This window comes from Prionailurus viverrinus, chromosome E2, assembly GCF_022837055.1.
Source record: "Prionailurus viverrinus isolate Anna chromosome E2, UM_Priviv_1.0, whole genome shotgun sequence".
NCBI lineage: Eukaryota > Metazoa > Chordata > Mammalia > Carnivora > Felidae > Prionailurus > Prionailurus viverrinus.
The window spans coordinates 25753997-25826085 of NC_062575.1; the positions used below are offsets into that span (position 1 = coordinate 25753997).

The 72089-nt window shown below is 37.1% G+C and overlaps 1 long non-coding RNA gene and 1 pseudogene across 1 annotated transcript; both read right to left on the reverse strand.

The window, feature by feature from the left end:
- Positions 1 to 116: 116 nt before the first annotated feature.
- LOC125153327 (40S ribosomal protein S15-like) lies at positions 117 to 542 on the reverse strand (annotated as a pseudogene).
- A 16948-nt stretch (positions 543 to 17490) lies between these two features.
- Positions 17491 to 51750, reverse strand: LOC125153329 (uncharacterized). The gene is made up of 3 exons (XR_007147461.1): positions 51623 to 51750; positions 23974 to 24076; positions 17491 to 17600 (listed from the first exon to the last, which is right to left on the reverse strand). It is a non-coding gene; the product is annotated as an uncharacterized LOC125153329 (long non-coding RNA).
- Positions 51751 to 72089: the final 20339 nt, after the last annotated feature.

The window sequence follows — 72089 nt, forward strand, 5'->3', positions numbered from 1 at the left end:
TCCATCAACAAGATTATGACATGATGAAAGCCCAATGATGACTAGTACTTTTTAAATTATCAATGAAGGATTTCTCTTTTTTCCAGAGAAGTCTGTGCTTTTATTAGCCAAACAGGCTACTTCAGTAGGATGAAGCAGGACGAGTGGGTGGCCCCAACGCTAGGCTTGCCATGCTTCACAAGCTTAGAGGTGAGGGAGAACTCACCCAGGTAGTAGACAATCATCTCAGGCTTCATTTCCACCTGACTGAAGGTCTTGCCACTGTAAACACCTGCCATGTTGCCCCCCATCACAGGCAAAATGATCATGTCCTGAAGGCATGCCTTAACCACCTTGGGCTTCTCCATTAGGGAGGCCTCTTTATTGGCCTTGTGCAGGCGCTTCAGCAGTAAAGCTGCTTCCTCTGCAAACCCCAGTTCAGCCTCTGTTGCTGAAAGGCAGTGTGCAGCTGCATCAACTGTTCATAGGACCTGCCCAGCAGCTGGTCAAGGTCCAAGCTGCAGGAGGTGAACTTGCTTCTTCTTCTGCTCCACTTATGCCATCTTATCAACTCTTTGCAAAGGACTATTTTTTAAGCAAAGATATGTACATATTTTTCTAGATATAAAACTATTGCACACTTAACTTTATTGCACAGTATAGTGTAAACATAAATTTTATATGCACTGGGAAACCCCAAAATCCATTACTTGCCTTATCACCATACTTGCTTAACTGCAGTGGTCTGGAATCAAATCTATGTTATCTCTGAAGTATGCCTGTGTTACATTAGAGCATGGAACAAATGGATGTCCAATACTAGCAGAGAAGAATACCACAGAAGTTTGGAAGAAAGGGAAACCCTACAGAAAACAAGTCAGAGCAAAATGTTTTCTGCACTAGATCTCAAATCCAAAGATTTCAGCTCAATGGGTATCAAAAACATAAGACCCAAGACGTTGACCATATCACTGAAAGTGTAATACTCAAAATTGTTTTAAATGGCAGATACTCCAACCAAATGTCATTGAATTGCTGAGAAACTTATTTATTTTTTCCATTCTTTCTAGTTACATTAATAAAGAAGTTTGCATACCATGTTAACATGTCTTTAGCACTCTATTAACACTTGTTAATTTCTCCTGTGCAGTGATGCAAAGTTTCCTTTAAAGATACATTTATTTACACTAAAAGGGAGTCAGTTTAAAGGAAAATAAGTAAAGACTTTATGCGGATATGGTGAAAATCATGACAATGTAATATAATTACTCAACTTGAAAAACACTGCACATCTGGAGAAAAAGCAAGGTGAAATGCTAAAAAACCTGAGTCCTTTAGCAATATTTAGGGACAAGCCCATCTCTCGTCATCTCTGAGATTTGTGGGTTGAACTGATACTGGAGTCAGACACAAGGGCAAGTTGAGGCAAAATATAATGAGTTTGATTTTATACACTTCCTGGTCATCCACTCAATAGCAAGCCCTAGATACAAGGATAAGTGAGATTCAATTCCTGACCGGCCCTTCCCTCAGCATCACAGAAATTTTCTGTAGCAAGAGACTTTCTCAGATAGTTCTAACCACCAGAGACAAATTTTTTCCAACCACAGACTGCCCTTCTATGGCATGAAGCCACTCACAGGACTTCTAATCACTCATTCCATAGTTATGCCAGGCAGTCATTTCTCCTTGGAATATGTCTCCTCCATCTGAAATAGTCCCAGTTTCTTCCGTCATTCCCAATTTTACCTCTACCATCTTGACTCCTCATCACTGAAAACATTCTAATTTGTTTATATTTTTAAGCATTACAACCAGAACTGCATATACTATTTTAGGCCTAGCAATATTATTTTAAGGATCAGAAAACAGATACAATCAATTGAGCACTATTATAGGAAAATTTTCCTATGTTTGTTTCAACTCTGGATCATACCAGCTTTGTGTGTTCCATTGATGACTCTGAATTAACTTAATTTTTCTTAAAAGTATGGAGACTCAACATAGCTTAAGTAATCATTTCTTTTGAGTTCATGAGTTACATAATTAGAAAATAAATACAAAGACTATTCCTTTCCATAAGCACACATTCTTTACCACTGTTCTCTAAGTTCCTCAGGTAATATAAATAGGGATTCAAAGGAAAGGGGTCATATGGATAGTAGAATATTACATTCCAGTATTTGTTACATGGCTTCCTATTTTTCATGATTTTTTTTTAAAAAGGCCTCATATAGCTTAAGAGATTTTATAAGTTTCCAAATTATTTTTAAAAAAAAAGCTTCCTAAGTTTCTTTATACCAATTCTTTCCTTTCCAAACTCACCATAATCACTCATTTGGATGTCATTGTGTTACTAGTGGGGCAGAGAAATCACCTGTTGATGCACATTTACAACAGTCATGTTCTATCTCTCCAATACTACCAGGGGCAGAAGACTGCAGATTAGTTTAATTAGTTTAATTAGTTTAATTAGTTTAAGCTAAACCTCACAAAGTACAGAACTCTAATTTTCAATCAAACAGGAAGACAAGTCTCCATCTTTTCCAACTGTACCTTTATTTATAAAAGGCTGTAAGTGGGCACTTGTCCTGGAGAGCAAAATCTTTATCCTAGGGAGGATGCTCAAACAGTAGACTGAAAAAAACAGAAGTCTCTTATGTAGGTAAGGGGACATTCCAAGCCATTCTGCCTCATTGAACTCTGACTAAAATTAGGCCAGTCCTGTCCCAGCTTAATTTGCAGACACAACACCCAGGGGATCTTGTTAAAACACGGATGCTTATTCCCTGCCTCTGGGGTCAGGCCTGAGAGTCTGCATTTTTAACAAACTTTTCTTCAGAGAAGCCATACCACTGGTCCAGAGTGCACACTTAAGGGATTAACAGAAAATTGGCAGATTTGGGATTTCCTACATTTGATTCTAATTGTATTTGAAGAGTAGACTACCATAGATTTCATTTGCTCAATAAACATGTATGGAGCATTTGCAACGTTCCAGGCACTGCTTTAGGTGATGGGAATTCAGCAGTGATTTTCTTCCCCGAATGCCCTTTAGGCTTTGGTTCAAGTAAGTGGGTCTCTACTTAAAGATCCCACTGCAGTAGGGCAAGCATTTCTAGCACAGCTTTGATACTAACATTAAGAGCAAGGACCTTGGAGTTTTTTGCAAGATGGCGGCTTAGGAGGACCCTGGGCTCACCGCACGTCCTGCTGATCACTTAGATTCCATCTACACCTGCCTAAATAACCCAGAAAACCGCCAGAGGATTAGCAGAACGGAGTCGCCGGAGCCAAACGCAGACGAGAGGCCCACGGAAGAGGATAGGAAGGGCGGCGAGGCGGTGCGCGCTCCACGGACTGGCGGGAAGGAGCCGGGGTGGAGGGGCGGCTCGCCGGCCAAGCAGAGCCCCCGAGTCTGGCTTGCAAAAGCGGAGGGGCCTGACGGACTGTGTTCCCACAACAAGCGCGACTTAGCTTCTGGGAGGTCATAAGTTAACAGCTCTGCTCCGAAAGCGGGAAGGCTGGAGGACAAAGGGAGGGAGAGCTGCTGAGCCCCCTGACAAGAGAGCTCAGTTTGGTGGGGAACAAAGGCGCTCACCAGCGCCATCTCCCCCGCCCATCCCCCAGCCAAAATCCCAAAGAGAACCAGTTCCTGCCAGGGAACTTGCTCGCTCCGCCCAAACACCCAACTCTGCGCTTCTGCGGAGCTAAACCTCCGGCAGCGGATCTGACTCCCTCCCGCTGCCACAGGGCCCCTCCTGAAGTGGATCACCTAAGGAGAAGCGAGCTAAGCCTGCCCCTCCTGCCCCCGTGCACCTTGCCTACCACCCCAGCTAATACGCCAGATCCCCAGCATCACAAGCTTGGCAGGGTGCAAGTAGCCCAGACGAGCCACATCACCCAACAGTGAATCCCGCCCCTAGGAGAAGGGAAGAGAAGGTACACACCAGTCTGACTGTGGCCCCAGCAGTGGGCTGGGGGCAGACATCAGGTCTGACTGCGGCCCCGCCCACCAACTCCAGTTATACACCACAGCACAGGGGAAGTGCCCTGCAGGTCCTCACCACGCCAGGGACTATCCAAAATGACCAAGCGGAAGAATTCCCCTCAGAAGAATCTCCAGGAAATAACAACAGCTAATGAGCTGATCAAAAAGGATTTAAATAATATAACAGAAAGTGAATTTAGAATAATAGTCATAAAATTAATCGCTGGGCTTGAAAACAGTATACAGGACAGCAGAGAATCTCTTGCTACAGAGATCAAGGGACTAAGGAACAGTCACGAGGAGCTGAAAAACGCTTTAAACGAAATACATAACAAAATGGAAACCACCACAGCTCGGCTTGAAGAGGCAGAGGAGAGAATAGGTGAACTAGAAGATAAAGTTATGGAAAAAGAGGAAGCTGAGAAAAAGAGAGATAAAAAAATCCAGGAGTATGAGGGGAAAATTAGAGAACTAAGTGATACACTGAAAAGAAATAATATACGCATAATTGGTATCCCAGAGGAGGAAGAGAGAGGGAAAGGGGCTGAAGGGGTACTTGAAGAAGTAATAGCTGAGAACTTCCCTGAACTGGGGAAGGAAAAAGGCATTGAAATCCAAGAGGCACAGAGAACTCCCTTCAGACGTAACTTGAATCGATCTTCTGCACGACATATCATAGTGAAACTGGCAAAATACAAGGATAAAGAGAAAATTCTGAAAGCAGCAAGGGGTAAACGTGCCCTCACATATAAAGGGAGACCTATAAGACTCGTGACTAATCTCTCTTTTGAAACTTGGCAGGCCAGAAAGAATTGGCACGAGATTTTCAGGGTGCTAGACAGAAAAAATATGCAGCCAAGAATCCTTTATCCAGCAAGTCTGCATTTAGAATAGAAGGAGAGATTAAGGTCTTCCCAAACAAACAAAAACTGAAGGAATTTGTCACCACTAAACCAGCCCTACAAGAGATCCTAAGGGGGACCCTGTGAGACAAAGTCCCAGAGACATCACTACAAGCATAAAACATACAGACATCACAATGACTCTAAACCCGTATCTTTCTATAATAACACTGAATGTAAATGGATTAAATACGCCAACCAAAAGACATAGGGTATCAGAATGGATAAAAAAACAAGACCCATCTATTTGCTGTCTACAAAAGACTCATTTTAGACCTGAGGACACCTATAGATTGAGAGTGAGGGGATGGAGAACTATTTATCATGCGACTGGAAGCCAAAAGAAAGCTGGAGTAGCCATACTTATATCAGACAAACTAGACTTTAAATTAAAGGCTGTAACAAGAGATGAAGAAGGACATTATATAATAGTTACAGGGTCTATCCATCAGGAAGAGCTAACAATTATAAATGTCTATGCGCCGAATACCAGAGCACCCAAATATATAAAACAATTACTCATAAACATAAGCAACCTTATTGATAAGAATGTGGTAATTTCAGGGGACTTTAACACCCCACTTACAGAAATGGATAGATCATCTAGACACACGGTCAATAAAGAAACAAGGGCCCTGAATGAGACATTGGATCAGATGGACTTGACAGATATATTTAGAACTCTGCATCCCAAAGCAACAGAATATACTTTCTTCTCGAGTGCACATGGAACATTCTCCAAGATAGATCATATACTGGGTCACAAAACAGCCCTTCATAAGTTTACAAGAATTGAAATTATACCATGCTTACTTTCAGACCACAATGCTATGAAGCTTGAAATCAACCACAGAAAAAAGTCTGGAAAACCTCCAAAAGCATGGAGGTTAAAGAACACCCTACTAACGAATGAGTGGGTCAACCAGGCAATTAGAGAAGAAATTAAAAAATATATGGAAACAAACGAAAATGAAAATACAACAATCCAAACGCTTTGGGACGCAGCAAAGGCAGTCCTGAGAGGAAAATACATTGCAATCCAGGCCTATCTCAAGAAACAAGAAAAATCCCAAATACAAAATCTAACAGCACACCTAAAGGAACTAGAAGCAGAACAGCAAAGGCAGCCTAAACCCAGCAGAAGAAGAGAAATAATAAAGATCAGAGCAGAAATAAACAATATAGAATCTAAAAAAACTGTAGAGCAGATCAACGAAACCAAGAGTTGGTTTTTTGAAAAAATAAACAAAATTGACAAACCTCTAGCCAGGCTTCTCAAAAAGAAAAGGGAGATGACCCAAATAGAGAAAATCATGAATGAAAATGGAATTATTACAACCAATCCCTCAGAGATACAAACAATTATCAGGGAATACTATGAAAAATTATATGCCAACAAATTGGACAACCTGGAAGAAATGGACAAATTCCTGAACACCCACACTCTTCCAAAACTCAATCAGGAGGAAATAGAAAGCTTGAACAGACCCATAACCAGCGAAGAAATTGAATCGGTTATCAAAAATCTCCCAACAAATAAGAGTCCAGGACCAGATGGCTTCCCAGGGGAGTTCTACCAGACGTTTACAGCAGAGATAATACCTATCCTTCTCAAGCTATTCCAAGAAATAGAAAGGGAAGGAAAACTTCCAGACTCCTTCTATGAAGCCAGTATTACTTTGATTCCTAAACCAGACAGAGACCCAGTAAAAAAAGAGAACTACAGGCCAATATCCCTGATGAATATGGATGCAAAAATTCTCAATAAGGTACTAGCAAATCGAATTCAATGGCATATAAAAAGAATTATTCACCATGATCAAGTGGGATTCATTCCTGGGATGCAGGGCTGGTTCAACATTCGCAAATCAATCAACGTGATACATCACATTAACAAAAAAAAAGAGAAGAACCATATGATCCTGTCAATCGATGCAGAAAAGGCCTTCGACAAAATCCAGCACCCTTTCTTAATAAAAACCCTTGAGAAAGTCGGGATAGAAGGAACATACTTAAAGATCATAAAAGCCATTTATGAAAAGCCCACAGCTAACATCATCCTCAACGGGGAAAAACTGAGAGCTTTTTCCCTGAGATCAGGAACACGACAGGGATGCCCACTCTCACCGCTGCTGTTTAACATAGTGTTGGAAGTTCTAGCATCAGCAATCAGACAACAAAAGGAAATCAAAGGCATCAAAATTGGCAAAGATGAAGTCAAGCTTTCGCTTTTTGCAGATGACATGATATTATACATGGAAAATCCGATAGACTCCACCAAAAGTCTGCTAGAACTGATACAGGAATTCAGCAAAGTTGCAGGATACAAAATCAATGTACAGAAATCAGTTGCATTCTTATACACTAACAATGAAGCAACAGAAAGACAAATAAAGAAACTGATCCCATTCACAATTGCACCAAGAAGCATAAAATACCTAGGAATAAATCTAACCAAAGATATAAAGGATCTGTATGCTGAAAACTATAGAAAGGTTATGAAGGAAATTGAAGATTTAAAGAAATGGAAAGACATTCCCTGCTCAAGGATTGGAAAAATAAATATTGTCAAAATGTCAACACTACCCAAAGCTATCTACACATTCAATGCAATCCCAATCAAAATTGCACCAGCATTCTTCTCGAAACTAGAACAAGCAATCCTAAAATTCATATGGAACCACAAAAGGCCCCGAATAGCCAAAGGAATTTTGAAGAAGAAGACCAAAGCAGGAGGCATCACAATCCCAGACTTTAGCCTCTACTACAAAGCTGTCATCATCAAGACAGCATGGTATTGGCACAAAAACAGACACATAGACCAATGGAATAGAATAGAAACCCCAGAACTAGACCCACAAACGTATGGCCAACTCATCTTTGACAAAGCAGGAAAGAACATCCAATGGCAAAAAGACAGCCTCTTTAACAAATGGTGCTGGGAGAACTGGACAGCAACATGCAGAAGGTTGAAACTAGACCACTTTCTCACACCATTCACAAAAATAAACTCAAAATGGATAAAGGACCTAAATGTGAGACAGGAAACCATCAAAACCTTAGAGGAGAAAGCAGGAAAAGACCTCTCTGACCTCAGCCGTAGCAATTTCTTACTCGACACATCCCCAAAGGCAAGGGAATGAAAAGCAAAAGTGAATTACTGGGACCTTATGAAGATAAAAAGCTTCTGCACAGCAAAGGAAACAACCAACAAAACTAAAAGGCAACCAACGGAATGGGAAAAGATATTCGCAAATGACATATCAGACAAAGGGCTAGTATCCAAAATCTATTAAGAGCTCACCAAACTCCACACCCGAAAAACAAATAACCCAGTGAAGAAATGGGCAGAAAACATGAATAGACACTTCTCTAAAGAAGACATCCGGATGGCCAACAGGCACATGAAAAGATGTTCAGCGTCGCTCCTTATCAGGGAAATACAAATCAAAACCACACTCAGGTATCACCTCACGCCAGTCAGAGTGGCCAAAATGAACAAATCAGGAGACTATAGATGCTAGAGAGGATGTGGAGAAACGGGAACCCTCTTGCACTGTTGGTGGGAATGCAAATTGGTGCAGCCGCTCTGGAAAGCAGTGTGGAGGTTCCTCAGAAAATTAAAAATAGACCTACCCTATGACCCAGCAATAGCACTGCTAGGAATTTATCCAAGGGATACAGGAGTACTGATGCATAGGGCCACTTGTACCCCAATGTTCATAGCAGCACTCTCAACAATAGCCAAATTATGGAAAGAGCCTAAATGTCCATCAACTGACGAATGGATAAAGAAATTGTGGTTTATATACACAATGGAATATTACGTGGCAATGAGAAAAAATGAAATATGGCCTTTTGTAGCAACGTGGATGGAACTGAAGAGTGTGATGCTAAGTGAAATAAGCCATACAGAGCAAGACAGATACCATATGGTTTCACTCTTATGTGGATCCTGAGAAACTTAACAGGAACCCATGGGGGAGGGGAAGGAAAAAAAAAAAAAAGAGGTTAGAATGGGAGAGAGCCAAATCATAAGAGACTGTTAAAAACTGAGAACAGGGGCGCCTGGGTGGCGCAGTCGGTTAAGCGTCCGACTTCAGCTCAGGTCACGATCTTGTGGTCCGTGAGTTCGAGCCCCGCGTCAGGCTCTGGGCTGATGGCTCGGAGCCTGGAGCCTGCTTCCAATTCTGTGTCTCCTTCTCTCTCTGCCCCTCCCCCCTTCATGCTCTGTGTCTGTCTCAAAAATAAATAAACGTTAAAAAAAAAATTAAAAAAAAAACTGAGAACAAACTGAGGGTTGATGGGGGGTGGGAGGGAGGAGAGGGTGGGTGATGGGTATTGAGGAGGGCACCTTTTGGGATGAGCACTGGGTGTGGTATGGAAACCAATTTGTCAATAAATTTCATTAAAAAAATAAAATAAAATAAAATAAATAAAATAAATTAAAAAAAAGAGCAAGGACCTTGAAAATTAGAAAGATTTGGTTTTGAAAGCTCACTGTCACTTAATCACCTTGCCATCCGGAGTAAATTAACTAATCTCTGAGCTTCAATTTTCATATATATGATGAATAAAAAGGTATGATGTTTGTAAAGCATTGGTCCAGTGCCTGACATGAGTAGTATTCAAAAAAATGCCAATTATTATTACTCTTGTTCCAGTTCTGGCACTGAGCCACAGAGGAAAGCACAACCTGCAGATGCAGACATACTTAGTGGTAATCTATGCAGGGCTGGGCAGAGAGGGACCAACAAATAGCAGGTGGAGGATCCTGAGAACAGGTCCTGAGAGTTATGCACTTCCCTATTCCAGAAATGATCGTGTGCATCAAAATAGATTTTTCTGTAATGACAAACATGGCCATATCTGAACTGAAGCCACTTTTACAGAGTCTAAATGCTGTACACAGGGTGGAATGAGACGTATAGAAAGGGGTTAAGAAGGCTACCAAATCATCCAATGAGATTTCATAGATAATATATGGTTCCAGGGGTACAAGAGACTTCTTACACTATGGGGAAACTGCTATGGGGAGTGTAAACCTCAGAAGGGTAAGAAATGACCCTAACAGCAGAGGGTGATACCAGAAAGAGGAAGGGAGAGAAGTGGCAGGGATCCCATCCCTAGAATTGGAGGAGAAAGGGACTTGGATATCAGGTTGTAATAATCCAGTTGCTGATTTACCTACCAGCTGGAAGATCCTGAAAGTTGAACACAGGATCTACGGAATATGATCCAAAGGGAGGGACATGAGAGTCACGCAGGTGGGATGAGTGGTAAATGAAATGTAACCCAGACTGGAGTGCTCAACAGTTATGCAAACTGGCCATTTGAATATGGAAGCAACTTGTTCTGTGCTAATGCTGCATGCTTGCACGAGACACATTCATTTTAAGAGTTATTAGAGGGGCGCCTGGGTGGCTCAGTCGGTTAAGTGTCTGACTTCAGCTCAGGTCATGATCTCGCGGTCCATGGGTTCGAGCCCCGCATCGGGCTCTGTGCTGACAGCTCAGAGCCTGGAGCCTGTTTCAGATTCTGTGTCTCCCTCTTTCTCTGACCCTCCCCTGTTCATGCTCTCTCTCTGTCTCAAAAATAAATAAATGTTAAAAAAATTTAAAAAAAAGAGTTATTAGAATACCATAGTAGAAAAGAGAAATACGTGGACAGACCAAAGCACAGGAAAAAATATAAGAAATTGAGGCAAAAGAAATGTCCATCTGTTATTTCAGAGGTCAGTTAGAAATCACAGTCTGGGGATAAGAACTGTGATAATTTCATGTAATTCTGAAATATTAGTGACATTTTCACAAGGCACATGTGTATGTGTCTAGGTGACCACAGGAAGGAAGGGCTAATAGACAGTATACTCGTCTGGTGCTAGGCTTGGAGGGCAGGAAAAGATGATGAATGAGTGAATGATCAAAGGATAGATATACAAGCTTTAGGGGAAAAAAAATCAAGTTAAAAACTTGAGGACAGTAGGGAGAAACCCAGAAGCCATATTAAACCTGACAAGGAGGGCTAGCCATAGGGAGAGAGCCTCTGTGGTTTTGAAAACTTTCACAGAGCTGAAAACCTTCACTGGGGAACTTGACAGACTACAGATCAGTAAGAAGGCCAAGCGTTATTGGCAGAAGCAATTAAAGATCCAGAAACTAGACTGGAAAAAACTTGCATTCATAAGAAGAATGAACTTCTGCTCTTGTTCTCATTTGCCTTTCTGATCTTACAGTGGAGCACAGCGTTATGAAGGAATTTACGAGACCGTGGCCACATGGTAAAATGTCAGAGCACTTGGCAACTGTCACTACGTGAAGGGGATTTCTCCCCTCACCCCGGCTCATTAGTCTTACCACAACACTATCTTGTGTATGCTGGCATTTTGGAAACTTCGCCATTAGTCCTTTCTGATAATCACCCAAAGTGAATTACTGTTTCCTAGTGCGACTTTACCCTGACTTTTTCTTGTAACCAGCCATGAATATATCAACATTAAATGGGTGGAATATGGAAAAGGTGACTTCACAATTTTTTTTTGACTCTTCTGAAAATGTCATGTCCTCAGTTGGGAACATTTGAGAGGTCATTTTGCTTCCTGTCCCCATGCAGTAAACCACATCTATCTTTCTTTATATATGCCTTTTTCATAGTTTCACTTGGGCTTGGTCCAAACTAAAGTGGAGGTAGAGACATGACTTTCATAGTAAATTGTGGTCCAGGGAAGACACACGGATTCAATGAATGAGGTTGAGTAAAGACATGTAAAATTGATTAATATAATGTACTTGAGTTTACCATGTAACAATTGCCTCTTTTCTTTCTCAGTGTTTACAGCCTACATTTTTAAAGCAACACCAAAGAAAATGTCATCCTCATTATAAAAAAGAAACAAAATCTAGAGAAGATGTCTGAAACGCAGTTACATTAAGTACATAAACAAGTGTGTTTTCTTTCTTTTATTGTCTGCTCTTTAAAATTTTATTTCTGAACTCCAGGAAGATTCTTTCTTTGTGAGAAAAAAAACTACCTAGGGATAATTTACCTAAGGGTGCCTGGGTAGCTCAGTTGGTTGAGTATCTGACTTAAGCCCAGGTCATGATCTCGTGGTTCATGAGTTTGATCCGTGCATCGGGCTCTGTGCTGACAGCTCAGGACCTGGGAGCATGCTTTAGATTCTGTGTCTCCCTCTCTCTCTGCCCCTCCCCAGCTTGTCCTCTGTCTCTCTCTTTCTCTCTCTAAATTTTAAAAATCATTTAAAAAACTACAAAAAAAAATGACCCAGTGGCTAACCTAAGTTCTGTTGTCCCCAGCTATGGGAACAGAATGTCAAAATCAGAAACAACTTGTGCCATCAGGAATTTAGTTTTAATTGACTGGACAAACCCAAACCTCCTTTCTCCTCATCCTCCTCAAAGATGGACACAGGTTCAAGTCTTAATTTTTTAGACATCTTATGCTCATAAACTTGATATCCATAATTGCTATCAATTTAAAATATGGAAATAATTATGGTTTTAGTAGCACACATTTTGCATTATGCAAATTAGGACTGATGGATCCCTTTCACCTTTGTTTTTTGTTGTATCCTCTCACCAATAGAAATGAATGATGCAATCCCATTGTGCAGGTAAGAGGAATGGAGTTGCTTAAGGCCAAACAGCTACCGTGTAAACAATCTGAAGTTCAGGCAAATAACTTGCCCAATGAGCTGAAAGTTGTCTCATACAATAGTTTAATTCTTCTTCAAAAAAGGGTCATAAAAATATTCATTTACAGATGAGAGGCAAAAAATTCAACAATAAAGTCACTGGCTCATTCAACTAATAATATTTAAAGGAGATGTACATTAAACTTGCTTTCATTCCACACCTTAGGTTATTTTCTCTACATCATAGGGAGAGATGAGTACATTGCTTTTCAATGTACTGAGGAATGGGTGGGGGGGTGGGCCGGAGCGGGGGTAACATGAAGCAGTAGAATAGAGTGGCTAAGAGTGCCAATGCTGGAATCAGACTTCCTTAATGAAAATGTCAGTTTCATCAGCTTGTCCTTGGGGTAGTTTACTGAATTCGTCTATTTCAGCATTCTTGCCTATACAGTGGAACTCACTACAGATATCCTCACAGGGACATTATAAACAGCCAATGAACAACTACGCGTAAGCTCTCAATGCAGTGTCCACTACATTGTATAGAGTCAACAAACGTTTGCAGTGAGAAGCATGAAGACAGTTATCCTTTCTATTTTCCCTCTAGCATAATCCAGAATCTAGTACTATTTAGGTTTTAAGTCAGCACCTTTATTCAATAACTCTCCTTTGAAGGGCAACATGACAACCATATTGCACCTCTACTGTGTCCCTGAAAAAGTATTATCTCAGTGATTTGGAGAAAGGCCAGCATAACTAAATGACATTTGTTGAGAGATTTGTGTAGGAAGCAAAGATATATTTACCAAGCAGGGAGTGAAACATATTTCAGGGCTTCTCATCTACAGGTGCCCATTATCTATAGAGAGACCAACACTGGAGTCACATGGTCGTGTTTTTATAAAATTAGCAAAGACATTTTAACCTCAATTAGTCATGACCATTGTTTCTTTCCTTCTCCAATCACTCTTTGCCTTTCTTCTCCCATGGGTTAGGAGTGATGTACCCTGTGGACATTTTGGGGTCTAGCTGACTGGAGAGTCTGCTGGGACTTTGTGGATTTAGCATAATATATTTACATGGTTCAGTTGCTTTGTGTATCATAGTTATTGCTAGGTGTCGCAATGTAGGGACTTCCAAAGATTTACCTATCTCCCACTGACCACAGCACCACACTGATGAGTGTAGTATCATGTACAAATATGTGATTTGGCCCCCAGCACCAGAATTATCTGATAGAAGAAAGAAAAAAATATATTTAAAATTTAAAGCTTGTCAATAGAATTTTTTTCCAACCCACACACATGTAACTTAAAAAGAAAAAGATTTGGTTCTCATTGAAGCCTAATCAAATTACAATTTTTATTCCATCAAGAGTATATTTGGCAATTCAAGAACAATAAATTTTAAAAAAATCAAACTTCCTTTTAAAGAGCCTGAAGTTGGGGCACCTGGGTGGCTCAGTCAGTTAAGCGGCCGACTTCGGCTCAGGTCATGATCTCGCGGTCCGTGAGTTCGAGCCCCGAGTCGGGCTCTGTGCTGACAGCTCAGAACCTGGAGCCTGTTTCAGATTCTGTGTCTCCCTCTCTCTGACCCTCCCCCGTTCATGCTCTGTCTCTATTTGTCTCAAAAATAAATAAACGTTAAAAAAATAAATAAATAAAGAGACTGAAGTTAACTTTCTATTCACTCTACAAGAGAAAATAATCTAAAGCTATCACAAGATTATGCTGCCAAATAATTTAGGAAACAGAAAGTCTTAAGGTACTGTTTCAAGGAATTAATTTTAAAAATATGCTATTCTTTTGCATCATGTGACATTTGTAATTTTTTAAATTATATTCTGTTGTGATTTCTTTACTCATTCTAAATAAATATGGTATTTCATATAGATTTAAATTCATAATTTTGTATTTTTTATCTTAAAGAAGGCTCCATTCATATTGTAAAACTTCAACACCTACAAACATGAATATGTCTAATCTAGAATATCTTCCACGTATATAGAGATGTGGCTAAGTCTTTTCAAGTGTTTGAGAGTGAATTCTTGCTCAATCAACTTAGAGGCAACCAGAAATGCAGAAAAGGTAAACCCAAGGGGAAAGATGGCATCATGTTAGGTGTTCTGTTGGCTCTTTTTACTTTCCTTTTGGGCTCTTTGAACAATTTTACCTGAGGCTATATAGCAGAGCTCTGCAAGCTCAAAGAATGAATATCCTCCCTTGATTTGTCAGAGCTACCAGGGGCGCTCTTTGGGAGAAAGGAACAACATGAAGAAGAAACAAGTAAATACACGCACAAACTTGAATAGGCATCACAAGAATTCAAAAAGGGGTTGAAAGAGAAGCAGTAAAGAGAATCATTTGGGAATAAAGACACAGGAAATGTTTCTACTACTTAGAATAATGCTTCTATTAATCCCCCACCATCTTCATTTGCTGCAACCCCACCATCTTCATTTCCTGTACTTTTTTTTTAACATCTTCAATAAAAAATTCATGCAGTAAATGTGTGTTACATGGGAACTACGTGCCAGGATCTGAGCTATGTGTTGGGCTATCACATTAAGCAAAAATTAAGACCCTATATTCCAAAATTAATAAATTGAAATCCTCACCACCACTGTGATGGTATTAGGGGATGGGGCCCTTTGGAGGTGATCACATAATGAAGGTGGAGCACACATGAAGAGATTAGTGCCCTTATAAAAGAGACCTAAACAGCATAAAGGAAGCTGGTCCTCATCATATCCCAAATCTGCCTGCACTTTGGTCTTGGACTTCCCAGTCTCCACAGCTATGAGAAATAAATGATTATTGTATAAAAAAAAAAGTAGGCCCTATACACACAGAACATATAGCAAGAGTGAGAGATAATTAAAACTATGCAAAGATCACACAGACAGGAATTGCAAGACTGATATGTACTACAAGTGTGAGAGGGGTGCCTGGGTGGCTCAGTTGGTTAAGTGTCCAACTTTGGCTCAGGTCATGATGTTAAAATTCTTGAGTTTGAGTCCTGCAACAGGATCTCTGCTCTCAGCACAGAGCCCCCTTCAGATCCTCTGTCCCCCTCTCCCTCGGCCCCTCCTCCACTCACACATGTGTGCATGCTCTCTTTCTTTCAAAAATAAACATTTTTTAAAAAGGGTGAAAGAGTTAAAAGATAGACAGTTAGATATGACCTAGCCAGGTATGTCCAGACAGATCTCCCGGAGTGCATAATATTTAGCTAATTTTTAAAATATAAATTGAGGAAATAAAAGTTACGAATAAGCTACAGGATAAGAGGGAACGATGAATGATATTTCAGTCAGAAGAATATATGGGGCAAAGCCACAGAGCAAGAGAGAAAGAAATCACAAGTCATATCTTAAAAATGATTAATTTGTATATTAAGAAATGTAATTTTACAGAAAATATATTGTATCAGGTGGAGGAGTACCATCGTCATCATCACCACCATCGTTACCATTTTTATTACTATCATTGCTACGATGTCCACAACCACCAATTTGAGCCCTATGTACCAGACACTATGCTGGTTTTCTCATTTAATCCTTATACAAACCTGTGTTCATTCATTTCATCATTCATTCGTTCATCCATTCAATACCTATATTTATTAAATACCTAACCTATACCGGCCATTCTGACAGGAGTGAAATTAATATTTGGTATTTGACAAAACAGATGTAGACTCTACTTCAATGGAACCTTAATTTACAATTAATATTAGCTTGATACATGTTACCTGCTAATTATTTGTATCTCATTTGACTCCGTGTCCTGAAATTACTCAATTATTATCTCAAGGCTCATCTCTGGAGGGTGTCTCAAGCTCATCCGATGGGACAAATACATGTCAGCTTCAGGAAGGTTGGAAGGAGAAAGAGAGAATTGCTCAGGAATAGATCTGACTGAGAGAGTGCTCCTGGACACAAGGATCTTTGAGGGTGAGTACAGACTCTCAGAGGTGCTCATAGGCACTGCCACATGAAAAAAATCCTGCGGGTGCCTGGGTCTCCATCCACGAGCTCATGAACTGACATACTGTGCCCTGGCCAGGGGTGGGGTATTCAGGAGTAGGATCTGCTTTATCCCATTCCTGCAGGCTTGCCACTGCAGAGACCAACAATAGATGAGCATGTACTACAGATCTTTAAACCTCCCAGACAGGACATACATGGTAATTGGACTGGGGGTAGGCAAAAGACTTTTCCCTGACGAGACACAATCTCTGGTCAATCACCTGCCAGACAGGGCATTGTGCTGCCAGCCTAGAGTAAGGTATCATGTCCTACTCCAAGATGTCATAGGGCAGTGTGACAAACTCTGACATGCTGTGTCCATGCCCATGCACCTGACAGGGAAGAGAATGGAAGTAGTCATGGGCAGAAGAGAGAAGGAGGCTCAGTAGGCCTAGGGAACAGGGGGCAGGGAGGCAGGTGGTCAAGAAACCATCCCACAGCATTGCTGTGACATGATACTCTGTGCAAGCTAAAGTTCCAAGCTTGGGTATGTGCTCCATTGACCCATTGGATTTCACTTATAAAATACAAATTCAAAAGTAAAATTACTAGGAATTTCAAGTTGGCAAATGCAGAACACTAAATCCCAAGTACAGGATCCTTCTAAATGTGAGGCCTTGTACAACTGCATTGGTCACATGCCCATGAAGCCAGCCCTGACTGTGAGGCAGAGAGTAATTATGTACAGAGGTTAGGAAGTTTTTCCTGAGAAGGTGAGACCTGAGTGATGAGAAAGATCTAGACATGGAGTAGGAAGAGATAATTATTATTAAAACAGACTGAATGTTTGTGTCCCCCAGTCCTCCAAATACATATGTTGAAACCTAATTCCCAAAATGATGGTGTTTGGGGGTGGGGAGTCTTGTGAGTGATTAAGTCATGACGGCACTGGAGGAGTGCTCTTACAAGATACCTCAGAGAGCTCCCTTACCTCTTCCATCACGCAGAAAGAACACAGTGAAAAGATGGCCATCTATAAACCAGGAAGTAGGCTCTCACATACCGTATCTGCTGGCATCTTGATCTTGGACTCCCCAACCTCCAGAACTGTGAGAAAAAAAAATACTTGTTGTTTATAAGCCATTCACTGTATGGTAGATATTTTTAGCAGCTCAAATGGACTAAGATACCTCTTCCCCTTTTTTAAGATTGAGTAGGTGAATTAGCCTGTGTGTGACAAAAATCCCCATTAGCCAGATTCCAAACTCTTTGTTTTTAAACAGTGTTGTATTTCTGCTTTTACTTGGGAAGGCTGTGTTTTTCCTATAGAAAGAAACCAAGGATACTTTTTTATAAAACCAAGGGTAAGTTTGTCAAAAAGCTGCAGTTATACTTCATAGCTCAATGAAAATAAAAGAACAAAACAAAAACAAAAAATCTGAACACCAAAAAAACCGTATGACTTACATATAAATTATGAAAGGATCTCTGCAATCAACTTAATTAACATGCCCAAAGTTTTGTGCATGTGTTTGTGTACTGTGTATGGTGTGTGTGTGTGTGTGTGTGTGTGTGTGTGTTCACGCACGTGTGTGTGTGTGTGATGATATTTAACTTAAGATCTTTTTGGCAGATTTCAAGTACAAATCAAGTATAAAACACAGTATTCTTAACTATTGCTACTTCCTGTACATGTAGAATGTAATCTTGCTCAACTGAAATTTTGTACCCTTTGGCCAACGTCACCCCATTTCCCTCTCTCCCAGTCTCTAGGCACATCAATCTGTTTTCCCTTTCTATGAGATTGGTTTTTTAAAGATTCTACAGGGGCACTTGGGTGGCTCTGTCAGTTGTGTGTCCAACTCTTGATTTCAGCTCAGGTCACGATCATATGGTTCATGAGATTGAGCCCCACATCAGGCTCTGTGCTGACAGTGCGTAGTCATCTTAGGATTCTCTCTCTCACCCTCTCTCTCTACCCCTCCCTTGTAATAAACTTAAAAAAAAATAAAAATAAAGACTCTACATACAAGAGAAATCATACAGTGTTTGTCTTTCTCTGACTTAGTATTAATGCCCTCTAGCTCCATCCATGTTATCACATGGATGTGATATTCCTTTTCTTCTTAGGACAGAATAACATTCCCCTGTGTATGTAATCTAATACTGTATTTTCTTTACTCTTCTGGCAAGGGAAATTTAGGTTATTTCTATATCTTGGCTATTATGAGTAATACTTTGATGAATATGGGAGTGAAAATATCTCTTTATCATCTTGTTTTCAGTTCCTTTTGGATACGTGCCCAGAAGTGGGGTTACCAGATCATAGAGTAGTTCTATTTTTCATTTTTTCACTTTTTAAATTTATTTTGAGAGAGTGTACGTGCATAAGTGGGGGAGGGGCAGAGACGGATGGAGAATCCCAAGCAGGTTTTGCACTGTCAGCACAGAGCCCAAGGCAGGAGCTGATCCCAGGAACCATAAGATCTAGACCTGAGCCGAAATCAAGAGCCAGATGCTTAACCAACTGAGCCACCCAGGTGACCCTCTATATTTCATTTTTTGAGGAATCTCCACAGTTTTCTGAAATAGCTCTACTAATTTGTATTCCCACCAGCAGAGTACAAGAATTCCTCTTCCATACTTCCTGACCATCACTATTTCTCTTTGTCCTTTTAACAACAGTCATCCTTACACGTGTGAAGTGCTATCTCATTGTGGCTTTGATTTGCATTTCCCGGATGATTAGAAATGCTGAGGGGTGCCTGGGTGGCTCAGTCGGTTGAGCGTCTGGTTTTGGCTCAGGTCATGATCTCACGGTTCATGAGTTCGGGCGCACATCAGGCTCTGTGCTGACAGCCCAGAGCCTGGACCCTGCTTCTGATTCTGTGTCTCCCTCTCTCTCTGTCCCTCCCCCACAAGCACTCTGTCTCTCTCTGCCTCTCAAAAATAAAGAAAACTAAAAAAATAAATAAGTAAAAAAGAAATGTTGAACACTTTTTCATGTACGGTAGCCATTTGAACTTATTTTGAAAGTGTTTATTTAAGTACTTTGCCCATTTTTAATGAGATCATTTGTATTTTTGGTATTGAATTGTATGAGTTCTTTATATTTGGAGATTAACCCTTTATAGTTTACAAATATTTGTTCTCATTCCATTAGTTGCATTTTCATTTGCTATTTTCTTTCTCTGAAGCAACTTTTTACTACCCAACGTGTCTATTTTTGCTTTTGTTGCCTGCGCTTTTGGTATTATATCAAGAAATTATTGCCAAGACCAGTGTTAAGATTTTCTCTGTTTTTTTTATTGTTGTTGTTGTTTTGTTGTTGTTGTTGTTGCTGCTGCTGCTGCTGTTGTTGTTGTTGTTGTTGTTTCAGGAGTTTTATGGTTTCAGGTCTTACGCTTAATCCTTTAATCCATTTTGAAATGAATTTTGTGTGTGTGAGACCAGTACAATTTCAACTTTTTGCATATGGATATCTAGTTTACCTAACAGCATTTATTGAAAACACTATCCTTGGGGCACCTGGGTGGCTCAGTCGGTTAAGCATCTGACTTCGACTCAGGTCATGATATTGCGGGCCGTGAGTTTGAGCCCCGAGTTGGGCTCTGGGCTGATGGCTCGGAGCCTGGAACCTGCTTCCGATTCTGTGTCTCCCTCTCTCTCTGTCCCTCCCCCGTTCATGCTCTGTCTCTCTCTGTCTCAAAAATGAATAAACGTTAAAAAAAATAAAAAAAAAAGACTATCCTTTCTGCATTGTGTGTATTCCTCCTTGAGGATCAGTTGACTGTAAATGTATAGGTTTACTTCTGAATTCTCATTTCTGTTCCATTGGTTTATTTATCTGCTTTTATACCAGTACCATATTGTTTTGAATACTGTAACTTTATAATACCATTTGAAGTCAGAAAGTGTAGTGCATCTAGCTTTGTTCTTCTTGATCAAGGTTGCTTTGCTATTTGAGGTCTTTTGTGTCTCCATGTGAATTTTAAGGTTGTTTTTTTCTATTTATGTGAAAATCTCAATAAAACTGTTTTTTAAAAAAAATGGACATACAACTTTTTCTATTTATGTGAAAAATTCAGTAAGACTTTTTAAAAAAGAAAATACAACTTTTTGTAATAAACAACAACTACAACAAAACCCATATGCAAAGAATGCTCTTTTGCTTAAATATCATCCTTGATTTCCAGTCACCAGAGCTTGAACAAAGACATTTCAAGTTTCTGATTCTTGTTTTAGCCTTAACTCCTTCCATTTCTCTTCTTATCCTAATACTCTAAAATTGGGGAGTTAACAATATTTATAGTTGTCTAAACCTACCATGCCATTCCACATAGGTTTTGAATCTTTGTACATGATGTTTCTCATCCATTCAATGACCTATTCCCAGTCTTTACACCTAAAAATCAATAAGGATATATTCAAAGTCCATCCCAGAAGTCAACTTACTTCTCTGGAAATACACTACTTACCTGTAAGAGATATTATGTTCTTCTTACTGTGTAATACCAAGGTATTTATTCTTGAGCTCACTGCCTCTATTGACTATTTGTTCATACCAGTCTTTCCCATGACACTAAAAATCCTTATGTGCATGAATCACATAAACTTCATGTTTATAGGGTTAACATTGTGCTTAATTCATAATAGGTATTCGTTTCATGCTAATTGATTTATGTTCCGCCCATAGGATATTTTACCTGTCACGTCCCTCTGCCTGAAGGGCCAGTAGCTCATGTAAAAAAAAAAGTTTTCCTAACCAACTCTATAAAAATGTATCAGACAGGCCATATTTTTAACAGTTGAACAGGGGAACAAATAAGGAAATGTCTCTGTCTGTAGGCCATTCTGATGTTGAATTTTCTTGCCAGCAGTGTTCCCAATTAATGTTCAAGAAACACCATTTGTTTTAGACAATCATTCAATGATATGTTTTGTTTTGTAAAAGAACAGCATTTGACTGTATCAAGACAGAAACAGACAGACAGAAGACAATAAAAGAGTTTTCTTTTTACTGTCTATTTTCAAATATAAAATATACATCAAGGGTAGTTTTTGAGGTCTGCTTGTTTTTCTGTATAGTTATTATGCCCATTAGGCACCCAGGGAAACAAACAGGATGCACAACTAAAATACTGCAGAAAAATAAAAGCTCAAGAATCTAGCAAAAATACGGTGTTTAAACTAATATATCTTATTTTATCCACAACATATATACTCTTATTAATATAATATTTTATGAATATAAAAAATAAATATAAGTATATAAATGTGTGTGTGCTTCCATTGTGACAGGCACAATTAGTTTGTATACAGAAGCTCATTTATTCCTCACAACAATCTTGTAAGGTCAATGTTATTATTTCACAAAGGTAAGATTCAAGCTTAGAAAGAGATTGAAAGATTTAAATTTTGATATCCTTGATCTCAAAGCTGATGCTGTTGGTCTACTAAATACTAAAACCAAAATGATAATATCAAAAACAATAAAACAATCTTAAGGCACTGACTGAGCCCTCATCATACACTCATTCTTAGTGCTATAGACGCATGATACAATTAAATTCTCACCCCTACTCTATTAACCTGTTCTCCCCATTTGACAGAAGCCCAGAGAATATAGTAGGCACACGGACTACACTGTTTTCACATCATGGCACTGAAGTTATAAGAACTCTAGTTCCTAACAGCTATGTTTCAGAATCATTTATGTGTGTAACAGTCTATATGTAATATCTGTACACTTAGAAATACCCAGGTAAATATCAATTAACAGTCAAATTTAAACTTTTTAGAGACAATGTGCTTGACAGATGTTATTACTATGTCAAAATAGCAGAAGTGCACATCAGTTTTACCACTGTCTGTGATAAACAAGCAAGAAATTAATGGAGTAAGGACTACTGAATCACACAACACTATTCATTCCTTTAACTAGATGGCTCAAGGCTTTAGTCTAACATTCCTGTTCGATTTCTATTTTTTGTTCTTTTCATTCTTATGTTAGTTTTCTTCTGGTTTGCCTTCTTTTTCCTTCGCATCAGTCATCTTTCCTCATTATAAAAATATGACAGAGTCTACTACTGCTCTTTCTAATAAGTTCTATGCTTGGAAATCAGAAAATCAAACCTGTCCTCTTAACCTATGGAAAGGATATTTACTTGGATAGTTACTGTGAATCAATATATAGGAGACATAATGTTAAGCTAAAAGCCAGTGAAGAAGTCCCCACCTTTATAAAATAAGAGTCTAATCTAGGAGGCAATTAAAGAGAGAAGTTGTACACAGAAATGATAGCTATGATAAGTAAAAATTATAAAGATGATACGAATGTATATGGTAGAGGAAACTGACCAACTATGGGAATGTGTCGAAAGAAACAGTTATTATTAAAGTGACGATTATTCACACAGTCATACATAATGATCATAATTTTGAAGACCTATTTCCCAATACCTGGTCGAGAAAAGTGAGAAGCAAAGAATATATTACTACTTTTGTACCATCCTTTTCTGGTCTATTGTTCAGCACGACAGTGGCCCACCTTCATGTTCCATAACCATTCTCAGCCTTTATATAATTACATGTTAACAAAAAATATATTCCATAATTAAAGTTCTATAGTTTATGAGAGTTATGTTACACGTGAATGCTAGATAGATGGAGAATATACACTCAGGCTCACTTTTCTCCTCTCCACTTTCCTCTCTACTTTTTCTTGTTCTTCCCAGTGAAAATGAATGTATCACCATTAAAAGTGCAGGTTCTAGAGACAACACAGCTGGATAAACAGCTTGGCTCTATTCTGTAGAATTTGTGTGAACTTGGGTACATATTTAATTTCTCTGTGCATGAGTTTGCCTATATACAAGGAAGGGATACAAGTTGTAACTTCCTTCTCAGGGTGTTGTTGGGATAAAATGAAAAGGCTCCTGGCACATAGTAACTGTTCTATACATATTAGCTGTCATCACTGACAGGATTTTAGCATACTCGCTGGATCCTGTTAGCTTTTACTGTGCATCCTATAGGCCCAGCTAACCTCCTCTAATTCTTCTTTGGGTATTCTTGTTGCTTAGTTTCATTCTCAGATTTAGCACAGGCTTCTTGAGACTAGAACCATCGTCTTATTTTTAGAACCACATGCATCCCCCAGAAACTTAAGACTTTGTGACAGACTCTGTCACTCAGTCTCTCATTTTCATTTATTTCCTCACTTTTTATGTCAGCTCATATGCTCTAGTGGTCAAGGAACTTAGTTCAGGTATGGCATTCTCCTCCTTGAATAGCTTTGGATGATAAATACATGAGGTAGTATCAAAGGAATAGAAATCATGCCAGTGAGTTCTACATTCCCACAAATGGCCTGCTTTCACATGATACAGATTCAATGTACTTGAGAACCACAAGTAAAAATCACTCTTTGGGTACAGAAAACTACAAATGAAAAGATTTAGTTTTGAAACATATGTACCTGGCAGGTTTGTGCATGTGCTTTGTTTTGGATTTTCTCATCTTGTAATCTGCATTGTTTGTGCTGACAATTCCTTCTGAAAGGGATCATGAGTGACTTCCAGCTGGAAGAAAGAGAAGAAAGCAAACAGCTTGTAGGCAAATGCACAAAAAAATCTGGGCTTCTTCTAAAATGGCATGCACAAGCTTGTAACTATTTAAGTCTCAATATCTCTACGTGGAAGTTCATCCTGCTATAAACAAGAAAATAGGATTTTTTTAAAAAACACAAAAATCTTGACTTTGTTTATGGGAAACCATGTTCCCTGTTCTCTATTATAAAATCTCAGGGATAAAAGGGACATGAAAAGAGTGTGAAGTCTAAACTCTTTTTAGACACTTGTGTGTTTTATATATACCACAATGATTTGAGACAAGCAAGGATGGTGAGAAGATGGAAGGGGTAGAAGGAATAAAAAAATCGGACTGAGTTAGAGAGGGGTAGTGGTTTGGATATTATCAGGTACCTGATGATTGGCTGATACATGGCTTCTGTCTTTGGGGAATGACCGGGAGTCCATTATTATCATTATATAATACAAATGAGGATCAGGACTTACTGAATGCCTACTGTGTGAGAAGCACTATGGTATGTGGTACAGTCACAAAAGCTTCTTCAAGTCCCACAAAGATGCAATAAGACAGATACTAGCATTATTATTATTTTATACACAGGAATACTGAAGCATAAATTAAGTAACCTCACCAAGGTCAAACACTCATCAGAGAGCTGTGATTAAAAGCCAGGCTGTCTTACTCCAGGCCCTTGTCCTTAATCATCATGCACCATCCTCTCCAAAGCATGTGAACTGCAGTACTTTGAACACTGATGTGCATACACTATACACAGACTCCCAGATTCCACAGGAATAAAATTCTCACCACCTGGTCCAGAAATGTAAGCATTTACCAGATTGCAAATAACTTCTTAAAAGGATGCTAGGAGCAATAACAATACCCTTCTACTTATATTTTGTCTTAAGTAATTTAGCTGTTGGTGTCCCTGGAGAAAAGACTATGCTTGCAATTGTAACCAATATACATTATTTATCAAGGTACATGATTTATAATCAGAAGTTCCTTAAATTATACAAAGTGTTATACCTGAACCAAGATACAATTTGCGTATAGAAGCTTCTTCAAATATAAAATCTCATTCAAAAACATATGAGAATTTTCCAAACAAATAAAACAACATTGTAAGTATTACACTGTGACTAATCACCTCTTTTATTCATATTTTGCACGCTTGCTAAAGATAGCTTTATCTTTGATAAACTTAAGATTTACAGGGGTAACAGATGAACAATTAGAAGATACTTTTGTAAGTGAGTAACAGAGTATGTACTTAGTAATGATTAAAAAGAAATAGTTACCAATATATTTTTTTATCTTTCAGGTATCAGTGCCATATAAATTGCTTTAAACTATTACATTAATACACTTGGTAGCACGATGATGTCATCGGTACTCCGGGATTCCTGGGAAAGAAAGGTCTTTGTAAAAGACTAAAGTGTAGAAGAGTTCATAGAAGGCTTTAGAAAAGATGCTGCTAGATCTGAAAGGTGAGGAGAATAAAACACAAGAATCAGAAAGGAGCTTCCAGGAGAACAACATATGCAAAGAAGCTCAGAGGTGTGGGAGAATAAGGGGTGACTGGTGAACAGAAATTGTAGCTATAAACTTGGAGGTTGTATATGCCATCCTAGAGAGCATAAATGTTACACTGAAGATAATGAAGAGACAGTAATTTGGTGTCTGCATTTTGGAAAGATCTCCTCAGAAGATAAATCTACCAAGTACACAACTGATATGGAGGAACGAAATGATGCAACTCTGAGACAGAAAGTTATTGCTGTATCTCTATATATGTCTTTTTTCCTAGATTACATTTCTTTTGTAAATCAAGAAGCAGCACAGAATGAAGGCATCAGAGCCAAAGGTCTTCAAGGCCTAGTTCTAAATTACTATGGCTAGGGGCACCTGGGTGGCTCAGTCAGTTGAGCGTCTGACTTCAGCTCAGGTCATGATCTTGCAGACCATGGGTTCAAGCCCTGTGTAGGGCCTTGTGCTGACAGCTCGGAGCCTGGAGCCTGTTTTGGATTCAATGTCTCCCTGTCTCTCTGCCCCTCCCCCACTCATGCTCTGTCTTTCTCACTCTCAAAAAATGAATAAATGTTAAAAATAAATTAAAAAATAAAAAATACATTACTATGGCTAATACGTCGTTAAGAGACAGACACTTGTTTAATATATGACCTAGTATTTATTTACTTTAATTGAGACTACTTTATATACAGTAAAATGTTCAAATCTTAAGCAGATGTTTTATATTTCTATGTATGCATTCAAGATGCTATTGGGAAAATGTGTATAACATTCTGTTCATCAGAAGAAGTGATAGATATATGAATTAATTAAAATTACAGGGCGCCTGGGTGGCTCAGTCAGTTAAGCGTCTGACTTTGGCTCAGGTCATGATCTTGCAGTTTTGTGAGTTTGAGCCCCATGTCAGGCTCTGTGCTGACAGCTCAGAGCCTGGAGCCTGCTTCAGATTCTGTGTCTCCCTCTCTCTCTCTCTGCCCCTCTCCTGTTCATGCTGTCTCTGTCTCTGTCTCTCTCTCTCTCTCTCGCAAAAATAAACATTAAAGAAAAAAAATTTTAATTCAAAATTATTTTTTATGATCTATTTACCACGTCCCACATGTAAGCTCATGGAATCAGTTCTATGGAAAATAGAGAGTTTACTTATATGTGGTAGGGAAAGCTTGTCAAATAAAACTCAGTTGAAGCCGCAAAGTGCTAAGTGTCATGAACAAGCATAAGGAAAGTTCCATGGTTGTTGAAAACAAACACACTGCATCATTTCCATTTTTGGAGAACAAAAATCCATTCTGGGAGCTATGGGTATTTGAATTGCAACTTAAGTATTTAGCAGCGTTTAAATCAACAGAATACCAAGAAGACTAAAATTTTCAGTCACAAAAACAATGACAGGGGCGCCTGGGTGGCTCAGTGTGTTGAGCGTCCGACTTCGGCTCAGGCCATGATCTCACGGTCCGTGAGTTCAAGCCCTGCGTGGGGCTGTGTGCTGACAGCTCAGAGCCTGGAGCCTGCTTCAGTTTCTGTGTCTCCTTCTCTCTCTGCCCCTCCCCCCTCACGCTCTGTCTCTTTCTCTGTCAAAAATAAATAAACATTAAAAAAATTAAAAAGAAACTGATATATTTCAGTTCTCTATGCTTCAGAGAACCAAAACATTGATGTCAGGGCAAGCTTTTCCTCAAGGTCGCTGGTTATTAATGTAAGATACCTAATGGATAGGAGGAACCCTGTGTGAACATCATACAAAAAATACAGATATATTTTTGGAAATACACATAATCACCACAAATATTATAAAGATTTAATAATTAATTTAGAACTAAAATAATAATTATTAAACCAATGTACCTTTATAAGCATTAACTATTTATGGTGTTTGTTTTGGAAATTCCAACCAAAAACATTGCACAGCTAATCTCTGTTAATGTCTGACCTGCTTGTGTCAGAGGGATTAAAAAAAAGACTTAAGTAAATTAGTCATATCCCACTTTTATATCCTTGAGCCTTGGCAAGGGAGCCTTAAAACCCTCTTATTTTAGTATGTGACAATAAATTCTTGGCATTTTTGGCTTCTGTAAGTGTAGGTTTAGAATCTCTATGGTCCCTTGATAGTTCAGTTTTCATATTACTACTACTAAATCTGATTTGGAGTACTCCATTAGTGAAGAAAATTTATTAATTTGAAGGGAGAATACACATATGTTTAAATGAATAAATAATTTATATTTCCTTTAAAGGAGATAAAAATATCATTGAGTATTTTCATCTTTTACTTTTTTTATAAAGTAGGTAACTTTTGACACAAACAGGTTTGAGCAGACTCCAATATCTGAAATACTGTGAAAGATATTTTATAAACTATTCCAGTGCCAGATATTCTAATTAATAACCCTGAAATTCAATAAACAAATCTCTGTTTGGTATTGCAACTATTCAAATATTTCTAGAAATGTAAAATTTATTAGAGTATTGGCTTCTGTTTTCCATATCATCTTTGCTAGAATTACTAATAACTTCCATGTATTGATCTAGAAACTCCTACTCCTGAGTTCAGTTGTATTAGATCAGAGATAATAGTGTAAGTTTAGCTTCATTGGTGAAACAGGACTTAATTTCAATCTTGTTCTCTTAGATTTGGTACTTGATGGCACTAATCACACCGTCCAAGCTTAATCCTTATAAGTAGACTTCTTCTTTCTCAGGTGTTCTGCCTAGCACTACACTTACATGAACTTGGACACCAGATTTTTACTGCTTTAATCTAAAAACCATAAACTGACTTTGAGGTATCCCTCCCTTGAGGACTATATTGTCTTTTCCATGCCCACTATATGTGAGAAAATGTCACCTGGATACCATCCCCATGGCCATCAGTCAGTTTTCACCTATTCCTTATGGATGTTGAATTATGAGCCTTGGTTATTCTCACCTCCTTGTGTCCATGGTTTATACCACATGATTTTACAACCCCTTTCACTAGAGGAAAAAATGTACTTTTCTGCAACTTTAATTTAGACTCAGTGTAATGGTTTAAAAGAGACACAAATCTTTGATGTTCTAATTATCCATTGATAGATGAATGAATAAGGAAGATGTGGTATATACACACACACACACACACACACACACACACACACACACATATTATGCAGCCATAAAAAATGAGATCTTGCCATTTGTGACAACATGGATGGACCTAGAGGGTATTATGCTAAGTGAAATAAGTAACACTGAGAAAGACAAAGACCATATAATTTCACTTATGTGGAATCTAAAAAAAAAAACAAAACAAATGAATAAACAAAGCCAAAAGCAGAATCAGACTTATACCTACAGAGAACAAGCTGATGGTTGTCAGTAGGAAGAGAATTGGAGGAGGGAAAATCAGTGAAAGGAGTGGAAGATACAGGCTTCCAGTATGAAATCAGTAAGTCACAGAAATAAAAGGCACAACCCGGGGAATATAGTCAATGATATTGTAATAGCAATGTATGGTGACAGATGGTATCTACTCTTGTGGTGAGCACAGCATATTTAGAGAAGTTTAATCACTATATTGTATACCACATACTAATGTAACATTGTGTGTCAACTCTACTCAAATAAAAAAAAAATTAAAACTTTGACCCTCCTTTCATCAAGAGGCAGGGGCTAATTCCTTTACCCTGGAATGTGAACTAGCCCTAGTGACTAGTTTGTAACTAAGAGAAAATATTATAAGGTACACCGGGTAGCTTCTCAGGCCACATCAGTAGAAGTCATACAACTCCTGCCTGGTTTTCTGAAACACTTGTTTAAAAAACCCTGAGTCACCATGTAAGGAGTCTAATGAACCCAAAGCTGGAAAGGCCAAGTTTAGGCAATCTGTTCAACAGTCTCAGCTGATTGTGCTATCCAGCCATCCCAACCCAGACCAGACATATGAGTGAAGAAGTAATCTTGGAAGGGGATTCTCCAGACCAACTGGTCAAGTCATTATCCATTTCAATAATCTTAGGTGAGGACCAGATGTCATAGAATAGAAAAGAGCCATTCATACTGTGCCTTTCCCAAATACTTAGCCAACAGAATCTGAGAGAACAACAAAATAGTTATTTTGCACCAGAGATTTTGGGTTTAACTTGTTTCACAGCAATTTGTAACTAGAAAACTAGCTAGTCACTTTGGATGATAAGATATGGGTAGAAGTGACTGTGTGCCATTTATAAGCCCAGACCTCAAGAGGTCTTACTAATTACATCTTTACCTCCAGCCCCTCTTGGGCATCTGTCATTGCTAGAATAAGACCATACTCTGGCTAACCTGATATTCTGTGGGATATGTAAATATGCAGGCCAAGTCTGTGTCCACCATAGAGTGAGGAGCTAGGTCCAGCTGTCCCCATAGTTTGAAGCACAGCCACCAAACCACATCCAGACTAGTTGCCTGTAAACCACCAGGCAACTTACAGATTCATGACCAAGTATATAAATAGTTGTTTTAAACCACCCGTTTTGGGGGTAGTCAATTATACAGCAAGAGTGGTCCAAAACACCCCAAAATTCGTTCTGTTACTAATCATAATTGTTAGATTGTTTCCCATTAAATAACAAGGCAAATCATGTCATTTTTTATTTTGTACTTCGGATTTTTGGAACTTCCACTCAGGTGCTCACTCATCTTGTTGTATGTGCTGCATAGTCCTAGAAGGTCATTCCCATAGTTGACTTCAGTTATGAAAGAGAATCAATGTTTGGGGAGTACAGATTTTGTGTAACAAAAATAATTAAAGAATGGGCTTTCTTTCATATCTCCCATTTTGGCATTTCTAGTCTCCTCTTTCACACCCTTAACTTTAAACAAGTTATTTCCCAATGATTTCTGAGTCTTCAAGCCTCTTTTATAAGTATTCACTGTGCTTTCTTCAAAAGACAGAGATTATCTTTCTCTTTATTTTTCTTTTCAAGCCTATAAATGCACAAATGCATTGCATAGTTCTAAATCAATCAATCAATCAATCTCTCTCTTTCTTTTCCTCCCCTTCCTCCACCATTATGGGAGCATTTCAGGATTATTTTCTTGACCATCTGTTCCTCAGAAAATGATGGCGACCACAAAGTTCAGGGTTATACAGACATGCGGGATGATGGCATCAGTATTTCTTGCTCACACACAGCCCCCAAAAGCTCAAAATTGCGTTTACCAGTAAATTCCAATTGCAAAAGCCAGATGGAGAACTGAAATGTGATGGAGCAAGATGCTTAATTCCATTTCAAATGTTTAATGACTTGCCATTTGTAGATAAAAGATTAGAAAATTAACGTAAGGTACCGAAGTCAGGAAATGTGGGAACATTAGGATAGAATCTGTAGATAAATTTTTATAAATGCCTAGAGTGCCTGAAAGAAATATCATCAACATTATAAAATGAAAATTCTGGGAAAGATCTTTGAGAATACCTATTGAATTTTATAGATGAAGAAACAGACTCAAGGTTAAAATGCTTCAAATGCTTCACGATTCTACTCAATTCAATTAAATGGCAGAGTGGGGGGGGGGTTCTGAAGTAGACATTACAGGAAAAATTTCCCCCCTAAATTCCATTATTAAGAGGTAGAAAGAAAGAGAGACAGGAGAAAGAATGGTAGTGCCAGGAGAGAAGAGAATAGTAAAGAATGAAGTAGAAACGTAATGCTATTAATCAAAGGAGAAAGGAAACTGCATGAGGGGGCCTCCGCCTGCAGAGAAGGAGGGTAGGAACCTAAGAACTGGACTTTTTTGCCTGTCACTGGGTGTCTTATTTTATTCTCTAATAATTTTATTGAAAATTAAGCTATTCAACTTAAATTACAATGGGTGGGGGAGGCCATAAGACAAAAAATTACTTTTCCAGAATCTTAATTCTAAATTAGGCCACCCCAATGCCAAGATTCATGACCTTCTTTTTACTACATCACACCAACTCTGGAACAGAAAAGAAGGGAAATGGGCAAAGGAGATCTGCTGGAAGACATGAGAATAGAATTGGATGTTTACAGGTCAACAAAGTGGAATCCAATATTTTGCTCCACTATTTATCTGCTGCTTCACCTTGAGGAGCTTATTTCCCCATAGTGTGCCTCTATTTTCCCATCTCTCAAAGGAGGAATATTTTAAGGACTGAATGGTATAACTGGTTAAAGCAACTGGCATGTTTTAAGTACTTTTTGGATGTACAGATGCTTAGATAGGTTTCAATGGTACACAGGACTAGAATAGAGAGAAAACTTCGCTCAAAATAGACAAAATCAACCAACAAACCAACCAAACCAAAACCAAACCAAACCAAAACCAAAAAACAAACAAGAAACAACAAAGTATTTTTTGTTTCAAGTTTTTACTTAAATTCTAGTTAGCTAACATAGTGTAATATTAGTTTCAGAAGTAGAATTATGATTCATCATTTACAAATTATACCCAATGTTCTTCACAAGGGCCCTCCCTAATACCCATCACTCATTTACTCATCCCTCATCCTACCTCCCCTCCAGCAACCTTCAGTGTTTTCTCTATAGTTAAAGTCTGTTTTATGGTTTGCCTTTCTTTCTTCCTGCCATGTTCATCCGTTTTGTTTCTTAAATTTCATGTATGAATGAAATCATTTGGTATTTGTCTTTCTCTGACTTATTATGTTTACCATAATACACTCCACCTCCATCCACATCATTACAAATGGTAAGACTGCATTATTTTTTTATGGCTGAGTAATATTCCATTGTACAAGTGTGTGTGCGTGTGTGTGCGTGTGTGTGTGTGTGTGTGTGTGTGTGTGTGTGTGTGTGTTCTTCTTTTCCCATTCATCAGTCGATGGACACTTGGGCTCTTTCCACAGTTTGGCTATTGATAATGTTGCTGTAAACATCTGGGTACATGTGCCCTTTTAATCAGTATTTTTGTATCCTTTGGGTAAATGCCTAGTAGTGCAATTGCTTGACTGTAAGGTAGTTCTATTTTTAACCTTTTGAGGAACTTCCATATTGTTTTCCAGAGTGGCTGCAGTAGTTACCATTCCCATCGACAGTGTAAGAGGGTTCCCTTTTGTCCACACCTTCACAAACATCTGTTGTTTTCTGTGTTGTTGATTTTAGCCATTCTGACAGGTGTGAAGTGATATATAACTGTAGTTTTGTTTGCATTTCACTGATGATGATTGATGTTGAGCATTTTTTCATGTGTCCCTTAGCCATCTGTATATCTTCTTTGGGAAAAATGTCTGTTCATTTCTTCTGCCCATTTCTTAACTGGATTATTTGTTTTGGAAAGTTGAATTTGATAAGTCTTTATAAATTTTGGATACTAACCCTTTATCAGATATGTCATTTGTAAATATTTTCTCCTATTCTGTAGGTAGCCTTTTAGTTTTGTTGATTATTTCCTTTACTGTGCAGAAAATTTTGATTTTTATGACGTCTCAATAGTTCATTTCTGCTTTTGTTTCCCTTGCCTCCAGATACTGGTCTAGTAAGAAGTTCCTACAGCTGAGGTAAAGTGTTGCTGCCCCTGTTCTCCTCTAGGATTTTGATGGCTTCCTGTCTCACATTTAGGTCTTTCATCCATTTTGAGTGTATTTTTTGTATGGTATAAGAAAGTGGTCCAGGTTCATTCTTCTGCATATCACTGTCCAGTTTTCCCAACACCTTTTGTTGAAGAGACTGTCATTTTTCCATTGGATAGTCTTTCCTGCTTTGTCAAAGATTAGTTGACCAAAGAGTTATGGGTCCATTTCTGGATTTTCTATTCTGTTCCAATGGTCTAGGTGTCTGTTTTTGTGCCAGTACAATACTTGATGACTACAGTTTTGTAATATAGCTTCAAGTCCAAAATTATAATGCCTCCAGGTTTGCTCTTCTTTTTCAAGATTGCTTTGGCTATTTGGAATCTTTTGTGGTTCCATAAAAGTTTAGGATTGTTTTCTGTAGCTCTGTGAAAAATGCTGGTGGTATTTTGATATGAATTGTATTGAATCTGTAGATTGCTTTGGGTAATATGAACATTTTAACTACATTTGTTCTCCCAATCCATAAGCATGGAATGCTTTTCCATTTCTTTGTGTCCTCTTCAATTTCTTTCATGGAGTACAGATCGTTTACCTCTTTGATTGGGGTTATTCCTAGGTATCTTATGGTTTTTGGTGCAAATGGAAATGGGATCAATTCCTTGACTTCTCTTTCTGCTGCTTCATTATTGGTGTAGATAAGAGGAACTGATTTCTGTACATTGATTTTGTATCCTAAAACTTTACTCAATTCGTGTATCAGTTTCAGCAACTTTTTGGTGGAGCTTTTGGGTTTTCATACATAGATTATCATGTTGTCTACAAATAGTGAAGGTTTGACTTCTTCCTTGCTGTTGATGCCTTTTATTTCTTTTTGTTGTATGATTGCTGAGGCTAGGACTTCCAGTCCTATGTTAAATAACAATGGTGAGAGTGGACAACCCTGTCTTGTTGCTGACCTTAGAGGAAAAGCTTGGTTTTTCCTCATTGAGGATGATATTAGCTATGGGTCTTTTGTAAATGGCCTTTATGATGTTGAGGTATGTTCCCTGTATCCCTACTTTGTTGAGGGTTTTTATCAAGAATGGATGCTGTACTTTGTCAAGTCCTTTTTATGTATCGATTGAGAGGATCATATTGTTCTTATCCTTTCTTTTATTAAAGTAGTTTATCATATTGATTGATTGATTTGCAAATATTAAACCACCTTGCAGCCCAGGATAAATCCCACTTTGTTATAATGAATAATTCTTTCAGTGTACTGTTGGATTTGATTTGCTACTAGTTTGTTGAGAATTTTTGTATCCATGTTCATCAGGGATATTGGCCTGTAATCCTCCTTTCTAGTGGTGTCTTTGTCTGGCTGTGGAATCAAGATAATACTGGCCTCATAGAAGGCGTTTGGAAGTTTTCCTTCCCTTTCTATTTTCTTTAACAGTTTAGGAAGAATAAGTATTAACTCTTCTTTAAATGTGTGGTAGAAAAAAAAATAAATGTGTGGTAGAATTCCCCTGGGAAGTCATCTGGCCCTGATTGACTGATCGATGATTAGTTAGTTAGTTAGTTATGGGAGATTTTTAATCACTGATACTATTTCTTCGCTGGTTATCAGCCTGTTCACATTTTCTATTTCTTCCTGTTTCAGTTTTGGCAATTTATGTGTTTCTAGGAATTTATCCACTTCTTCAGATTGTCCAATTTGTAGGAATATAATTTTCCATAATATTCTCTTACAATTGTTCATATTTCTGTGGTGTTGATTGTGATCTCTCATTCTTGATTTTAACCATTTGGTTCTTTTCTCTTTTCTTTTTGATAAATCTGGCTAGAGGTTTATCAATTTTATTAATTCTTCCAAAGAACCAGCTCCTAGTTTCATTGATCTTTCTACTGTTTTGTGTTTTTGTTAGTTTCTATATAATTTATTTATGCCCTAATCTTCATATTCAGCTGGTATTAGGCTTCATTAGTTATTCTTTTTCAGTCTCCTTTAGTTGTAACCTTAGGTTGTATATTTGACATTTTTATTTTTTTATGAGGTAAGCCAATATTGATATAAACTTTCCTCTTATGATCACTTTTGCTGCATCTGAAAGGTTTTGGACCATCGTGTTTTCATTTCATTTGTTTCCATATATTTTATTTCTTATTTAATTTCCTGGTTAATCCATTCATTATTTAGCAAGATGGTCTTTAATTGTCAAGTATTTGTGGTCTTTCCAAATTTTTTCTTGTGCTTGACTTCAAGTTTCATAGCACTGTGGTCTCAAAATACGCATGGTATGATCTCAATCTTTTTGTACTTGTTTAGACCTGATTTGTGACCCAGTATGTGATCTATTCAGGAGAATGGCTCATGTGGACTCAAAAAGAATGTGTATTCCACAGCTTTAGGACAAACTGTTCTGCATGTATCTGTTAAGTCCATCTGGCCTAGTGTGTTATTCAAAGCCATTGTTTCTTTGTTGATTTTCTACTTCAATGATCTGTCCATTGTTATAAGTAGGGTGGTAAAGTCTTCACTATTACTGTGTTACTGAGTTTCTTTAGGTTTGTTATTAATTGATTTACACAGTTGGGGCATAAATATTTGCAATTGTTAGATCTTCCTGTTAGATAGTCTCCATTATTATGAGATAGTGCTCTTCTTCATCTCTTGTTACAATCTTTGGTTTAAAATCTAGTTTGTCTGATATAAATGCGGTTACTCCGGCTTTTTTTTTTTTGATAAATGTTAAGTGATAAAATTTTCTCCATCCCTTCACTCTCAATCTGCATGTATCTTTAGGTCTAAAATGAGACTCTTGTAGGCAGCATATAGATGGGTCTTGTTATTTTATCTATTCTGACACACTATGTCTTCTGATTGGAGAATTTAGTACATTTACATTCAAAGTGATTATTGATAGATATGAATTTAGTGCCATTGTATTACTTAAGTCATTGTTTCTGGAGATTTTCTGTTTCTTTCTAGTCTTGGTTGCTTTTGATCTTTTTTCCCACTCAAAGAGTCCCCCTTCAATATTTCTTGCAGGGCTGGCTTAGTGGTCATGACCTCCTTCAGTTTTTGTTTGTCTGGGAAACTCTTTGTCTCCTATTCTGAACGGCAGCTTTGCTGAATGGAATATTCATATCTTTCCCATTCAGCATGTTGAATACATCATTCCACTCCCTTCTGGCCTGCCAAGTTTCTGTAAAGAGGTCTTATTTGTCTTCCTTATAAGTTAGTGACTTCTTTTCTCCTGCTGCTTTAGGATTTTTTTCCTTATCTTTGTATTTTACAAATGTTACTACAATATGTCTTGTTGTTGGCCTGCTTTTGTTGATTTTGATAGGAGTTCTCTGTGCCTCCTAGATGTGGATGCCAGTTTCCTTCCCCAGATTAGGGAAGTTGCAGCTATAATTTCCTCAAATAAACCTTCTGCCCCCTTTTCTCTCTCCTCGTCTTCTGAGACTCCTATAACACAAATGTTATTAGGTTTTATGGAGTCACTGAGTGCCCTAAGTCTACATTTATGATCCATTATTTTTCTTTCCCTCTTCTTTTCAGCTTCATGATTTTCCATAATTTTATATTCTATATCACTCATTCATTCCCCTGCTTCTGCCATCCTTGTGTCATTACATCCAGTCAGTTTTGTATCTCAGTTACAGCATTTTTTATTTCAGCCTGACTAGCTTTTACGTCTTTTATCTCTGTAGCAAGGGACTCCCTGTTGTCTTCTATGCTTTTCTCAAGCCCAGCTAGTATTCTTATGATTGTTTTAAATTCTGGATAAGACATATCACTTTTATCTGTTTCAGTTAGATCCCTGGCCATGACCTTTTCTTGCTCTTTCCTTCGGGATGAATTCCTCCATCTTGGAAATTTGTCTAGGTCTCTGTCCTCTTCTCTGTGTTAAGAAAGCCTGCTATATTTCCTGCTCGAGAGTGATGGTTTTGTTAAGAAGAGGTCATATACTATCAAGGGCCTGGCACTTAAGTAAGTATTTCTGGCATATGCTGCATGCACTCGGCTACTGTGTTTTCACTGCTCTTTCCCTCAGGTCAGTCCTTTGCAGAGTTTCTCTTTGCCTGTGGTAAAGAGTGTTTGGATCTTGGCCAGAGTATGGGGAGATTTAACTAGATGTGCTCTGGTCTGTCTGCTTGATAAAAGAGACTTGATGCTATTTCCAGTAGAGCTGAAGCTTTGCAGCACTCTATGGTCTGTAGAAATCTGTACATTCAGGGGATGTTATTCTGGTCTTCTGTGGGAGGGGCCCACCAGCTTTTAGCATCTTCCCTACTATGCACACTTACCCTAGTAAAGAAGCACCTGCAGAGTGAAGAGTGCAGAGTGCAGGGGTGTGGGGCTTGGTGTAAGTGGTTTAGGCTATCACTCTTGGTGTTGTGCTGCTTACTAAAGTTAGGTGGGTTATGCTGAGGGATGGGGGAGGGGAATGGCACCAGCCCTCTTTGTCATCCCTGGAGAGGGGAGTTTAATCCTGCCATTGTCTGGGAAGCCCTCCCAAAAAAGTGAACACTCTCCCCTTGTGTGTCCAGGTGTCCCTCAGATCCCTGCCATTTACCCTGTCTGTGTCTGGGCTGTCTGCCCATCTGGCAGAGCAGTGCACCTGTGCTCTATACCAGGCAGGCTGTCTGTGTTTTAAAACTCCAAGCTTCAGGGACCTGGTGTGGTGTATAACCACGCTTGACATCTAGGGGAGGGTCTTGCTACACTGGGGCTGGTGCAGGTTTGCCCCACAGGGACAGTCACACCAACACACAGGAGCTTGGAGTTTGGAATAAAGTACAGTAAAGAGCAGGTATCTCTGCACTTGTGCTGAGGGGCAGGAAAGCATAATGGTGCCTGCTGGCTCTTTGTCCCCAGAGAGGCAAGGTCACCTCTCTCAGATGTACTCCAAGAAAGGGGAACTATCTCTCTGGTGTACCCCAAAGGATCCTCAGATCGTGCCATCTGCTCCTGGACTTCTGACCTCCTTCTCCACAGGAGTACCGTAGCGCCTGCTGGGCTCAAAACCAGCCATGGCGCAGATCTCTAAACTCCAGTCTTTGAGTTCCACCTGAGGTAAAAACTCATGATCATCAGCTCCTCTCATTTTCCCAGTCAATGGCTTTGGAGAAGTGTTTTCCTTGTGGGATCCCCTGTGCACTCCTCTCTCTTTGTCTCTCTCTCTGTCTCTGTCTCTCCTCTCTCCACAATCAGGGCTCCCTCCCTTCCATGGCACCTATGATCCTTTTCTTCCCCAAATCACCTCTCTGCACCTCCTAGCCTCCACAATGTGGTCTCTTTTCTCCCTCTAGTTGTGCAGTTTGTTTGGTCAGTTCTCAGATCAATTTCTTGGGTGTCCAGAATGATCTGATATTTATCTAGCTGTGTTTGAGGGATGAGGCAAGCCTAGGACCATCCTACTACTTCACCGTCTTCCAGTCTTCAACAACAAAACGTCTTAAAAATCATATGCAATAGTAGTTCTGGCATTTCCTAAAATCCCACCTGTGGTGATAAAGCCAGCATTCGTGGCAGTTATATAAAGCTTTGATTGTTCTATAATTCTATAATTGTTCTATAAATTATAAAGCTTGTTATGCCACAGCTATGAAACTTTGGGCACAGTAGTTAATGGGGGCTTTATTCTTGCCTGCATGATGCCAGGCTGCCACATTCTTAGCGAATAACATTTAAAAGGAATTGGGCTTCATGCAATAGAGTTTGTCATACAATGAAATTCCTATTTATGCAAAATGCAGCAGTGCTTAAGAAAATCCCAGTCATTTGAGGGTATGGTCAACTGAGATTCCATTACTTGGCATTTCATTACACTATGTGCATCTGTAATTCGTACATTTTGGAACTCTTTAGTGTCTAGAAGAGAGCATGACATATAACATCATGAATATGGCTTGTTATATTCCTACATAATTTAATGCCTGAACCGGCTAAATAACAAAGGATGATATAGGGAAGAAAACATTAAGTTTTAAACTTTGTATCTAGTTTAGTCTCCCCTACCCCCAAGCAAGATAGCTGCAAAACTTAAACTCCATCTCTTCTGAGGCTGATACCTCATGGACTGAAGCACAGTGACTTACATATGCTAGCCACTAAGAGAGGCAATCCAAATCCACCAAGCTGATTGCTTACTCTTGGAACCAGTCTACTCAGTGTCCAATACCAGCTGTGCCACTTTATTGGCTTGTACAGTCTTGAGACAGTTACTTCCTGTTTCAGTTTCCTCAGTCACATCTGCTGTCACAGTCTGGGGAGGTGATAATAACTACCTCATAAGATTGTTTTAAGAATTGAAAGAGGTAATCCATATAATCAAATAGAACAGCATCTGCCACAAAGCAAAGCCTTCAATATATGTTAGATATCACTGTTTTTTCTCTAGGAAAAATCAGAAGCTAACTAAGAGTTTTAGCCTGGAGTGAGGTGTGATGGAAGTGACCATGATTTGTAGGTAAAAAACATTTCTGCCTAGAGAGGTGCATGCTAATCGTGCAATGTGTAGAGAAGAGCCCAAGAGCAGGATTACAGCAGGGGGCATGTAACAGCAGGAAAGTGACTTCCACGAGACATGTGGCTCATATCATTTCATGGAAGGCAGGCCCAGAACTGAGACTCTACAGAGTGTAAATGCAGGGAGACCAACAAATCCCATGAGAATAAAGAATGTCAAAATCCATCATTTCCAACAGGCTTCCAAATCTGAAATTAGGAGATGAAAGGGCATTAAGTCGATTTCTCTGTGTAAACTGGTCTTGCATTAAATATGAACAAAAACATCCTAAAGACTAAAGGAGGCAGTGCAAAGATACAGTAGACATGGGGAACGGCATACGTATAGGGTTAGGAGGGTCCTAAGAAAAGTCTATAGTAACCCTGCTCAATATAACTTTCTGTGATTATATAAATGCTCTATTCTTGCACTCTCCAGTATGGTCACTACTATCCATAATATAATATGACTTGTAACTATAATGTGTAACTATATAATGTGACTTGAGCATATGAAGAACTAAATTTTAAACTTAATTTAATTAAAAATTTAGTAGTCATATGTGGCTAATGGCTACCATTTTGGGCAGTGGGAGTCTAATAAAGGACTATGATATCCCCACACCTAGGCAAACCAGTATATTTCAGTGCTTTCTAGTTTTGTGATTTATCCAGTCATCTGCATTCCTACAAATGATGCTAAGAGACTTAGAATTCATATTGTCTATAAGAATAAAAACTTATCTTCTTTAACAGCAAGTAGGATAGAACTCCGGAAAACAAAGTGTTGTTGCAAACCCTCTTGCTAGAGTTAATAAGCACTGACTGTTGCTCTTTCCTTTTGTGGTCTCCATTACCTGTACACCAGGCCCAATAAAAAACAGGGGTTGGTGAGCAGTTTAAAAAAAAATCTAAGTTCTTCTCTCAAATTATCCAGAATCAGTGTGCCCATTAAACGCATAAAAATATCATCTTTCACTGGATGCCACAGTTGAGAAAGAATACAACAAATGTGGTAAAATAATGACAGTTGTTACTTATTTTTCAGATATAGCATACTTAAGTTGTTATAGTGTCATCATTTCTGCTCTTGAAGAATTTCTGAAGACAAAACAACAAACACATTTAGAGGTGAATGTACAACTTGGATTCCTATAAACAAAGCTGTAGTCAGGTATCCAACACTTCAGGAAGAAGATGTATATTTCTGCAATATTTTAAAATAATCAATGAAGGAGTAAAGTTTTTCCAAACAATTCTTACACTTAAAATGTATTGTCAAGACTCAATAAAGGTGTCATATGACAGATGATTCCCTACTTTTCCCTTGAAAAGCAGCAACTTATTTTCTCTTCCCTTTGAGCTCTCTCCTTTCTGAAATGTTCTGCACTATGCCCTGTCAGATGAAAAATAAAAAGGCTCCATTTTATGTAAGCCACTATTATTCTTGGCAACAAATCCTAATGTATACAGAATAATATTGTGTTAGGGGTGCCTGGGTGGCTCAGTTGGTTAAGCGTCTGACTTCGGCTCAGGTCATGATCTCCCGGATAGCTCACAGCCTGGAGCCTTCTTCAGATTCTGTGTCTCCCTCTCTCTCTGCCCCTCCATGCTCATGATCTGTTTCTGTCTCTGTCTCTGTCTCTCTCTCAAAAACAAACATTAAAAATAAAATAAAATTTAAAAAAAGGTCATGTTGTATTCTCAACTGATTTGAGTTGAATGTTGGTTTCAAACTACATACATGTTAAGGGGATCCAGGTCATTTCTCCTTTTATAACTGATAGAATTTTCTTTCTTTCTACCACTAATAAGGGCTACATTTTTTTTGAATACTTACTATATGTCATACACTATTCTAAGTGCTCTGTACAATAAATTTATGAAATCTTCAAAAGCAACCTATGGAACAGCTAATATAAATGTCCTCAATTTGTAATAGAAAGTTTTCATCACACAGAATTTAAACAATTGTCCCAAGGTCAAAGGGCTACTAAATATTGATACTGGTAAGAGCCATGTAGATTTGTGAGTCAATAAATAGCCCATCCTCTTAACCACTAGTGCTAAAAGGTTAAGGTATGACTGGTATAGCATTATTTACATGAGGCAATAGATCCAGCTAAAATGCAGACAGTTCTGTTGGTTTTTCTGCCTTTTAAAGCCAAGTTTTTAATAACTATGCATCTCAGAATTCATTTTTAATGTATTTCACTCTTTATTTTATTTGTATATTCATGAACTTCTCGTTTCTCTTATATGAAAAGGGCTGTATGAATATCTTCAGACTACTTGCTTGGATTTTATTGGCATTATCACTGTCAGCATCATACCTAATATGTATTAAACACTTTCTGTATATTAGATCTTCACACAAAAGTTTACAACAATTATCTCATTCAATAGTATTATAACCTAATTGATGGGTACAATTATTATCTCTATTTTACAAATGAGGAAATGGAAGCTCAGAGTGCTTATGTACCTTTCTCAAGTTGTCACAGTCACAGAGGAATTAACTCAGGCCTGCCTTATTCTACTAATTTTACTGAGGAACCATACACATATAGCCCTAGTTGTAATTTTGCCTGTGGACAAAGCTGATTGTTCTATTGAGCTGTGGTTTTCAACCTGCAAATATGCAATTTCCTGTTTAAGTCATAATAAATATGCCAGTTATTAAGAACACATAACTTTCTGTCCCTGCCTCAGAACACATTTATTGCATTTTCCTCTAGGCAGGTAAGAAACATGCATTTAAATCTCCCTCTGATAAATGATTCTTAGAACTGCACTGATTCTTTGCTTTACTTGTGGCCTCACATAAAGTGCTGCAGTTAAAGTGGTGAGTACGGGAAGTAGTAGCAGAATATGGACTGGCAGTGAATAAAGAGAAAAAATGAGAGAGGGGAATAGTCTTTGCCAGTGATGGAAATTGCAAGGCTAAATAGGAATTTAAACTCCCTTTTACCTCCCAGTGAACAAACGCACAACTTTTAACATTCTTCCTTTACATCTTAAATCTTGGAAGCTTGGTATCATTAAGTGACTCAGTGCAATAGTCCTTCAAGAGAAATGATACCCCATCTAAGAAATAGTGACAAATACCAGATAAAGTACTCTCAGTCTAGTCAAACCACTGCCTTGGAAAGCAATAACATTGCCTGCTTTGATTCACACTGTGTTTCTCTGCATCACACACTAGTAGACTGTTTATCTTATTCAATGGCAGCTCAATATAAGACTGAGAGCTATAAAGAATTTATTCTATACTCCCTCCCCAAATCCTTGGTGGTAAAAATGTTAGAGCTTTGTTTTACTTAACTTCAGGACTCCTTTTCTTGCTATTGTTCATTCCTCTTGTCTGATGATTGTGACAAAAGAAAGAGAAGAATTTCTGAGATGACAACCATTGGGTAGAATGTCTTTCATGCTAATTTCCAAGATAGCAAAGTGTTAATGATCATCCCCTGGATACCTATAAAGTTTTAATCTATCCATAGCAAGTACACTTCTTTGGCAGAAATTGTCTGCCCTGAAAACAGCCATTTCCCTTCATCCTCCCTCCTTTCTGGCAGAAATTGATTTCTGCCATAGACAATGAAATGTTGGTCCTTTCTTCACAATCCTTTCCTGCAGTTAAGAACCATTAGGCATTAAAATCCTGGCCGTTGATACATACTAATAATGTCTTCTGAGAGCTTATGTGAAAGATTTTTTTCCCTGATAAAGATATAGCTCCAAGTATCCCACCTTCTCTCTTTCTGCCTTTAAAGGAGATGTATATGGGTGTGTGACAACTGTCTTGTCACTAGGAGTTTACTGGCTTGAGAATGGACAATCAACATGCAGAGCATCATAAGACAAAGACTCAAAATTTTAGAATCTTGAAGGCATTACCGAGCTATTGACCTAATGCTGCAACTGCCTCTCTCCAGACTTCTTAATTTGTGAATAATTAGCTATCTTAACTATGTAGGCCATTTTCAGGTTTATGAGCATTTTTTTTCCTTCCAGTCAAAACCATAGTAACTGTTGCACCTACATGTCCCAGGTATTGCAACTAATTCAGTAAGTTGACAGAAATAATCCCTATACTCATGAAAATGCAGACATACAACCCTTTCCAGGAAAATGAGTGGTCATCATTAAGCTTTGCTCATGACCACTTTGCCTCTGGTGTCCAAAGATTAAATATGTTGGAAAAAAGAAAACAGTAATGATTAACTCTTTAGCTTTGACTTTTTTTGTTATCAATTTTATGATCTGTAAAATGAAACTGGAGGACCTTCAAAGTTACCCATAAGATTCTAAAATTCTATCTTCTTCAGAAGTGTTTTGGAACATATGTTCAAACAAAAGTTTGAACAATGGGCATTGCTAAATTTGGTCTAGACATGATAGTGCAACTATTAGAATTCTTCATCCTATTTATAATAAAGATTTGAATCTGAAAGTGTAAGAAGGATTAAATTTAGAGGTGAATATAACAGAATTATAAATCAGATCACATTTAATAATAACATCAAAGGTAATGATAAAAGCAATGTTGCTTCCTAGACATACTTTTGTTTCTGCATGGTTGGGACAAAACCACAGGTAACATTGAATGTGACAATGGATTTAAGGGGACAGGGGACACTTCACAGGTAAAGACAGAGAGAAGGACAGGAAGAGACTTCACAGACTGTCACAGAGGCAGGATTCAAAAGATGATAACCTATGTAACAAAATTGCTTCCTTAAAATGCTGAGTCCTGGGCCTCACCCTCTGGTCTGATGCAAATAAACTTCTTAGGTAATCCATGAAAATCTGCATTTTAATAAAAGCCTCAAGTGAGTCTTCCCTAAGCACATTTAATTTTGGGAACCATTGCTCAAGATCTGCTCTGAGCCACATGTAATTCTGTTTAAATTAACTAAATAAAAAATTTTTAAATTCAGTTTCTTATTTGCACTACTCTTTCTTAGTTGCTCCATAGACATCTGGATAGCAGCTACCATAGGAGACCACACAGGCATAGAACATTTCTACCCTCACAGAAAGTTCTATTACATGCCTACAGCATGTGTTGTGTATATAAGCTACATCGCCAATCAATTAGCATCTCTCCCTCCAAAATCAAATTCCCTTCTTTATGCTCCAGTCCCTCTCCCCATGAAAGCATTCTATCCTTTCTCTTATCTATACTAGAGGCCTGCTTCTGGCTATTTCTTACTTGAAAAACAATAACACTACTACCACCACCAACAAACATGCTATTGATCAATATTGAATACCATGAGACACTATATCCATCACTTTATGTTTACTGTAATTCTAATTTTCATGATTAATTTGTGAAACTCATTTACCATCTGCATTTTATGGATGACTAAAGTGTAAATCAGAGACATTCATTCATTTACTCAATGTCAAGTATTTAGTGCCTACTATTGTTAGGTATATTCTCTGACTGTGGAAAAGGGTGCAGCATGGTATATACACACACCCACAACAACAAAAAAAAAACTGCTGTCATCATATTTCTATTTTTGTGGGCAGAGACAGGCAATAAGCAAGTATATAAGTAAATTATTAAACAATGTATGTCATATGTATGTCAGTTTGCTACTAAGCAATGTATTTCAGATTGTGTAGAGAGAAAATAACTACTAGAGTAAGATAAGATCAACCAGCTAGTAATTGATGAAATTAAGATTTATATTCAAATATATATGATCCTATGAATGAGCACTTTCTTTCCAAGCTGGCAACGTTCTGGGTACTTAAAAAAAATCCTTACCCCAAGTTTTAAGGAAAAATAACATTTCCTTATTTTTTCATAACTAATTCAAAAGGAAGGAGCAGAATAATTTCCAGAACAAAGAGGAGACAGGCTATGACTGAATAAGTATGGGGAATTGCAAGGGATTATGTATGCTTTTAGGAATTAGAGAGTAGGAAGATAACATGCAAATTAATTGAGAAGAAAATAAGGACCACAAAAGTCTACGTGAGCTATAGAAGGAAAAATATATCAGTCTTTATTCTTTGCAAGTTACTCTGCCAAAAGAGGAAATATTTTTATTTTCATCTGTATTTATTTTTGCATACCAAGTGCCTTTATCTTTGGAGTTCAGATAGGTAGTTATTTAATTCCCTTTCTTAACCTCATTTAAAACTATTCTTTTGTTAATAGGGCATATTTATTTATGCAAAGTCAAGTATGCAAAAAAAGTCACACTTCTCTATTTCACTGAAAGGAGTCTAAATATAATTCTGAAGCCCCTTTCCTCTAGGCTGGCACAAATTATAATCTCAGCGATTTTTGTGCCTGGGTAGACACAAACCTATATACACATAAACACATACCCTCTCAACAAATATGCAAAGATGCTTGGTCTTGCCCAGTATGCAAGCATGGGGCAAGAGTCAAGTGCTTCTACTCCAAGTAATTACCACTGAAGTACTCCCTGCTCTAGACTTGAAGTTAGAAACTGGGATAATTGAGGGACACACTTAAAACACAAGAACCTTCTGAGGCTAGCGTTTGCAGCCTGCTTCCCACTGAGCCATCTGTATGGAAGCCTTGTTACTCTCCTGGGAGCAGACACATCTCCACTTCTAGGAGATGTCAGGGAACTGGCAGTATCTGCCTTCTGCTCATCTTATTCCTCTTGCTTTAAACTTACTTTGCATCTCCCCATCAAACAAACAAACAAACAAAAACTCTGTCAAAACCTAAACTAGTGTAGATTTCTATAGAGGTAGAAAGAGGGACTGTCTTCACATAGTGTCTCTCTTCCATTTTTAAGGATGCTTGCAATTACATTGGGCTCACCTGAATAATCTAGGATAATCTCCTAATTTTAAGGCCACCTGATTAGCAACCTTAATTCCATCAGCAACCTTATTACCCTTTGCCACATAGCCTAACGGGTTCACATATTTTAGAGATTAGAGTATGGACATTGCGCGGGATCACCATTCTGCCTACTACTACAGCTTTTTATGCCAAAATAATAAGTATCTTGAAGCATTTCAGTTGTTTTATTAAGAACCCTCTAACTTTGATTTGCAAATGGCGGGGTTATAACTGAAAGGTAGAGAATATGGTTCCTTGATATGCCTTCAGTTCTCTATAGAATGAGAATTACTCAAATGTCAACATAAAATAGATATAAAGAAAGGGAATCAGATGCAATCAACCCCTCCAAGTAATTATCTGTGGTACCAAGAAATAGTTACTTTTATTTTTTACAATTTTTCCTTCCTGCACATCCCTGTTTCACTGTTTTTCCCAAGGCTTCACTTACTATCTCCAATTTCAGCTATCCCTCTGCTCACATAAAGAGAATATTGATGAGGGCAGTGGGAGACTAGAGTTTCAGTCCCAGCTCTGCCACTGGATAACCGCAATCCCCAGGTCAATTCACTTTCTGTCTCTGAGATGCAGTCTCTCCATATGTAAAACTCTAGACTATACCAATCTCTTATCAAGTAAGATGCACAGTACAGATGAGGGACATGGCACATGTATAAAATATAATTCATTCCTCAATGATCTATCATTGTTATCTGTATTTTAGAGATTAAAGAAATTGAGGCTCAGATAAGGTGAATAACATTTCCTAGATTAACACAGTTTATACATAAAAGAAACTAATAGATTATCTCATATAATATAAAATATTCTCATGTAATATGTAAAGTATACAATTCTCTCAATTAATAATCAGAGCGCCATGCTGTCACTCAAATGGAAATAGATGTGACTATGTAGAAACATAAACTTACACACAATAAATAATTCATGTCTTTGCAATAAAGTCATTCTAATACCACAAATTCCAAGTGATGTATTCAAAAGTGAGGGGAGCAGAAAGCTCAATTTCCCAAGCTGCTGAGTCCTTGCTGCAGGCAGATTCTAGCTCTGATTAAATTAATGCCTGCCCAAACATAGGAACAGAGCCAACCTGAGAATCAATGTCAGTTAAAGCTTTCAGCTCTTTGGGTGTAACTTTTATTTTTCAACATAGAATACAGTCCAATTCTTTTTATCACTGCAGAAAGTTAATAGGAGCATTTGGATCAAACACATCCATGTTATAGACTAAAGTGTTCAGAAAATGTAGTTACAAGAATAAAAAAAAAATCTGAAGAAAACCCTATCTGAAAATCTCTATCACAAGTTGCTGGTTAAAAATTACTAGAGGCTCAAATGGGTATTATTAGCTCTTTCAGGATTTCTGTTCACTATCACTATACACAGATTAGAGTCCATCCATCTGTTATGTAAAGAATAATCAAAGCTAATGATCACAAAGCATCCCAGGCACCGGTTACTATATTAACTAGATTTATATAGGTTTCCTCATTTTTCTTAGCAATTTTATAAAGTGTGTTCTAATATTATCCAAATTTGGCAACTGAAGGGACACAGACATAAAAGAGTTAAGAAGTTGCCCACAATTGCACAGCTAACAAGATGTGGGGTAGTCAAGTTCTCTCATTTGAGAGCTCATGCTGCATACAGCTTCAGTTTGGTAGAAAAATTCCTTCCCATTGAACAGAAATGCATCATTCTCTTTTTGTTGTTGTTGTTTCTTTATCCATAATTGTGAGACCTTAGGATAATGACATCGTTTCTTTACTTTTTTCTCATTTCATCTTTCACTGACCAAGACAGAATCTTTCCTATAAAAGGTGATCAATAAACAATTTTAAGATTAATAAATCAGATGTGGAGAAAAAGAAACCCTTGTGCACTGTTGGAGGAAAAGCAAATTGGTGCAACCACCATGGAAAACAGTATGGAGATTCCTCAAAACATTAAAAAAGAGTTACCATAGGATTCAGTAATTCCAATACTGGGTATTTACCCAAAGAAAACAAAAATACTAACTTGAAAAAAATATATATGCCATTGCATGTGTATTGCACCATTGTTTTCAATAGCCACAATCTGGAATCAACCCAAGTGTCCACTGACAGATGAATGGATAAATAAGATGTGGTGTATACACATGGATGCAATAATATGGATGGGTGGATGGATGGATTCAGGCAGTATAATGCTAAGTAAAATAAATCAAAGAAAGATAAATACCACATGATTTCACTCATATGTGGAATACAAAAAGCAAAACAAATGACCAAACAAAGAGAAAAAGAAAAGGAGACCAAAAAGACCCCCCAGATTCTTAAATACAGAGAACAAACTGGTGGTTGCCAGTGGGTGGGTAGGAGGGGTGAAATAGATAAATGGGATTAAGAGTATACTTCTTTTGATAAGCACTGAGAAGTATAAAAATTCTTGATGATAATGTACATCTGAAACTAATATAACACTGTATATTAATTGTACTTGAATAAAAAAATAACATCCCCTAAAAAGTATATTAATATACCACTCTATATATACCATTCTCTAATATGCCAGACATATCTGCATTTGTCATGATTGTCTTCAATTAGCCCTATCACCCTCACTCGGCAAAGTAGCAATGCTAACAGTCCACAGAATATTCTTAGCATTTATTAGCAGACAATTTAAAACAGGTAAGAAAACAATTATGTTTGGGACATAGGTTATTTTTTCTTAGCTAAGCACTGATTCCAAAAATCTGCTGGTTAACATTCATCCAGTATTTAACTCCCTGTGTGCATCTGAAGTGTCTTAGTCACAGAAATGACTTCTCCTCAATCTGCTTTTCAGTAATCAGGTATCTAAAATTCTGGCCTTTCTGAGGAACTGATGCTTTATTTCCATCCTGGAAGTCTGAAAATTTCCATCCTGGAAGTTGGAGACCTGATATGTAACATTTACTTTAAGGATATGGCTGGGAAATCTTCTCATTAGCAACTGTTTAACAATTGTTAAATACAATAGTCGAGGACTATTTAAAGACCAGTAATCTAAGAATGGGTTTCTCAAATAAAGAAGGCACCAGAAATATTCTCAACTTAAAATGAATAAAATAGCCAAGTGTTCTCAGATGGTTCATGGTGGCCTAGTGAAATGAATATGTGTACATAAAGACAAAAGACAGATCAGCAGAAGGTTGAGCCAATCAGAGGTCTTAACGGCGAGGGAAATAGAGATTCCTCAAACTTCACTGAAAATTGCAATTGGGGATTTCTGGGCAGCATTTCTCTATTTTCTCTTCCTCTCTAATACCCAATAAAGCTAATCATCTACCAGTGTTGAATTTTACCTGTTAGGTGACACAAGAGGACTGTGGCTTTGTGGAAAATAAATACGAATATTAATCCCTCCTTTTCTGATTGAAAATCAGTAGCACGACTATAAATTATGAATTTCAAAGTCACCACACATACTAACTTGATTATTAGTACTGTCTTTGTCATTGTTTCATTATCAGTACCTATGGTGTTAAGATCTTCATAAGCATTATTCACTTGGTTTTGTTAACACCCAAAAGATTTGTGATAGTAATCTCCATTTGACACTTGAAAATACTGGGTTTAGAAGAGCTGAAATAACTCATTCAAGGTCACATAGTTAATTCACACCCCTTTCTATTCGCATCCTATATCATTGTCTCTTTTACCACTGACCAAGCATCAAGCTTATACATGTAACTAAAAGAGAAAATGTCACTGTCCTGTAGAAAACTTTGATTTCATTAATAGATTAATATTACCTACAGTAATTTCTAAGAAACTAAACAGACTCAAAGGCAAGAGTTAAAGAAACGGGCTCCTACATGATAAAGAGAATCAAGGACAGTGAAGAAGAAGAATAAAACAGAAATTTGGATTGATAAGCATCAGGATTCCCTGCTCTTTTCTGAGACTGTCCACTGAGATTTTATTTCCATAAAATCACACAATTGTGTTATATGTGCCAATTTAATTCAGAAATCTTTTATATAGTTTATATTACTTTGCATTTACCCAACCTGTTGTAGTTTAATCTTTGCATATACCTCCATGATGCTTAGCCCTGCCCATGAAGAACAAAGAAAACAGTTTCAGCCTCGGTCAATGTGCTTTGCACTAAAAATATAAAATATCCATTTTTACTCTTCATCTTCCAAATACTATTCTGTTTTCTCTGCTTTAAAGTCAATGTCATAGGTTTTTGTCCTTTCCAATTTGACCATCAGACATAAGTCTTTACCATGATCACCCTGGCTCTTATTTATTGGCATCCAGATTCCACTTGACTGGTTATAGATTGTTTGTCCCATACCTGTTATTTAAAAGCACATATTTCTACACAGTGGATTTCCTAAGCTACAGTTGATTTTAATCAATTTTATTTAACTCACTTTTAATTTCCTTCATGCCTAGACTTTTAAAAAAATCCAATACCATATTTTATGCTGTGTCATTTGAAAACTTGCAAACTGATTAAGCTGTGATCACAGCCATGTGCAATACCTCCACTTTCCTTCAAGTTTAGGATATAGCAAGGGGACAATGTTAGCCAGTAATTCTAAAGGAGAGACAAAACGATGTATTACAAAGAGAAAAGAACAAGTACTCAGAAGATCTAGATGCACTGTAATTACGTTATTTCTCAATTTAAATCCTTCAATGATTCCCTCAAGGGCAACCAATTAACGCCCAACATTCTCAGTAATGCTTATAAGGCCATCATGATATTCACTTCAGGGCCATTTTCCCTAGCTCTCAATCCTGCCAGGTTTACTCTATCTTGTGGGTCTTCATGTTCTCTCACTTCACCCTTGTTCTTCTTTGTATGTGTTACTGTGTCTCTCTCTGGAAATCTACCAGGATAACTCTTACTAATTCTTTATGATTTAGCTTAGACATCATTCCACTCCTACTGTCATATGTCCACCAAGAGCTTCCCAAATTTGCTTAAGGTAAGAAATATCTCAGGAAACTCCAGATCTACAAAATGAGTGTTTTCAACATTTCTGAGATTTTCTTTAATCAGATATGGTAAGACATGCAGACAAAGAAACAGAAATGTGAAAAAATAATTCAAAATGCAGTAAGCACCGCTAAGAGACTCACTCAAAATGGAGTTGGACAGACCTTGAAGGAAGCAGGACCCATGCACATATCCTGTTTCAATTCTTGGAACACCACAAACTTTTGACTTTTGTCAGTTGCAAATAGACCACCTCCTGGAAAATTTCCAGTTTGGGCTGAAATAGAAATAATGGAATGCCTGTTAGCCAAATAGCCTATCATGTATCAGACAGTCAGCACATTAAACTCTGCCAGCACCAATCACAATTCTTTCAAAACAATTTATGTGAAAATCTAGTGTTTTTTATCTTTATAAGCCTGTACTTCCTCCTTGCAATTTGGAGCACACTTTTAAATTTCCATTGACACTGGGTCTCCCATATTGCAATCCCTAAGACCCCAAATAAACACTTTGGGTTGCTTCTTGATTAACGTAAGATAGGACATGCCACACAGACCAACAGGGGGAAGGGCTGGGATCAGACATGAGGTAGGTGAGTGAGGGGAAAATGTGAACAAGAGTCTTTATGGTGGTTTTCACAGAAAGGAAGGGGAGAAGCAAGTTAATCGGTTTTAGTATTGGCTAGTGGGAATAGGTTTCAGGATTTGGGAAGAACTGGAACTGTTTCTAGTGGCCTGATACCTGGCTAAGGGTGATTAGGGCAGGTGAGTAATGGCCCAGAGACTATTGTTGGTTGTTTTACATTTGAAAGGTCTGCTTCCCCCAAGAGTTATCTCTAGGAACTGGTGAACCTTGGAAGGGGCAGTCCCAGCAAGACTCCAAGATGTCAAAACATCAGAAAATAAGGGGGAAAAAAACCATGACTAGTACAGTGAATTTCTTTAGGGAAAATCATTAACTTCTAAAGCACCCAGGTAGAGTCCCATTCCTAGTAAGAGTGGTGGGATAGTTTATATAGGAATAATCTGCCTCTAGATAACAATGAATTTTACTTCCCTTAGAGACAAGAGCAGAGAAAAATTAAAGGGAACATGACTATTGATAAAAAGTATGGTACTGAACAAGATTTATTCTTAAAGAGTCTTTCCCAAAAAGGTTCTGGTTTGCATTGGGTGGGGCAGCTATAATTCAGGCAAAAATAGCAATAGCAATCTTACTGGATTGAGGTGTCAGAGAATGAAGTTGAGGATACCAAAGTGTTTGGAAATTAAGGACATAACCACAGAGAGTGGAGCCCCTAACTGTGCCTACAAATCTCCCATAAAACTCTGGCTGACCCTAAACTATCTGTGCACATGTAGGCTTCAAGAAGTCTCATAAAAAACAACAGAATATTGAAAATCTGACCATAGTTCCACACTATTGACAGCAGGGAAACACACTTTGATGTTTGAATCACACCTATTTAAAAGGGTGTCATGAAAACTTTCCACTGAAATTCTACAATAGTCATGGTTTAGAAATAAAAACTATGTCCTTGGACTAAGTAATATTCTTCAGGCTAATGGAAAAGCTGACACAGACATTCTGTGATTAAGTATAAAACCCAGTCTCCTCTAAAATTAAGAAAATCTGGGTGCCTGGGTGGCTCAGTTGGCTGAGTGCCTAACTCTTGATTTTGGCTCAGGTCATGATCTTAGGGTCAGGAGATCGAGCCCCACATCAGGCTCTGAGCTGCACATGGAGCCTGCTTGTGATTCTCTCTCTACTTTTCCGTCTGCCTCTCCCTTGCTTGCATGCATTCACTCTCTCCAAATAAATAAATAAACATAAATTAAGAAAATCAACTAGTAAAATAAGTCCCTGATTCATCGGAGATGTTGCATGCATCAGTAATCCATTTCTTTCACTGGTGAGTAGTATTCTAGAGCAAAGAGGTAACACAGTTTATCATCACATGGGCTTATGTAGAGCCAAGGTTTTTAATTTTGATGAGGTCCTATTTACCATTTTTCTTTCATTAATTGTGCTATTGATGTCAAGTCCAATAATGCTTTGACCAGACCTAAATCATGAAGACTTTCTCTTTATTATTTTTGTCAAAAATCAATTGGACATACTTGTATCATTCCATTTCTGGGTTCTCTATTCTAGCCTATTTATCTGTGTGCCTATCTTGCCAGTACGACACTGTCTAAATTACTGTAGCAAGATAGCAGGCCATAATATTTGATAGAGTGATTCTTCCTATTTTATTCTTCTTTGTCAAGATTTCATTATTCTGGGGTCAATGCATTTCCATAAAAATTTTAGAACAATCTCATCTAGATAGAGATTTATATTTAATCTCTAAATATCTTTTCAAAATTTGGTTCTGGAGGAAATGGAAAAAGTATGGAAAAAAGTAACTTTGGTAAAAGACTATTATCCAAAATAAAACAAATATAAATTAAAATAAAGAAATCTCAAAACTCAAAATAAAAACTCAAAATAAAGAAATCTTAAAACTCAACAGAAATTCAGTAACCCAATTTAAAACATGGGCAAAAGACCTGAGTATATACCTCACCAAAAAAAGATACATGGATAGGAAATAAGCATGTGAAAAGATACCCAATGTCATATATCATAAAAGAATCACAAATCAAAACAACGAGATACTACTACGTGCCTGTTAGGACCAAACATAAAACACTGACAAAACCAAATGCTGCTGAGGATATAGAGTAACAGGAACTCATATTCAATGAGTGGGAATACAAAATGGTGTAACTACTTTGGAAGACGGTTTCTTACAAAAGAAAACACATTCTTACCATACGACCTAGCAGTCACACTCTTTGATATTTACTGAAATGAAGTGAAAACTTATGTCCATATCCAAGCAGAACATGGATATTTATAGTAGCTATATTCATACTTGCCAATACTTGAAAGCAACCAAAAGGTCCTTCAGTAGGTAAATAAACTGTGGTAAATCCAGGCAATGGATTATTACTCAGTGCTAAAAACAAATGAACTTGAAGCCATGAAAAGACATGGTGGAGCCTTAAATTTATATTACTAGTGAAGGAAGCCAATCTGAAAAAGCTACATACTGTATGATTCCAAATATATGATATTCTGGACAAGTCAAAACTATAGAGACAGTAAAAAATACAGTGGTTTTCAAGGGATAGGGAGGAGGAAAGGGTAAATCAGCAGAGCAGAGATTTTTAGGGCAGTAAAACTCTTCTGTATGATACTATAATGGTGGATGTATGTCATCATACATTTGTCCAAACTTATATAATATACAACACCAAGAGTGAATCCTAATGTAAACTACGGATGCTGGGTGATAATGATGTGGTAGGGTAGATTCACTGATGAAAAGAAGTATATCCACACTCTCCGTGGATGTTGATAGTGGTAGAGGTGATTGGGATGGGGAAAGAGGTATATGGGAAACTTCTACATCTTCTGTTTAATTTAGCTGTGAACATAAAACAGCTTTTAAAAAATAGAGCTTATTTTAAAAAATCTTCACAAGTTTTCTGTAGTAATTAGTGTAATATTGGAAAGCATTTAGAAGAATGCTTGGAACATATTACAAAGTGCTCCATAAATGTTTGGCACATAAAGAAAAAAATTTACTTTTACTACTAGTTGACACTGTATACAAACATTAAGTCAAAAAGGATCATGGATATAAACACATCAGTTGGAACAATAAAGTTTGTGTAAGAAAATAGGAGAAAATATTCATGACCTTGGGTTTGACAAAATTTTCTTAAACTAGACCTAAAAAGCACAGTCACTGAAATAAGGAGAGAATGGAGTTTGAATATATAAATATACACACTCACACACACACAACTTTGGCTTACCCCAAACACTGTTAATTAAATTAAAAGGCCAGAGATGGGATAAAACATCTGAATACATGTAACTGCCAACATATATGTATTTAGTCAAGAAAGAACTACAAATCAGTAGAAAAATAACTCAATAAAAAAATATAAGACTTGAACAGAGATGTCAGAAAAGAGTTACAGATAACTAATTACCATATAAAAAGTGTTTAATTATTCATATGATAAATGCATATTAAAATCCCAGCTATGCAGTATTTAACATTCACAATAAAAGTTACAAAAGCAACAACAAAACGACTAATAATATCCAGTATTGGCTTGTTTGTCGAGCGATGGAATTCTCAACATTTTTAGTACGAATGTAAAATTAAAATACCACGTTTGACAACTAAAGACAGTGTTGCATAAAATTAAAGATGCATCTACTCAATGACCCCACAATTCCATTTCTAGGTATTTATTGGGAAAAAAAGAAAACATATGTGTGCAAAAAACGTTCATAACAACTTTACTCCTAACAGCATAAAATTGGAAAAGAACCAAGTATCCATCAACAGGAAAACAGATTAGGAAAAGATGGAATATCTATGAAATATAAGAACGTCAGCAATGAGTGAACTATTGATACAGCATCATGGATTAATCTAAAAATGCCATCATTAGTAAAAGAATCCAGACACAAAAGAATAAATATATGGAGTACAAAAACAGGTAAAAGCAATTTGTTGTGATAAAAATCAGGATAGCGGTTACTTCATAAAACATATATCATGCAAGTAACACCTCGCAGGCTTGGGAGGTCCATGTATTATGATTCTAAAGTCTCAACTCTTAACTCTAAGAAACTTCATTTTGCCCTCCTCACGATAATGTTATATAAATCCTTTGTACCCCTTCTCTGTGCCCTATTGCTAAAGCCTCAAACCTGGAAAGGGAGTAGGGATTTCCGGGAAGGTAAAAGAGCAAACTTTATGGAAGCGTTGTAAAATGTAATGGATGTAATATCACTTCAATATCATATGTTATTCTGTCTACTTTCTAGAATGTTTAAGTGTGTTTTAGATAAAACAATCTTGAGAAGATTTACATACATAAACTATTTCATTAGAGTGTAAAATTTGGATTAAGAAAAATAAAAAAAATAATTCATTAATGTAATTTTTAAATAAAGAGTTGCTAACAAAACAAGAGGCAAGGTGCTGTGTCATGATACTTCAATGCAATTGTCAGGTTAGCAATCTTACTCCCAGTAGACCAGTGGTTCTCAAACTTTAAGTAATACAACCTAGAGACTTTGACTATATGAGAATTCAGAAAACCGAAGCCTCATATAAGTTGATGAAGTAAAGCAGAATTGGAGCCAAGGGATACGTGATCTAAACAATCACCCCATGCCAATCACCAAATGATCATCTTAACAAAAGAGAGTCTAGTCTGTTCTTGTCCATTCTTATTACATCTAACAAATCGATAATATACATATGCAGAATAAATGAATGACAATTCAGCACCTTCTTTGGGACTTTTATTTCTATTTTTTGATTTAGCCATGGCTTTGGCACTCCCTCTCTGACTCAGCTTACTTCTTGTGTTAACATAGAGCACTCTCCACTCTGTCTTTTAGTAAATTGCCTATTGAATTTGTCTGGAATCAACAAAGTGGTCTTAGATATTAAAGCAAGTAAAGAGGTAAGCCTATGTATATCAGGCTGAAAAGTCACAGGTCAAGTGGTGATATAACTGTCACTTAATTCTACCTGCTGGAACAGCCAACCTATATAGTACCAGAATAACCTGTTGGAAAATGTGCCCTTTGTTTTGATTGATCATTAATAAAACTCCAGCTGGCTGCTCTAAATGACATTGTCTCAGAATTAATTAGCTATTCCATCATGATGTGGACTAATGGTAACATATCCTCAAACTTTTCTTCTTTCTCTTCATTACATGACCTAATTTTTCCTTTTGCATCTTTGTATCCAACAACATGTACTCGACAGTTACTATCTAATAACGAAAATAGCAAAGGGGCAGGCTCATCAGCATATTCAGCACTTTCTGTTCCCAAGTGATATTAAGAAACTTCAAGTGTGTGCAATTCTGTGAGCAAGGCTGAATTTGTACTTAAGGCACAGCAATGCCTGGCTGGTTCCTTGCTACCCCCCAGGATATGTAGTGTGTGATGTTTTGGTAACTTGCCCAAATGTTCTCTTTGGAAAAGCAAAAATTCTTGGGTTTTGTTTTTTTAGGGTTCTTGTAAATTATCACATCCTCATTGTAGCAACTGCTATATCCAGATGCCTCACTAATGCAGACAGTTTTCTAGCTGTAGCATCTGGGCCAGCAATGATCAGGCAATTGTGTCTGAGTCAGTTCTGTGGTTAAATGGATAATGGACTGTCTGGCCTGCCTGGGTCTTTTGAATGTCAGTTTCTTCTGACTCAAATTTTCGAGTAATTTATTCATCTTTTTCATTGTTGATAGCATTTCTGCTGCAACCCCCCACCCCACATGACTCCAATCTACTTAAGGTGATGGGAGGAAGCATCCTGTTCTGATTTAGTTCTGCAGAAGAGCTGAAGTTAAAAGGTGCTCTGTTTGCAATTCACTTTTTAAAATGTCAGTAAAATATATGCTTCTCTGTTTTCATTTCTCTTTTTTGTTTTCTATATCACAAACATGGGTATAATTATGGTACTTACACATGTTTTTATGAACTAGCAAGGACTTGAGCTGTTAGTTAAATTGTTCTAATATGCCAGGAAACCACACCCCTATTTTGGAAGCATTAAACAAATTGAAAAAGTATCTTTATTGGAAATCAAAACTCTAGCAGTTAACAGCCCACATGCATCCCCCAGTTGGAGGTGTATTTTGTTTCAATGGTGGCCACAAATGCAGACAGAAATCACTCTGATTTATAGTAAGTAAGGTAAAAATTTCTGATTACTATCCTGTCTCTGCATGAAACCAATCTCCTTAGAAAGGCCATTTGAATCTGGGAAATAGAGGGCAAATGTAAATATGAGTGGAGGTTAAAACTGTTGCTAGGAGTATGAAGTCATAAATTATGCAGCCTGAAAATTCATTATGTTGTTTTTGTCACCAATCTCCTGAGCTGTATTACCAAAAAAATCTAGAAAAATAAAAGAAAATGAGATTTAAAATAGTGAAAATTCTTCTACAAGAAAATTGGGTTTATTGTAGCATTTCCTAAGGAGATTGCCTCAATGTAAAATATCCTTCTTGCACAATACCTTTTAGATGGTTATAGCTGAAAAACAGTTTTGGTGGTTTTTTTTAGCTTATAATGTGTTTGACTTTCAAAGGACTTTATTCTTTCCTCAGTTATCAGAAATTATTATGATAGTTTAAGGGAAACAATCTATTATAGGAAGAGCGTAGCATTATTTTCAAATATACAAAGATTTGAATTCCACTGGATGTGTTTTCAAGCTTTTTAACTGATGTGGTTACTTAAGGTTTGTTTTAAATATTTTAGTTTACATTTAAAAGCAGTTTAAACCAACACATGCATGTGTTGATTTATTTACAGCCATACCTTGGAGGTATTACAGGTTCCTTCCAGTCTACCTCAATAAAACAAATACTGCAAGAGAGCAAGTCAAATGAATTTCTTGGCTTCCCGGTGCATTTAAAACTTACATTTACACTACACTGTAGTCTACTAAGTGTGCAATAACATCACATGTAGAAAAAAAAATGTACACACCTTAATTTCAAACTACTTGCTTGCTAAAAATGCTAAACATCATCTGAGTTTTCAGTGAGTAGTGAGTAGTAATCTTTTTGCTGATGGAGCGTCCTGCCTTGATGTTGACGGCTGTTGACTGATCAGGAAGGTGGTTGCTGAAGGTTGAGGTGACTGTGGCAATTTCTTAAAACAAGACAGCAGTGAATTTTGCCATATTGATTATTTCTTTTCTTTCCTTTTTTTTTTTTTTACAAACAATTTCTCTGTAGCATGCAATGCTGTTTGATTGCATTTTACCCACAGAACTTACAAAACCGGAATCAATCTTCTCAAACCCTGCTGCTGCTTTATCAACTAAGTTTATGTAATATTCTAAAGCCTTTGTTGTCATTTCAACAATGTTCACAGCATCTTCATTGGCAATATATTCCATCGCGATGAGCTGATTTCTTTCCTCATCTGTTAAAGTTTTATCGTGAGATTGAGGCAATTGAAATATAATAATTTCGAAAAAAATCGGAATATTGGGAGAATTACCAAAATGTGACACAGAGACACAAGGTGAGCAAATGCTTTTGGAAGAATGGTGCCAAAAGACTTGATCAACGCAGAGTCGCCAAAAAACCTTCAATGTGTGAAAAACACAGTATCTGTGAAGCACAATGAAGTGCAATAAAGCAGGGTGTGCCTGTATTCACTCTTTACTTCATGAAGCTTCACTTGAATGCCTTTCCAAACAATTACAGTTATTGTCACATGGCCCAGCTGAGGTAAGGTCATATGTAAGTTACTTTAGCTCTCAGAATTTCAGTTTTCTCAACTGAAAACTGGCAGGGAGGACTCCTGAACTTTCAAAATTGTAGAGTCATGTGAGGATCGATTTTAACTAACTTTCAACTTGCTTTTTAACTTTGATGGCACTGGCAAAGAAGCGTGATGATAAGAGGAGGATAAGCTGTCAGGCTGAGGGAAATTTACCAGATTCTCTTTGCCCTCTATTTTCTAGATATAAATATCATTTTAGATTCCTAGCTTAGACTATTAGAAATTTCTTATGCTTAAAGAACCCAAGGATCATTGTAAATGAAAGATGTTTCAGTGGTGTTATAATTCAGCTTTGCCTTCCTTTAGTATTGTATAGAACCAGGAACATCCCCTTTATATGAAAATCCCAATCTATTTTGCTAATATCAAAAGAAAGCATAAGAATCTCTAACTCACAGTAGTTACATTTGTAATGACAGCATTAGGTTAAATGTTCCTTGGGCATTATCTAGACAAAATGTTTTATAATTCATTTTCCTTACTCAAGATGGAAAATATCCCCCCCCCCCAAAAAAAAAGATGAAAAATACTGAGTAAGTGCTGGCCTCCTGGCTCAGAAGATACAAACTTATTATGAATAGGACTCTTGGGGCAATCAAGTGGATATCTGCCTTGCTAGACAGATTCAAGTCCATTAAATCTTTTTTTTAAATGTTTATTTATTTTTGAGAAAGAGAGACAGTGCGCAAGCAGGGGAGAAGCAGAGAGAGAGGGAGACACAGAATCTGAAGCAGGCTCCAGGCTCTGAGCTATCAGCACGGAGTCCGATGTGGGGCTCAAACTCATGAACCGTGAGATCATGACCTGAGCTGAAGTCAGACGCTTAACCAACTGAGCCACCCAGGTACCCCTCAAATCCATTAAATCTTCTGTGAAATCTCTTTGCAATTATGTTCGAGACTGGTGCTTCTCAAACTTTATATTCATACAACACATCTAGCTACCTTTTCATTCCTTAGAGTTTTCACATTTCTGCTTACATTACCCATCCATTCTTAAGTATTTTCTACTTTTTTCAATTAGTGGTCTTAACGGGTTAATCATAGTTATTTTATATTCTCTGATAATTACAAAACCTGTATCTGAGTCTAGTTCTGATGCTTGTTTTGTCTCTTGAGAATGTGGTTTTTCTCACCTGTTAACATTACTCATAATTTTTCATTAAAAGCTGAACATAATTATTAGATAATAGAAACTGAAACAAATAAGGCTTTCATTGGAGGATTTATGTTAATGTAAGTAGGAGTTGGTCTATGTTTAATATTTGCCGTAGCTAAACATTCCTGGGGCTTCAAAGTACTCTGGTGTTGTTTCTCTTGTTGTCTTTGGACTTCCATAAGAACCCTTCCTTGGGTATAGTTGGTACCCTGCAGATCTTTTAGCTATAATTTGCTATTATTAAACTGGAGTCCACTGGTCATGATAATAAGGAAAAAGGGAGGAGCAGCATTCTATAATCTTATGATTAAATCTCAGTTTTTAGTGATCTCATGTTTCTAGGCTGTGATGTTTCAAACACAAATGTTTCTTAGCATTCCCTCAACTTAGGTGAGACAGGAAATTTAAGGGAAAATGAATTGGAGAAATGCTTTTACCCCAATATGGGTTAAGACTCTGGTAAATTCTACCCCAGAGAGCAATCTGTTAATATAGAGACCACTCTGGGGAAATTTCAGCAGTATCATTCCTCACCTCTTCTATGGCCAGAGCCATTGGGAATCTCCCTTGTCATTATATCATGACACTTGGTGAATTTCCTAAAAGCAAAAACCTACAAAAGTGTGGGGGACATCCTAAGACGAAAGCCATCAGGAGTTTCTCACACTCATGCTGGTTTTCACCACGCCCAGCAGGGCTCCCTGGGCTTCTAATGTTTCCCAGTGCTCTTGCTAGAAAGCAGGGGCTTTAGCTTCCCTGCACTGTTCTACACTTCTGTGTCTGGGTCTCCAGTGGGCAAAGTGGCAAGAGAAAATAGCCTATGGGATCAATGTCTCCACCAGCCCACCCTGCTGCCAAAACAAATCCATTCTGTCAGTGAAGCATGACTTCACTGGGGAGAATCAAAAGAGCTCCACTGTACAAGGGACCCCCTTCTTAGTTTTCTTGGTTTTTCTGTTTGAGAGGAATATTATCTGTCTGCATCCATTTGGTAGTTTGGGCTGATTTAGAGTCTAAGTCAGGAAATATGGGAGAAAAAATAGCTAACTCATTGCTTTATGAATCATGTTGGGTTTTAGTTCTCCTGTCTTGTCCATATGTCCCTATTTAATTTCCAGAATCCTCATATAAGTATCTTTATATTTTCTTTTAGTTGCATTCAAGGGAAGAGGGAGTGTTGAGTGTCTTTCTTCTACCTTAACCGTATTAAGCCTCCTTTTGACATGGCGTTCACTTTTTTCACCCAGGAGTGCCTTGTTTCACTTGATTAGAACTTAGAGTGTCTTTGAATTGCTTTAGTAATGAATTTCTGATTTGATTTTATCCATATTTTGCCAGTTGGAACTACCACTGAAAAACAACAAAAACAACAACCACAGTAGATGTGCCTACACACACACACACACACACACACACACACACACACCTAGGGGGAAGTCAGGGGCAGTATTTTTTCCATATTTATGTCATAGTGAATTGGTCTCTGAAGGATATTTAGAGTTTTCTTTAATCTCTTGAGTATCTTCAATAATGCCCTCCAACACCCTAGATAAGAATCATATTCTTCATATTATGAGGGTCTCTTCTAATCCCCCTATATCTGACTGCACAAGTCCTTACTCTTGGTAGAAGGAGGAAGTTTGGGATTTTCATCTTCATCAGAGTGGACAGCTATAATACAAACACCTCTGATTTTTGAGAGTATTGAGAATCTCCCCTAAAAGAAGTATGAAATAGACAAAATACATACAAAGAGATTGATGCTTATTATGGTAACAAAGACATTCTCCCCTACTGGGATTAAGACGAGCATGAAAACAGAAAATTCAGTCCTGTAGCAGAAATTAAATAACAATGACAGCAATAATAATAACCACAACTATTATCTGAGTGCTTATGCTGCTATCCACTAAAATAGGTTCTGTGGGTATGCCTTACCTTTTTTCCTCTCCAAATTGAAGCTTGGAATAATTAAGGCATGTGTCTATCATAAAGATAGCTTTAGAAAAACAAATCCAACCCTGTGGATTATATTCTGTTTTCTGCTTTCTATCTTTCTATATTGCCAATTCTTTAGGATGTCTCACACACACATGCATACACACACACACACACACACACAAACACTGGTTATCTGCCAATTTGCTGAAAGTTACTTGCATGAGAGATATTACAACTATGTACCTGCTCACTTAAGTATTCCTGTCGTTGCTACTGCTATGGTTTGGAGGAGTATTATGAACTAGATTGAGAAAATTTTCTTGGCATAGTTTCACCAAGGATTCTGAGACTACTTCTCTTAAAAGGTCCTCCACTGCAGGTGAGCACTATAGTTATCTAGAACACTGCTCTGTTTGAAGGTGGGTCCTAGAAGCTGTCTTTTTGAAAGAAAATTTAAAGTAAAGCTCCCAGGTGAATTGCTGGTCCAACAACTTGTAAACTTCTGGTTGAGAGATATTGATGATATCAATTGAGAGATGATGGTTTCTGTATCTACAGCAAGTGTTATTAATATGGGATCTATGGACAGAATGCGGGTTATTCTGAATTTAGATGGCAAATAAAACACAATTATGTCTTTAATTTTATTACCTTTTAACTGAAAGTTTGCATTACCTTTGGATTAAAAATATTATCTAGCCACAGTATAATGAATCAGTATTTGTGATTTTGTCACTAATATGAAACCCTAGATATTTTCACATCTGTATTTTTCCTATTAAATTACATTTGTGTAGATATCTGTAAATATCATTAATAGCTTCACAATTTTGAAATTATGATTGCTATTATACCACAGCTGAACAGGTTATTTACTATTTCAGTGAAAAAAAACCCATATATGATTATATTACACATTTGCATTTTTCATATTTTGATCAATATGTTTGACATAATTTGTTTCCTTTGTAATCCTAAGTATTTTATGTATTAAGTATTCTGAGAAGAGGTCCTTAGACTTGACCACACTGCTAACGAGGTCCAGGGTACAAACTGTTTAAGATCTCCTATTTCAGAGGTAATTCTACTGAATGAATAAAGTAGTCATTTAACAAAGTGGGACAGAAATGAAAGCATGAACATATCGCCACCACTAATATTTCTTCACAGTAAATAGTTCACATTTACATTCCATCCTTCTGCACTCCCACCAAATCCCAGCAATGCTGTCCATAGTCATCACATACGTACTGAAAAGGTATGACACAGTAGGTATTTCATGCTAATTAACAGGTTTTGGGGAAAAGTATGAAGACAAGGGTAAGATATAAAAATGACCAAAGAGAAAGATGAGACAAAGAGATGTAAAAGAGAAGGATAAAATGAGACAGAAAGAAAAACATGAAGCCAAAGAAAAGGCTTGCTCTTCCTCATCTCACTAGCTTCAGGCTTCCTCTTCACACACTTGGCAAAATCACCTAGCACCTCCTTTGCCTCTGAGCCCATAATATATTATACAGAGATTTCTATCATCTTTTGTATGTGTGATAAGTCATATCATTTATAAATAACTTGATATTTGTTTAGTATTATATTTAATGGTTTAGTTCTAATTCCTTTTTACACTTGTTTTAGTGTTTGAAATCCTAAATATTTTATCTTCTTGAACCCCTAAAGAACAGAATATAGAAATTTAGCATGATACTAGTCTAACCTCCATGCATAAAACAAATAATTTTCAGCCTTCTGTGATAGATTTCACTTATTCTATTCCCTTGCTTGAAAAAAAAAAAATCACTAACTGTGATGTCTAAAGTCTTCAAGAAAATTTTTTCCATGTGAAATGATAATGGAATAAAAGAGTATTGCTGCCAAAAGTAGCTTCATTTCAATTTATGGGAAATAATAAATCAATCATTAAAATGAAAACTGCATGAATAAAATCAAGAGACAAGAACTGTGACAGCATTTTAAGTAAACTTTGTGTCAATCCTCAAAAGCCCAATACTTATTGTTGATGCAGTTGGTGTTTTTATACAACCATGTTTTGAGCCTCCCTAATTATGCCATAGTTGAATTACAATTAATATGTAAATAGAAACATAAAACTGGGTTTATCCAATGTAGCGATCTGTACCAGCAAACATCCTTCACAATCCTCTCCTTGGAAAATCCCCTGGGTTTGCTTAGGCATTCTAGTTTTCTTTTCCTTTAGTGTTAGCAATCTTGCTGGGAAAACAAATTCAGAGCAGGATATTCTGTCCCTATAACCAGCTTTCAAATCTTTAACACCTGGAAAATGTAGGTTCTTTGCCGGTTTTCTGTCCCCTTGACTCAATGACATCAAGTGGGTTTATCATGGCTTCAGAAAGTATTAAATTTTGGTCATATTCATTTTATAGATATGCTATTTTTGTTATTGTTTGTTTGCCTTTATTTCCAAAAAGCACAATGGTTAAACTAACTGTTTTAGGCCACCCATAAAAAACATGTTCTGGCCTAAATTCCAGGACTTAAAACATAGCCTATGGATTATATAGGAGTCAGATGGTGAGGACAGAATTTAGGGACATGTTAAGCATTGCACCTTCCTAAACTCTCTGTTGATTCTGATCATTCTCTTATTTTAGGAACGTTTAATCCTAAAAAGTAATGTGTTTTTGTTTTTGTTTTTGTTTTTTGTCTGCTTGTTTGTTTAGCACCATGCCAGTATACTAGCTATTTGGAATCACTTGGAAATTAATTTAAGTTAATTAAGTTTCTTTTTAGTTTAAGTTAGGTAAAGCAAACTTTAATAAAATGAGCAATATTAGAAATCAGTATGGGAACAATGACTGATTAACTGATGCCACTCTATCCTTGGCTGCACAGCAAATCCACATTCCTTTTGTCAATAGATCCCTATGACCTGACTACAAAATTTGGCACATTTCCCTACACTGAGCCAACTGTAGTACTCTTTGTCCCATTTATGCTCTTTGAACCAGTAGAAATCCAGCTTAAGCATGGCAAGTGGGTATCTTTTTCAGTATTAGTTATAAATATAATTATAGTTTCATACTATTCTTTTGTCATTCAGGAAGGGCAACAGGATGTATTTGTTTGGAGTGTATGGGATGAACTGAATATATGGATAGTTTCAAGAAAGTTTGTCTCCATCCTTAGAAGGTTTGCCCTCTTAATGCAACAGATCCACCATGAGCATCTTTGGGTATGAAATACGTCAGCACAAAATTTTTTTATCCACATAATTGTTTGTGGTTTCTAAGAAAGTAAAGAAAGAAACTTCTATCAACCAGAGTCTATGGCTAAAATATAGTTTTGTGTGATAGTTTAACAGGAAAAATTGCAACATTTGCAAGAGTTAGGATGGCATTTGGAAATTAAGATTTCATGCATACAGCCCAAATCTACCATTTAATGGGAAATTCTCGGTTTCTCTACTTAATATTTATGAATAGATATAAATATGGAAACATCTTCATTTAGACCCACAGTTTTTGAAAATAGCCATTAAGCTTTTTCTAATATTCCTTAAGTACCTAGTTCACAGAATCAACTATGGGGGATGCATTAGACATACCAACCATATTAATCCAATGATATTCTGTTTTGATTCTTAAATTTGCATTTATCATTCTGGGGCACCTGGGTGCCTCACTTGGTTAAGCATCCTGACTCTTGATTTTGCCTTAGGTCATGATCTCACAGTTCATGCATTTGAGCTCCACATTGGGCTCTGTGCTGACAGTGCAGAATCTGCTTGCGATTTTCAGTCTCCCTCTCTCTCTGTGCCTCCCCCGCTTTCTCTCACTCAAAAATAAACAAACATTAAAAAACTTTGCATTTATCATTCTGCTTTTTAACAATTACTTGTCAACTTCCCACTTGTTACCAACACATTATAAAATTGAAGCAAATTGATTATAAAGAGGAAAAATCACTAAGTTTTATATATATTCATATAGGGAGAGTATATAAGTATGAATTAGTTCTCTCATAATTAAGCAAAATGTACAGCTTTACTAAGCAGTTACTTTTGGAGTCAAAGTCATTCACTTGGGTGACTGTATTAAACAGACTAACTGATCATTGCCAAATATTCACATGGATTTGTGATTTCAGCTACATTAGCTAAAAAGAAAAAAAAATCAGAAAGTTAAAACTGAAAAGAAATAGGTGTAGTCATTTTTTTCTCTTCCAAAGTTGAGTACAATCGACATGGAAAGAGGCGGGGGTTTTATCTACTAAGAAAGAGAGGGCAGATGAAAAATTTTTAATTTTTACACAAAGAAGACAGTTACATTTTTACATATATTCAACAAAATTCAAAGAACTAGAACACAAAATAAATTCAATTTAAATATTTAAACACAAACACAATAAAAAGTATTGTTAAACAGTCTGATGTGTTTAGACAAATTCCTGCCATATTATTCATGAATATGGCCTTCAGTAAATAGTCTCTCTGTAATTGTTTATTTGGCCCAGCAATAAAAGCTACGTCTTTTACACACTTGTACTTCAATTCCCAAGCAATTAATGTGTCTTGCCATGGAAAAATAATATGCAATATATTACTCTAGGAAAATTCCTTCTATGATATGTAATACATTTGTAAAATGTTAGAAATATAAACTCCTCATAAATCTCACTAAATTATTTTTATATTTTTGAATTTGATGTGTAGAACCAGCAGACTCTATGGCAAGGTTTCTTTGATAAAATATACACAGTAAAGGGTGACTGGTCTACGATATCTCTGAATTTGGCCAGCAGAATTAAACGGGAGGAAAAAGGCTTAAACCCAGGGTAGAAAGAAGAGAAAAATAGGTTTTAAGAACAATCATTTAGTTATCTTTTATCTCCATAAATAGCAGAATCATTCATTGTTTCCATAGCAAGTGAAGACATTTGGAGCTCTTTATGTTTCTATGATGGAGATGATTTCAGATCTACAGCTCTGGTTATGACAATATAGTGGGACATGTTAATTAAAGCACATGAATCCCAAGTTTCTGAGAACCTCAAGGTTCAAATTAGAATGGAATTAACCTCATTATAAGAAGATGTTTACAACTGTTTATCTGTGAAATGAGCATCCTCTCACATTGTAGGACTTAAGCAAAAAGGCCAACCATGGTCTACCATATGCCCGTCACTCTTTTCCATTCCCCATACAGAGAAACAAGTAGATCAGCTTTATTACTAGACAAAGCAATACTGAAGGAACTTCAGCTGTATCGTGATACCTTCCTTGATATGAAGGAAATCAGATATGTTTGCTAGCCTTAAAGAGGTGATATTAGTCTTTTGTCATTATATTAATGGGAATTATAGGACACATGAAATGTGTCCAATTTACATATGTTAAAGCGGACATAAAATCTACTCTGCTTCTCATTCATTTATAAAATTACCTCTATCCATTACTAGCTTCAATAAGTGAAGATTAAGTAATAATAAGGGTAATAACATTAATGATAACAATAAAAGGGGCACCTGGGTGGCTCAGATGGTCAAGTGTCAGACTTTTGATTTTGGTTCAAGTCATGATCCCACCGTCCTGGGACTGACCTCTGTGCTGGGCATAGAGCCTGTTTGAGATTCTCTCCCTCTCTCTCTCTGCCCCTCACCCACTTGCACTCTCTTTCTCAAAATAATAATAATAATGATAATAATAATAATAATAAATACTTGAAGATTTTAATCAGGCAAGAACCACCAAGTTGTCATTGTCCATGACAATGGACAATATCCGCTTTACCTAACTATATCTCCTAGGGAGGGCATATTTTCTTGTTTTAAAAGATATATATTTGAATCAGACAGGAACTTCTCTCACATCCCTATATTTAGTATTCAAGGCTAATAAAATAGATCTCAAACTCATTTTAATGCCTTAGTTTTTATGCAGTCATCTCTATCCATTTAGTTATATGTCTTCATAGAGCAATATTCTGAGGGCAATATTTTTAAAAAGCCAGGTAAGAGAAAATCATGAATAAAATCATGGTTAATTTAAAGATTTGAGACATATATGATTTCTGAAAACATTTTAGGTGGAATTGAAAATCCCCATGCCCCAAAGAATCACTATTGTTTCCAGCATAGAGTGTTACTTTAATAATGACTAATTAAGTTAATAGCTCTCATTATGTCATTCAACCATGAAATTATAAATTTCTTTCCTTCCTTTAGCCTCTTTGACCAGAATGGTTGAATAGCCTGATAATTTTACAAATCCTATCAGCGACATTCAGAATTTATTGTCTCTTAATTTAATCAACTCAGTAAGTAAAATATAATTGTAGCCAACCACATTTTGCATCAGTACCTCAAACTCTTGAGTATGTTTAAACAATTGATTTTTTGACAGAATACAATCTGATATTGGTCATATGTATTGGTGTTGATCTGTAGTTCTGAAGGAACTATTTTGCTACTTAAGTATTTCAAAGCTCCTTCTAATTGCTTCAGTATCTTTCCTGACATATAATTACAATATGTGAAATATCCCACCTGCTCTTCTCTCTAAGCTTTCATCCTTCAGGACTTTATCTAGTCATAGAATTCCTTCTGCCACAATGGAGATGACTCCTAATCCTCATGCCTAGTCTGCTAGACAGTTCTAGGTCTAGTTCTCTTCTAGTTATTGTTAACGGGATAACCCATCAGAATATCAAAGTCAGCATTTCCAAAAAAAAGACCTTATTTTCCAACAAATCCTGTTCTTCCTCCTGGAGTACTAAGACTAACCACCGAAGTTTGAAACCTTGGTATAGTCATTGATTCTTTTCTGTTTGCTGTTCTCTCCCTCTATCATTCCATTTGTGGTACTGTAAACATACATTCAGTCACTTGCAAAATTCTCTTAATTTCTCATTCATATTTACCCTTCTTTTCATTTTGCCTGGCCAATGTCAATCTCTACTCAAGATCCTTCTACCTCTTTTCTGCATCTAGAGAGGCAACAGAAGCATTTCCCTGATGCAAAGCTCTAATCATGCCATAACCTGTGTACAGAGTTCATGGTGATCCGAGTGATGGTGGTAGTCAGGCTCATACTGTGATAAAGCAGAAATTCAGTCTTTCACAATCTGATACACATCAGTTGTTGTAAACACTTCTGTTATAGTCACCCTGCAAAAAACAGGAAGGACTCCTACCTAAGGATTTAGTGGTCAACACTGATAACAACCCCCCACCCCAACACACACACCAAATGTGTATGAAAGGAGCTATTACTTAGGTAATTGAGATGTCTGGAAAAAACAAGGCAGTCCCCTCTAAAAGATCCAAAATGGCTTGAAAGAGTAAGCAAAGGAGGCTGACTCCAAGTTCTTACTGTGTTCAGGCGGTGAAGCCAAAGTGAGACTTCTGCATGGAGGCAGAGTCTTATCTGAATCCCTACCCAGCAACAAAAAAAATGAAGATTCAGGCATTTTTATCAGTTAGTCCAGATGTAAGGTATAAGGGAAAGAAGGAAGAATGACGCTTAGCTGTCAGCCATCAAACATCAAAAGCTAGTCAGATTCCTCATGACACAATTACCTTATATTCTCAAAATTCTACTCTGTCCTTAGCTCATTCCAGACCATCAGTCAGCAGCATTTCTGGATCCCACCACCTATCCTAAAGCCACCATCCACAAACAGAAGAATAGAATCAATAAAGTATAATTTCAGGGATATTAATTTATCGCTTGCTATTTAATTATTGAAACACTCAAAAAATTCTGATTTGGTGTTATTATGTCTTACTTTAAGAAAGTATTAAAAAGAAAATTGCTATGTGATATGTTGTTCTAATCTCTCTGGATGTCTCAATATTGTACTACATCATACTTTCTCTTCATTTGTTTTTTTTTTTTTAGCAGGAACCCAGAAATACCTAATTTCAGTCTTGAAAATCACTTAAATGATTTAAATCATTTAAATATATTTTGGCCAAAAAATCTTTATAATCGACCAGGTTTCCAGGTTTCCTTCTTTGCATTGGACACAAAACTAAGCCAAAATTTGGATATTATTATTATATACCTTTTAGGAATCAAATGTACTGCAGGAATAATATTTTTTTCTCACATTGTTTTCCTTTGGCCAATTTATTTAATCTATTTGCATTGCTTAATGCATCTCTCTCTGTGTCTGTTTCTTTTTTCTTCTAAGGTATTTACAAGGGAGACCTTCTTCCTTAACACATTATCATCTTGGTGGTTTTAACAAGATATTCATAGTCAGCAATAGAAAGTGAAGTGTTGACACCACATTAACTAAAAGTTGAATAAGAAAGATATTTAGCCTAAAGTCTGGGTATAAAACTAAATATTAGTGTTGTATACTCTCTAATTTCATTTACCGTGTTATATACCATTCAATCAGGGGTTAGCAAACTAAGTAAGGCCTGTAGGCCAAGACCTACCACATCACCTACTTTTGTAAATGGTCTTAATTGTGTTGTCTGTAGCTGTTTTGCTTTGATAAAAACAGAGTTGAGTAGTTGTGGCAGAGACCATATGGCTCACTAGGATTAAAATATTTACTATATGGAGTTTTACAGATAAAGCTTGCTGAGCCTTTACAGAAAAAAATACTGAATACATTTTAATTCCAAAATACAATCAAAATGTAACTTAAAATTTCTTGTCTTAAAGTACAAACTATTCTTTAAGAATTAAAGAATACCTAAACAAAAACATTGATTGAAGAGTCATGTTCTTCCAACCAAATCCAGATACTTGTAGTATAGTATATATATAGTAAAGACCCAAACTAAACCTGAAATTCAGAAATCACAAAGTCTTAAATTTGATGAATTCTTAGCAAATATGAAATGGTTACCTCTGTCACAAGAGATGTGTAATTGTGTGTATGCAAAGCTACCATATTACAGAGTATGCTTCCCTTTGAAGAGACCTATATACTATTTTTAAAAAAAGATAATAAAACAGAAGAACACATCTACTTATGATCCATGCATAAAACTAATATAAATTATTAAGGAAATGTATTATGCTTAAAGTTAGTTCTGAAATAAGTCTCCAGGTGATATGTAAGATATGATAATAATGAAAAATTTCATCTAGTGTCACATCTCAAGAATGTGTTA